Genomic DNA, 61,879 nt, shown 5'->3' with positions numbered 1-61,879 from the left:
ATAATAGGGTTCAGAAGTATGACTCCCATGGTCAATTTGTATGTCGTATTGATAGTCCTGGTGATGGGTTGAGAAATCCCTATGGTATCTGTGTCACAAATGATAAACCATTTGGCAAAGTTGTAGTGGCTGATTATAGCAATCACTCCATTAAAGTATTTGCACAATAGTAAAATTATGTGTACAAAAATTAATAATCTTGAATAATTAACCTAGCACACCCAAACACATGTAATCATTATTTTCTCATCAGTTGTTGAAACATGTGACAATGAATATATGTATCATAGAAATGTATTATCTTTACAAATGTGACGTAGTCTCTGCAAATCAATGTAAATGTATGTGTTAATAATTCAATTATAATACAACCACAGGTAGTGTTCGTGTCAATATGAAATATGTTTAAATATGATTTAGTACGTCTTGTTTCAAACTTATTAAAATATGCTCACCAACCTTGCGCCGAAAGCGTCACCTTACCAGGGGTTCCGGGGGCATGCCCCCTTAACAATTTTGAAATATAGACCCTCTGAAACGCTATTTCCTGCATTTTGAGGGGCAAAATTTGCTGACACCATCTGTTTCAGCTTGATTTGGAGGGGCGACGCCCCCCCCCCCAATTTTTTTGGAGGGAGAGACTGCCCCTCGCCCCCCTGTGCCGCCGCCACTGAGACGATCGTTTTATCGTCTCGTTTTATTTGTTAGAATTTAATTCGCTCACGCCTTTAATTAACCTCTCCGAAGAAAGCTGTCCTATCGAAAGGACCGGCAGACCTGAGCTAAATAGACTATACACTTGATTCGGATAAAAAAAAACTTAATTCTTTTAGTTTTTTCCCAAAACCCCCCACCCCCACTGAAACTTAATTGATAAATATTGATCATGGCGTCAGACTACATTCACCATTAAATACAAATTGATAGTCGGACAGTAGTATAGCATAGCAGTTGGTTGTAATAATGAAGCGAAATATACGCATGCGCAAACTACTTTCTGGGTTCTGCGGATGCTCTAGGTCCGCCCTGCAATTGACCTCATTTGACGCACATATTTACACTCGGGCCAAACCATTTTCTCGTCTTGGATGTTTTTTTTTTTTTCACTTTCTGTTATTTTTGTCTATGATTGGATAGAAAAAAAAACGAACTACAAATACTCCAAGTTTTTTTTTGACTTCATTAAAAAATAAAATCGTTTTTGTAGGATGGAAACTTGTTGAGGCCAAACCCCCCACCCCACCCCCAAACTAAAGCAAATAAGTTTTTTATCCGACATCGATGTTTTGACGTCGTCCCTTACAACACGCGTACGCGTATAGTAACAGATACTGCCCATTTTTCCAAATTAAATGGCACAATGTAATTCGGAACTGGGCGACTCGAATCCGAATGAATCTTCAAAGCTGCATTTTATTTGTAGCTAATTATATTACACGATTTTTCCAACGTTTAACATCTTGGAGAACTAAGAAGTTATTTAAAATTTAATTATGAAACTTTTGTGGCTTTTCCTGAAAGGTAACCTAATATATAATAGTAGTCAAACTGTCGATCCAAGTGAAGTCAATTCTTAAATATTTTGAGTTTGTATGTGTAGCATATATAAAAATTAAGACCTATATCCCTATATTAAAATCTTAACTAAAACTTATTTGTTTGCGAGATCTTGAGTTATGTGTGAAATCGTAAAATCACTGAAGACAAACAAAGGTCATAGCGTCGCCCTGGCGTCAAAACATCGCATGGGATGTGACAAAAGCGACAGTATGTTTGTGTATTTCCACGCTTAATACTTTCGACGATAGTCAATTTTTATGACGTACTGGTACGAGTATTTCAGCGGCGTTATAATCCTTTCTGAAAGATAGGCATTTCGACATTGAGCTGTAAAAAGCACCGGAAGTTCGGTCGGCGCTTCTAACGCAATACGCGAGATCTCGCAGTGAACGGAAAATCACTTGTATACTAGTATACTAGTATTCTTGTATTCCATCATTTAATTATTGTTCACAGATGGGTTATACTCACATATTTGTTTTTAAAATACGGTGTTCACATGTAAACATAAATGTAGATTGCAGATTATAACGACTGTATCAGTGTTGTTTTTTCATTGTGACACTGTATTACTGGCATGGGTTGGAGGATATCCCGAGAATTTTATTTGTAAAATATGAAGCAGTGCCGCGCCTATTATCGCTGACTACAAACCAAATACGCTGACTATAGAGGGCGTAACCCCAGCCAGCCCATAACATGAATATGGAAAATGATTTGAATGTAATTTACCGAGATAGTAAACCAATTTATATTCGACCCAACAAAACATATGCACATGATTTCGTATAATTTAAAAATTGGCATGTAATATTAGGAACGCTGTTTGTTAACATGGCAATCATTTCGACTCAGTATTACACGTAGATGGATTTTACACATCGATTTAACACAATAAAATCGATTTTTGTTCAAATTCAGACCGTTTTAATATTACTATACCATACGAGTCAATCAATCTCAATACGTTACAGTTTAGCGATATCAATTTCTTATAGGTGGCATAAATTTACGAACTTTGTTATGCTAGTGTCTCTCTGTGTGTGCACATACTCCAAGGACGTATTTGCTGTTGGAACATGTGTACAAGTATATTTTACATTGAATAGGATCTTTATTAACTGATACATGACCATCGGCCCAAAACTGTAAATACAAAATATTTAAATTATTTACAATATTTCAGCGGCTTCCCTCCTAAGTTTCATAACATTAAATACAAACGCAGCTAAACGCTGTAGACGTACATCATTTTGAGTTTTGAGTAATTCAAGAAATGTATTTACATTTGGCGGAGTGCAGTAGTAGTGTGGAATATAGAGACATCTAATGTGATTATGAAAGTTACAAACTAATAAAAAATGGAACTAGTTTTCAATAAAATTCATATTTCAAAGCTCGCACGTATGTTGGTCTCTTTCTTTCAATACAGAAACAATGCGATGAACATCGTAGCCGAGCTAGTGATTGCATACGAGTTCAACTATGAACAGAAAACTAGTATCTTACTTGTTCTATAGTAATTTTAAATTGACAGTAAGTATCTAATTTGTCCAAAGTACACAAATCATCCCGCCATACAAAGGACAGATACTGTTTGAATTGTTCCACAAATATATTGATAAACGTATTAACATTTCCAACCGCATTTGCATGCCAAGCATCATTCATATTACAAATGGAAAGTGAACTTTACATGTCACTGATCCAGGTTTGTTTTGTTCTGGTTCCCGACTTTTCAATATTGTATAGCATATTTTTGGGGTACTTGAATTTGGCATGGAAATTAATTTTGCCAAATATTTAATGCAGCGTTTCGCTGTGTACAGGTAAATGGGATATCTCCCACATTCTTCTAGAATACTACTATTTGGTGATCTATTTGAAACACAGAGAAACATTCTACAGGCAAGATAAAGGACTCGTTCCACATATTTACATTCTCTAAAACCCCAGACTTCCGCCCAATAAGTTAATATTGGTAGTATCAAAGACCTTAAAGTAGGTTTGTAGGATAGAGTGCGTAAAGAATTCAGAATTAAATGAACAACAACCCTTTTTCGCTTGCTGTGCCAATAGTTTTGTGGCCATTGACCAGTGGAGTCTAGATTCCTAGATATTTGTTGCATGAAACGATGTGAACCTCCATCCCACCATAAACCCATTTTTCATTTTGTATTAAATGTCCCCCGCCCTTGAAAACAACTAATTTGGTCTTATCCAAGTTTACAGACATACTCCAGCGCTCACGATATAATTCTAGTTTATCTAGTAACCTCTGGAGCCCGACAACTAAATCTGATACAATTGCAACGTCATCAGCACATAGAAGACGGAGTATTTCGATTACATGGGGGAGATAATTGAACGCCGTGGTACTCCGAATTATTCAGCTCATTACACAATTCATTAATAAAGAAGGAGAATATGAATGAACTTAACATAAAACCTTTTCGAACACCAATAGGGCACTGGAAGTATGCAGTATAGCCGTTTTAACACTAGTTTACATTTGCATAGATATTATGTAATAACTTAAACATCTTTCCATTTAGCCCCTTTAAGTAGACGGGACATACCAAAGACGTTGTATATCTATATTATCAAATGCTTTGGAGAAATCAACGAAGGCGCAGTATAATTTCTTGGTTATATAATATGTCGAGTACCAATGACGAAAACCAGCCTGTTCTTCATTTGTTTTTCCCAAAAGCACTGCCCAAAAAGTTAAACGTACATTAAGAATTGACGTAAAATTTTTCCCAAAAATGTCAAGTAGTGAAATTGTCCTATAGTACCCTGGATCGACCCCATTTTAAAACAGGTATAATGATTGCATTTGACCAGTCATTTGGTATTCTTGAGACGTTTGATGCTCTCAATTATTTCGTTGCCAAGCTTTAATTAGATTTTTTATTTGATTGGAAAGAATCGAAGGAGTCAACAGTGGCAAGGTCAAATCTCGTACTCATGATTTCATTAGAAGTATTGTGAGAAAATCAATGTTTATCAAAAGAAATGCTACGCATGCGCGGCAGGACGACCGCCGCCTTTCATATCCTTCTTGTAACATGATATCAAATATGAGGAAATTTACAACATTTTTACTTGTGTTGTACCTTAAACCTTATAAAGTTCGTTGGAACAAACCCAGCGAATGCCAGATGCATATTTGTATTTTTCACGTTACGTTATTCGAAAATAAATAGGCATCTCTACAAACATCTTAGTACTCAACACAACATTATCAAACCGGCTGGAACGTTTTTTACTGTGTAATATTCATGTTGTTATAGTGTATATTGCTGACTATGACAGTAACTAATTTACTAGTAAGTCATTTGGCTGAGCTGTGACAACAGTGTCGACAATGGTAACGACGCCCTCACCGATGATTGGTTTGCAGTTAAAGCAAATCGGTCGAGCGATGGCGCAATGCGGGCGCTACCTCGTCACACGACTAATATCGTATTATGACGCATACCAATTTGTAAAGGAATGAACGACAAATCATGACTATAGGTATTGATCCAGAATGACCTGACTCAGCAAATATTACGTGAAAGTAAATTTAGAAACTGACACGCTATACATTCGTGAAAGGTACGAGTGATAGCCGACCATCTGAAGCGGTTCGGGCATTTTGTTCAAAAGTTGAACTTGGTTGTTATCGTGCCAGTGACGATGGATTGCGTTCAGTTAGATGACTATGACGTTTTCACGGAACAGAAAAATGACTCCTTTTCAATACACTACATAATGAAGCCGACTCCAGTACTAGACACTAGCTGTAGTATTGACACCAGAGGAGAGCTCTGCTTTGAGCCTGGGTACGCAACACGCCTGCTGAACATTCTGTACAAACAAACTACTACTTTTACAGGACATTCTCTCTGTGATGTCGTGATCGAACTTTGCGAACGTAAATTTTTTGCCCATTGTATCGTGCTTCGTTTCTTCAGTTCTTACTTTGAAAAACAACTAAGCACGCCGACGCACATCAAGCGAGGTAGCTCTGAATGTTCCGGGTAAAAGCGTAAGCGGTAAAACTTTTGATCAACTATTACGACTGATTTACACCGGACAGTTTGTGGGAACACCGAGCGACGCCGAACTTATCCGAGATGCAGCCGACTATCTTGAGATTCCCTTGATTAAAAACTGTTATCACGGTGGATCACAGCATCTCAGAGAATTCAAGTTTGCGGCAGCCTGGCTCATCGATGTTCGAGAAGAGCGGAAAACAAGGGAAACATGTGATGTGGTCATAGTCGTTGAAAATGTTCGGTTTTACGCTCATCGTAGTTTGCTCGCCGCTTGTATTCCTTACTTCCGTGGGATGTTTCGACATGGGGCTATGTCAGAATCACGTGACTTGTATGTTCGTCTGCCGTTTCTGAGTGAATCTCAGGCTGGGACTATACTAACATATGCATACAACGGTGGCGCTCGACTTCACCATGGCAACGTGGAAGAAATCGTTCTACTAGCAGACTACATGTGCATGCAACGGTTACAACTGTTATGTTGTAAATAGATGAGGCAGACGATAGACGGGTCTAACGCCATGTTTTATATTTCTCTCGCAAGAGAATATCGCCTTTCCAAGTTCTCCAATAACAAGAATGTCATTGCGTACCTTGAAGAAAACAGCGAGATTTTAGAGAAAAGCGGTGACGAGTAAAGTAACCCTTTTCTGACACAAATATGAATAATTGGAAAGATTTTGTTCATAAATGTATGACGTAAGATTTTGTTGTAAACCTAGTCAGAATGGAATACTTTTTTTCTGTATAATGCTCCCAGATGAAAGAACGCCGCAAATTTACAGTTTTTTTTATATCTGTTTCCATTCACTAGATTTTCAACTTCTCGTCAATATTACGTAGGCCTTCATGTTCATTCTCTAGCAAAGAATTATGGGTAAAGTATGACATCATATCCACTGCTGTGAATAGTGTCATGTATAACTTGAGAAATACTTACAATTGTAAAGTCCGGATGGAGACAGTTCAGAATAAACTTCAATTGTTTTTTTTTTGTTTTTATATTTAAGATATTTTTTTATTGAGTCATTCAAGTCTCTTAAAAAATACATTTCAGTTACACATAAATCTCATATGAAATACCTTTACATAGTCAATACAATACAATAAGTGCAACGGCGATACTTTCATCCATTTTTACAGAAAACAAGTCGATTTAAATGTCCAATATATATAAGTAGTTTTTTCAAAATCGCCGGGACCTCAGAAGTGAAAGGTCACGTTCATTAACATAGATAAGAGATGACGTATATAGCTGCACTTTGATTCGTTGTCAATGCTAGTCAACATATTTTAATTAGCATAATCACCGGAGTGAATCCGCTCCGGTTTTCACTCCAACGCAGGGGGTCGCCTGCAGATGCGTCCAGTCGGGATTTCTTTCGCAGTCACGCTAGTTTTTGCGATCACGTTAAAAAGGCTAAATTGAAATAATTTTTTTTGTAAAACAAAAAAGAATTCGACTTTGCCAGTCTAGTAAAAATATGCACAGAAAAAAAAGTACAAACTAAATTACATTGCTACACTACATACTGTACTGTTCATTCGACTATATGTAAATATTTAATATTCAAATACAGCATATTTGCGGCTGAAATAAATACAAAATGAAAACCAGAATTCAGAAAACAACGTGCAACTCTCATTCTAATCTTGAGTGGCCATGCTATGGTAATTCTTTCTTAAATCGTGGTCCGTCTCGAAATTACCACAAACTTGTTCTTTGAGAAATTGTCATACAAAACAATAAAATTGCCACGACTATGCCAGTCGAATTCTAACTTGAAACGTGTTCACAAGGTCATGTGTTCCTTTCAATCATTGTATACAACTACTGGACCTTATCCAGGTATTTATAACACGTGATTATCAGGCGGAACGAGTTCATATACGCTGCTGGAACCAAAGATTTCGGCTGGTACAACGTCTCACCATGGCTAAGGCTGAATCGAAAATACTTGAAGAAATCGATGAAAACTTTCTTGTATGTACGGTGTGTTCTGAGAGATACCGTAATGCCAAGATTCTACCGTGTCTGCACAGTTTCTGTGAGCAGTGTATCCACAAACTGGTGCAGAAATCGTGTGGTAAGAATATACCCTGCCCAGTGTGTAGACGAGTTCATGACCTCCCAGAAGGAGCCAGCAGTGTGCAGTCGAACGTCTTTTTAAACGAGTTGGTCGTCTTACTTGGAAAACGAGACAAAAAGACAAACGAAGTACAAAAATGTGAAGGATGTCAGCGAGATCCGATGACCACCCATTGTATTGATTGTGCAGTAGGACTGTGTGACATTTGTATATCGACCCATAAACGACTTCCGTTTTCGAAGTCCCATAAACTGATGTCACTACAAACGTACAAGGCTGCTAACACTGCTGCTGTTCAACCACCTGTTTACTGCGGTAGTCACCCTGGTAACCAACTGAAATTCTATTGTGATACCTGCGATGTTCCAATTTGCTTGGAGTGTACCGCACTAAATCATAAAATAACTGAACATGATTACCGATATCTGAATGACGCTGCCTCCCAGTATGCCACGGATTTGACCAAGGTGACAAACATGCTAGCAGAGAAAGAAAAAGAAGCGAAGGAGAGCAAAGAAAACGTTCAACAGATGACAGAACTGCTAGAGAATCGGTTTAGTGAACAAGAACATAAACTAAATGTTCACATTGAGAGGGTGGTGGCGGAAATCACGGCTAAAATTCGTAAAAACGGGCGAGAGTTGCTGCATAGAATGAACAAGAATTTCAGTGAGAGAAAACAGAATTTGCATGCGCAAATGAAAGAACTGGAAATTGCCGAAAATGATATGAAACATGCACGTGACTTTGCCACACACCTAATGAATTATGGGAATGCTGCACAGCTGATGTCTGCTAAGAAGGGAATGACGTCACAGATAGATGAACTACTGAAACTAGCCACCAAACAACATCCAGTTGAACACGACTACATGGAGTTTCATAGATATGATGACTTCTGTGAGACAAAAACTGTGGGGGAAATACGTTACAACAAGTACATTTTGGAGATGAAAGATGTACCTAAATATGGTAGAATTGATGAGGATATTTCCGTAACACTGGCGACAAGTGACGGTACTTTGATTAACAGTATGGCACTAGAACTGAACACGCAATTCAAAATGAAGACTCCATCCAACACGACAGAAGAAGTGGAAGTGACTGACAATAAAGACGGGACTTGTAGTCTGACATATCAGGCTAAGGTAGAAGGGGTGCATGAATTGACAGTTTTAGTGAATAACAAATCAGTGCAGGGTTCACCTGTTAAGATTAATGTAATTCCTAAGAAGGGGTTGGTGGGTAATTATAGTGGGTCAGGATCGAGTCAGTTTTACTATCCTGAGAGTGTCCTGATAACCAGTGAGGGGAATGTATTAGTTTGTGACAGGGGAAATATTCGACTTCAATTACTGACCTTGAATGGAAAACATAAACGAATGATTCAATTCACTGGTTTTAATGAACCATTCTGTCCATACTTTGCTGCAGAGTCACAGGATGGTAATTATTTTATAACAGACAGTGATAACAAACAAGTAGTTGTATGTAATAACAATTTTGAACTAATTAAATGTTTTGGCAGTGAGGAACTGACATATCCTACTGGTATTAGCATTAGCCCTGTGAATGGAAGGGTGTATGTTGTTGACCAGTATTCCCATTGTATAAGAATCTACAAACAAGATGGGAGATATATAAATTCATTCGGATCAGAGGGTGGTGGGGACTGTCAGTTTAAATATCCTTGGGGAATTACTACTGACAGTAAAGGTAATGTCATTGTGGCAGATCAAAACAACCACCGCATACAAGTACTGACTGGTGAAGGAGAATTTCTATTCAAGTTTGGAAGTCTTGGAAATTCTGATGGTCAACTACAGTATCCTGGGAGTGTAGCTACTGATACAGATGGATATGTGTATGTGAGTGATTGCGTTAATAATAGGGTTCAGAAGTATGACTCCCATGGTCAATTTGTATGTCGTATTGATAGTCCTGCTGATATGTTGAGTGATCCCCGTGGTATCTGTGTCACAAATGATAAACCATTTGGTAAGGTTGTAGTGGCTGATTATAACAATCACTGTATTAAAACATTTGCACAATAATTAGATTTATGTGTACAAAAATTAATAATCTTGAATAATTAACCTAGCACACCCAAACACATGTAATCATTATTTTCTCATTAGTTGTTGAAACATGTGACAATGAATATATGTATCATAGAAATGTATTAACTTTACAAATGTGATGTGGTCTCTGCAAACCAATGTAAATTTATTTGTTAATAATTCAGGTATAATACAACCACAGTAGTGTTCGTATCAATATGAAATATGTTTAAATATGATTTAGTACGTCTTGTTTCAAACTTATTAAAATGTGCTCACCAACCTTGCGCCGAAAGCGCCACCTTACCAGGGGTTCCGGGGGCATGCCCCCTTAATAATTTTGAAATATAGACCCTCTGAAACGCTATTGCCTGCATTTTGAGGGGCAAAATTTGCTGACACTAAATGTTTCAGCTTGATTTTGGAGGGGCGACGCCCCCAACATTTTTTTGGAGGGAGAGACAGCCCCTCGCCCCTCTGTGCCGCCGCCACTGAGACGATCGTTTTATCGTCCCGTTTTATTTGTTAGAATTTAATTCGCTCACACCTTTGATTAACCTCTCCGAAGAACGCTGTCCTATCGAAAGGACCGGCAGACCTGAGCTAAATAGACTATACACTTGATTCGCCTTATGGACGACGTCAAAAGATCGATGTCGGATAAAAAACTTAATTCTTTTAGTTTTTTTCCCAAAACCCCCCAACCCCCACTGAAACTTAATTGATAAATATTGATCATGGCGTCAGACTACATTGACCATTAAATACAAATTGATAATCGGACAGTAGTATGGCATAGCAGTTGGTTGTAATAATGAAGCGAAATATACGCATGCGCAAACTACTTTCTGGGTTCTGCGGATGCTCTAGGTCCGCCCTGCAATTGACCTCATTTGACGCACATATTTACACTCGGGCCAAACCATTTTCTCGTCTTGGATGTTTTTTTTCACTTTCTGTTATTTTTGTTTATGATTGGATAGAAAAAAAAAACGAACTACAAATACTCCAAGTTTTTTTTGACTTCATTAAAAAATAAAATCGTTTTTGTAGGATGGAAACTTTTTGAGGCCAAACCCCCACCCCACCCCCGAACTAAAGCAAATAAGTTTTTTTTATCCGACATCGATGTTTTGACGTCGTCCCTTACAACACGCGTATAGTAACAGATACTGCCTATTTTTCCAAATTAAATGGCAAAATGTAGTTCGGAACTGGGCGACTCGAATCCGAATGAATCTTCAAAGCTGTATTTTATTTGTACCTAATTATATTGCACGATTTTCCCAACGTTTAACATCTTGGAGAACTAAGAAGTTATTTAAAATTTAATTATGAAACTTTTGTGGCTTTTTCCTGAAAGATAACCTAATATATAATAGTAGTCAAACTGTCGATCCAAGTGAAGTCAATTCTTAAATATTTTAAGTTTGTATGTGTAGCATACTAGTATATAAAAATTAAGACCTATATCCCTATATTAAAATCTTAACTAAAACTTATTTGTTTGCGAGATCTTGAGTTATGTGTGAAATCGTAAAATCACTGAAGACAAACAAAGGTCATAGCGTCGCCCTGGCGTCAAAACATCGCATGGGATGTGACAAAAGCGACAGTATGTTTGTGTATTTCCACGCTTAATACTTTCGACGATAGTCAATTTTTATGACGTACTGGTACGAGTATTTCAGCGGCGTCATAATCCTTTCTGAAAGATAGGCATTTCGACATTGAGCTGTAAAAAGCACCGGAAGTTCGGTCGGCGCTTTTAATGCAATACGCGAGATCTCGCAGTGAACGGGAAATCACTTGTATACGAGTATATACTTGTATTTCATCGTTCAATTATAGTTCACAGATGGGTTATACTCACATATTTGTTTTTAAAATACGGTGTTCACATGTAAACATAAATGTAGATTGCAGATTATAACGACTGTATCAGTGTTGTTGTTTTTTTTCATCGTGACACTGTATTACTGGCATGGGTTGGACGATATCCCGAGAATTTTATTTGTAAATTATGAAGCAGTGCCGCGCCTATTCAATTGATGTATGCGCACGCTATATACCTCACGAATAGAACCTCACAGATACGACCTCACGAATAGGACTCAGGAAGTGACGTATTGATTGTTCAATGGCGTTGTGGCACATTATAATTTAACGTTGCCGGGCCCATTAGTATCAATATATTTGGTATTTCGTAAATAGAAACTGAGCTCGCGACGTGGACTCGGGTCGCGGACTCGGGTCGCACACAGTCGGACAGAGCAAGGGAGCAAGGGAGTGTTTGGTTATTGAATGACCCTTGGTTTGCGGTGCTACTATTCGATGACTCGCGATGTAACGGTCGGTACTGTGACTGATTCAAACGCCGTGTGCCGTTATATTCCTGGGCACAGAATGTGTTTTGAGGCCTTCGAGTTCCAGTTCATAATCTTCAACTTACCGGTAGTGATGTTTTCAACAATTAGATTGTTCGGTACTTTGTAGAAGTTGGTCATGGAGAGCGACACGTTTACTATAGAGTCCTGTAGGTCCTAGCGAAATACTCTGATGACAACAAACAATGATGCTCGCAAGATAATTCTAATATAAAACAGCGTTTGCTTATAATTATAAATGTGTGGGTTGAATAGAACTGTGGTGCTATCTAAATTTAGCTTTGAAAAACAGATTTCCAAATAATCTGGGTGACAGGAAACTCTCAATCTATTACATAAAATATACATGATTCGTCTTCATAGACTAAAAAAATATTTGACCCATTATTTGAATTGACCATCAGCACTAAGTTTCATGTTTTAATGCTGTAATGGAATTATTTACGTTCAACAAACTTATATAGAACTCACGGTTTCACGTTTTGTCACAGTCCGTGCTATTACAGAGAATGGTATTTTCCAGTACACTAATAACGTTTTATAAATTCTCTCAGAGTGCAAATTTTATTTCAAATGACAGCAGTGTGATGATACCATTCAAGCGAATGTTTTATTTGCAAAATCAATGTCGAAATATGTAAGATGGTATGTTTTAATACGTGTTCTAAACTCCACTTCTTATTTATATTAGAAAAGGTCTTAAAACTCAAGCTCCATTTTGGGTAAATTGTACTAAAATGGATATTCAAATTTCGACATTTTGATGAAGATGTGTTGTCATAATAAGACATAGTTCTACATTACACTGAAAAGAGGGGTTAAACAGTTTGAAATGAGAACTCCGTAGCGCAGAATGTACCTATACCTCTCCAACACAAGGAGCTTCAACTTGGCAGTGAACCCCTTCCATTCACGGTGAATCGTCATTTAAGGATGTAACCCTGCATATTGTCTGTCTTTCTGTTGTCTAATAAGTATATTAAATGAGATTGGGTAATGCCAAAGAAATATTATTTTCTATTGCTATTTTGACAAATTATTATACTCGGTTTAGGTGATGAATTCCACGTCTTTGTTTCACTCATTTAATGAAATATACATTGCACTTACTACTAAATCAGAAAATACAACAACAGCTACATACAAATTAAAACAATATAGAGTACTGAGGCCTTTCATAGAAATGTAGATGTTTTAAGAATTATCATATTTCTACCGTTAAATGCGATTTCAACTTGTTCATTAGTACGGCTGCCAGTGAATGCAATTCATATTCACATAACTGACTTGCAGTTGATTGTCGAATGCACTGTGAATCAAAACACATTTAAAAGATGCGTAAACTAACCACTGAGCTTAATGTTTCATTTCGCCACGGTTTTGAGAGTATGGGCTACTGGCAATAAGCCCCTGCAAAATTCGCCGATTGGCTTTAATACTAACCTCGGAGTATGCAATGTTATTTTTCTTTTAAGGGGCAGTTACACGTGATTCTTTGTGAACCATGTGACAGACTCATCAAGGCGTAAAAGACAAAATATCCGACATGTACATATAATACACATATCCATGTGATACTAGTATATGACCCAACCATCCGACTACACTATACATATCCATGTGATACTAGTATATGACCCAACCATCCGACTACAACTACACATATTCATGTGATACCAGTATATCACCTCAACCATCTGACTACAACTACACATATTCATGTGATACCAGTATATCACCTCAACCATTCGACTACAACTACACATATTCATGTGATACCAGTATATCACCTCAACCATCCGACTACAACTACACATATCCACGTGATACTAGTATTTCACCTCAACCATCCGACTACAACTACACATATCCATGTGATACTAGTATATCACCCAACCATCCGACTACAACTACACATATCCACGTGATACTAGTATATCACCTCAACCATCCGACTACGACTACACATATCCATGTGATACTAGTATATCGTCTCAACCTTCCGACTACAACTACATATATCCATGTGATACTAGTATATGATCTCAACCATCCGACTACAACTACACATATCCATGTGATACTAGTATAGTATATCACCAACCATCCGACTACAACTACATACATCCATGTGATACTAGTATATCATCTCAACCATCTGACTACAACTACACATATCCATGTGATACTAGTATATCATCTCAACCATCCGACTACAACTACACATATCCATGTGATACTAGTATATCACCCAACCATCCAACTACAACTACACATATCAATGTGATACTAGTATATCACCCAACTATCCGACTACAACTACACATATCCATGTGATACTAGTATAATATATCACCAACCATCCGACTACAACTACATACATCCATGTAATACTAGTATATCATCTCAACCATCCGACTACAACTACACATATCCATGTGATACTAGTATATCACCCAACCATCCAACTACAATTACACATATCCATGTGATACTAGTATATCACCTCAACCATCCGACTACAACTACACATATCCATGTGATACTAGTATATCACCCAACCATCCAACTACAATTACACATATCCATGTGATACTAGTATATCACCTCAACCATCCAACTACAACTACACATATCCACGTGATACTAGTATTTCACCTCAACCATCCGACTACAACTACACATATTCATGTGATACCAGTATATCACCTCAACCATCCGACTACAACTACACATATCCACGTGATACTAGTATATCACCTCAACCATCCGGCTACGACTACACATATCCATGTGATACTAGTATATCGTCTCAACCTTCCGACTACAACTACATATATCCATGTGATACTAGTATATGATCTCAACCATCCGACTACAACTACACATATCCATGTGATACTAGTATAGTATATCACCAACCATCCGACTACAACTACATACATCCATGTGATACTAGTATATCATCTCAACCATCCGACTACAACTACACATATCCATGTGATACTAGTATATCATCTCAACCATCCGACTACAACTACACATATCCATGTGATACTAGTATATCACCCAACCATCCAACTACAACTACACATATCAATGTGATACTAGTATATCACCCAACTATCCGACTACAACTACACATATTCATGTGATACCAGTATATCACCCAACCATCCAACTACAACTACACATATCCATGTGATACTAGTATATCACCTCAACCATCCGACTACAACTACACATATCCATGTGATACTAGTAGATCACCTCAACCATCCGACTACAACTACACATATCCATGTGATACTTGTATATCACCCAACCATCCAACTACAATTACACATATACATGTGATACTAGTATATCACCTCAACCATCCGACTACAACTACACATATCCATGTGATACTTGTATATCACCCAACCATCCGACTACAACTACACATATCCATGTGATACTAGTAGATCACCTCAACCATCCGACTACAGCTGCACATATCCATGTGATACTTGTATATCACCCAACCATCCAACTACAATTACACATATACATGTGATACTAGTATATCACCTCAACCATCCGACTACAACTACACATATCCATGTGATACTTGTATATCACCCAACCATCCAACTACAATTACACATATACATGTGATACTAGTATATCACCTCAACCATCCGACTACAACTACACATATACATGTGATACTAGTATATAACCTCAACCATCCGACTACAACTACACATATCCATGTGATACTTGTATATCACCCAACCATCCGACTACAACTACATACATCCATGTGATACTAGTATATCACCCAACCATCCAACTACAACTACACATATCCACGTGATACTAGTATTTCACCTCAACCATCCGACTACAACTACACATATTCATGTGATACCAGTATATCACCCAACCATCCAACTACAACTACACATATCCACGTGATACTAGTATTTCACCTCAACCATCCGACTACAACTACACATATTCATGTGATACCAGTATATCACCCAACCATCCAACTACAACTACACATATCCATGTGATACTAGTATATCACCTCAACCATCCGACTACAACTACACATATACATGTGATACTAGTATATCACCTCAACCATCCGACTACAACTACACATATACATGTGATACTAGTATATAACCTCAACCATCCGACTACAACTACACATATCCATGTGATACTTGTATATCACCCAACCATCCAACTACAATTACACATATACATGTGATACTAGTATATCACCTCAACCATCCGACTACAACTACACATATCCATGTGATACTTGTATATCACCCAACCATCCGACTACAACTACACATATCCATGTGATACTAGTATATCACCTCAACCATCCGACTACAACTACACATATCCATGTGATACTTGTATATCACCCAACCATCCAACTACAATTACACATATACATGTGATACTAGTATATCACCTCAACCATCTGACTATACTACACATATTCATGTGATACTAGTATATGATCTCAACCATCCGACTATTTTATAAAGTTTATTCTTTACTCTGGGTTTTAAGTGTTCAGTCAAGAGAGCAAGTAAACATTATTCCTTGCAAAATCCGCTATTCTTATGATGATGCACAGTCCCTCTGATGATACAAGGGTTCTTCAGCTTTTTAAATAAATTTCAAATACGTACACAATTTTTTTAAAAACAACAACAACAACAAAAACATTCAATTAACAAAAAAATCAAAAGCATGCCCTATTGGCGTAATTTCAACACATCAATAAAAACGATTGCCCTGTTAGCATTTTGCCCATCTTTATTCTAAACACCGAATATACATGTTCCCGAATGAGGTTTGCACATCCAACATTAGCCGGCCAAAAAATGAAAATATACTTCTATGAAATCCAGAAATATCATTTTGAAAAAAAATATAATTCATCATACCACCATCATGATATAATTCAGTGTTTGGCTGAACTATTCATTACAAATTAACTCACATCAAAATGTATCATACGCCTTAACGATTAGATCAACTAAGTTCTGTATTCAGGAAGGAAATTATACATATTTATGCAGTTAACACGCCAGTCTGTTCTTCGCGATTATTCAGGGGCGGGGGAATTCTGAACGTCACGTACTACTAAGTATACCTTACCGGAGATTCGCTGGTAGGTTCGCCGGAGAGATTCACAGAAGAAATTACAAAAATGTAAAACTTGAAGATTGATTAGTAACCTCTTTTCCGTTTATCTTATATGTCGGAAAAAATATACCCGTATTTTGTTTTCTCGATTTTAATAACCCTACCTACGTGTAGACATTACTTTCTATTGCATAACCACATTCACGGGCATGCACGCGGGGGGGGGGGCAGTTGATACATAGCTGGGTAGGGAAGTGCCCCTGAGTGCTCAAAAGTGTGGCAAATTTTATAACTGGATAGTGGCAAAATCTATACCCATGTTTATACCAAAGTACCATTTCTGTCCTCACTGTTTATTTCGAATAAAACAGTTACCTAGGGATATGAGGCCGGAATCTGAGGTGGAGATGTTCGCTCATATACGGAACCATAAATACACCAAATTGGGAAAATACTACCGATATTCATACCTATCTTGATCAGAAATAAGACCGATACTTATTTCTAATATTCTAAAAACGAGAACCACTTCAGGGGCACGTAAAATATGCCGCCACTCGAAAATCAAGCTGAAGCCTTTTGTGTCAGCACAATTTGCCCCTCAAAATGAAGGAAATAGCTTAGGTTGTAGAGGGTCTAGATTTCAAAATTCAAGGAAGAGTATGCCCCTGGGTCCTCCTAGTAAGCGAGGGGTGATGAGCAGATCTCGCCCCTCCATGGGATATTTCATTCCGCCGCCTCTGTAAATCATAATAGCGACTGATTTGAATATCTCGGCAAAATGTATCCTTGTTTATATTACTGTGACCCCCCCCCCAACACGAGACCACAAAATCTTTGTGCGCGTGTGTTCTCTAGAAAAGTTTGTTCTAGATGATTGGATATAAATTGTATTATCTGATGAAATGTTGAAACCTGTCTACACAACGGAGCAAATGTAACTTCCAGCCATATGTGCTAATTGTTGTAATCTTTCATTTTCCTTCGCAGTGCTGCAAAACAGCACGAACAAGTAATATTAAAATTTACTGTTTTGTCTATTATGTTTCTTTAAGATTTATGCACACTACGAATTGTTTCCATAAAATGTTAAGAAAATATTGTCGTAACTAATAAGTTTTTGTTGTGTGATAAGTAACTGCCATTTTCGACGGATCAACATGAAACCTCAACCGCAGCCTTTCAAATAGAGTCTGCGATGAACCTCAGACCAATGGTCTGACATTTACAGATAAATATCACAACTAGGACGAAACGAAACGTTGGCATGGCGACATCGATACACATACTGTAAAATGACTAATTTTCACTTGGTTTAAATTTCGCTGATTTACCATTTCAGGTATATTAAGTGGGTTTTAAATTCACGGTTTTGTCATTTAGATAATGTGTTCTATGCTAAATTTTACATATTCACTGGGTTTTAATTTAGCGCATTTTTCATTCAGCGAAATAAGCCAAATTAAAACCCGGTGAACAATTGATCCTTTTACAGTATATGGCGCATTACGTGTGAAATGCTAGAAAGTTGTAAATATGCACAATGCTTTCAAAACCTTATGCTTTCACAAAGCTTAGAAGACAGGATGCCCATGCACGATTATTTGTTCAAATACAAATCTGCAATATATGACCCTGATTTAGAGCTTGTGCTGCTGGGTGTAATCAGACCAGACGTCACAAACATGATTTATTGGTTGTCATCGTGGGTGGGAAAGTCCAATAACGTGTCGGCAGATGAACATTTGTAGACGGAGTACAGTTCATATAGCTGACGGCCGTACGTGGCTACATGGGGGTCGAAAGTTTTTTTGATAGTGGTTTGTCATCAGCTAGGTCAGTTTACCAGCTACCCAAGTTACAGTTGGTTTTCCAGTTCTCGTCATGAATAGCGGCTACTTTTGTTTGAAGTAGATATAAGACGCATAATAATAATAACTGTATTTAAATCTACAAATACAACACTATCAGATATTGACAATAATGAGCTAAAATCGTCACAAATGTCACGGATATACGATAAAATAAAAAATGTATTTATAAAGCATTGGATTAACTCAATTAATGATGATAACAGACAAAACACTAATACAAAAAACAAACTGAGGACTTACAAAAAATTTAAAACAAACTTCATTTTGGAAAACTACTTAATTAAGCTAAAAAATAAAGAACTGAAAAGTACCCTAACTAAATTCAGACTGAGCAATCACAGTTTAGAAATTGAAAAAAGAAAGACAAAACAGAATCAAAAGTAGCGACAGAATCTGCAAATTGTGTAATAAAAATGATATTGAAGATGAACATCACTTCCTCATAATATGCCCAGTATATAGTAAAGAGAGGGCCGTTTTATACAATGAAGCTGAAAAGATTATTCCTGACTTTACTAATCTCACACTTGAAAATAAATTCATAAAAATAATGTCAAATAATAACTTAGCAATTCCTCTGGCACAATATCTAAAATACAGCTTTGCTATTAGACAGCAGCACCTACCCCCGGTACTTAGTCATTGACTTTTTCTTTTATTTTTTTTTACGCCTATTCATTGGGTTTTTGTTTTTATATTCAGTTTATAGTTTTTTTTTGGTGTTTTATTTTACTTTATTATATATTTCCGTTACTAACTTTTATTCTGTTTTTAGTCTGATTTTGGTTGTCTTTAAACTATTAGCCATTGTAATTTGATTAATTTTTTTTCTGTAATTTTTGTTGTTGTTGTAACCTTTAACCTCCTTCAGTAGGTTGTTATGAGTTAATAAATTGTACTGTATTGCATCTTTAGAAATACGCAATTTTCTATCAGTACCGGTATATAGCAATAACTCCAAATGTATTAGAATAGTGTACAGAACAGTGTTGGGTGCTTCCGCAGTAAGCTATTTTGGGGGTTATGTATTGCATGGAGCTTCATGTGTAGCCAGCTGACAATGAATGTTTGTTAGTTCATGGTATTATCAGCACTTTTAATATGAAAAACATTTAAATATCATCTGAAACAATTTCTTTTCATTGTAATGTTTCAGTGTCACTTTATTTAACCCATCGAGGAAAGGGAATTATTTCCTGGACTCGAGACTCAAGTTAACAAATGAAAATAGCTTATAAGATGATTATCAAAAAAATATTTTCATTATAAACTGAAATAATCTGGCAAAATGTCTGTCCTGACGTTGCACCCACATCTATACAATGTTGATAATTCCAGGTTAGCCAGCATTAATTTATATTATATCCAGTATACAGTGCAGTAATGTTGGTTTCCATACAGCTTGTTCTAAAGAATATAAAGGAAAAAATATGGCATTCTTTATCAGCATCCTTAGTTATATTATATAGGTTCTCTAATAAAACACAATTTGTTTTATAATAATTGTAAATGGTTGCAGTGTTATTCCATACTAAATAAACTTGGTTCTGAATGTCCATATGATTTGTTTGACATTTTAGACACAAAACTGACAATTGAGATTTGTGTCCACAAAATATAAATAACTGTACATCCACAATTATGTGCAACTAATTTAAAGGGCCAGTGAAAATTTGCACCACAAATTTCATCAAGTATCTTAAGTAGATAAAGATAATTTTCCAAAAAAATTGAAAACTGTAAATGTGCTGCCTTCTAGATGACTAATATGGCAAGTGTCAGTTCTGCAGTAGCAATAATTAGCTATTTAAATTTGAACTGACATCAATGAAAATCAGTTGTCACTAATACCCTCATAATTGTATTAAAGTTGCCTACAGTGCATGTAAGTAATATACAGGAATGTGGTGGATACTTATGTCATCGTCATCTCAACATTTTATTACAAACTATGGAATTATAAACTTGTTAAATAGGTTAATCAGGTCTAGTGTGCAATGTCTTCATTATAACACTGTGTGACTATCTCTATATGCACTAGTGCTCCTGACAGGACTCTGTACGAACCTGTGAAAATAGGGCATCAAGGGACACCAAATACTTTCTGCATTTTCCTATACTAATGTAACATACAAACTAGAAAAGCATGCACTCAGAATGTCAAACACACATGATATATATATACAAGGATGATTTATCTGTGGTTCCACAGAATTTCTGTTTTCTTAGCCATGTTTTTTAAGATTTATATATAGTTTAAGCTCAACAAAACAAAATAATGTTTCAGATCACCATGCACATCACTCAAAGATTACATGTCAAATGTTTTTTTTTGTAGTTGGCCATGGTAGTAAAGAAATGCATAAATTTTGAAAAAATAATTTGGCCAGAAACATTGTTTTTGGGCAAAGAGTGTACAATGTCACCTTTGACTTATTGTGGTACAATTAAACTGCTATAAATAGATAAAACCCAAGTTTTACTGTATTGCCTGCCCAAAAATACTATTAACAAGTTATACAGTCCTCATTGGTTATGAAGTTTAAGTCATTGCATAAAAAACAAAATCCATCCAAGAAGGGGCCTTCTGCAGTCATCTTAATAATATTTATTAGATGCATAAAATCCTCAGGGAAGAATAAAAAGGGTCTTACAAAAAGAAATTTAAAAACTATAATTAAAAAAAAACAAAAAAAAAACACACTATTCTAAAAATAAAAAAACAAATAAAAAACAAATATGAATAAAAAATATGCATCCCGAGTTGTGTGCATGTTTAAAGTTTCAGGTTAACTATCCAAGTACTTTCAAGATATGAAACCAGAATTATATTTGTTAAATCAAAAGGAAAGGACGCGCATCAAGGTTCAATATTAGTTCAGAAAGGCCAATTTAAATAAGTTTAATGCATTTTTAGTACTAAATCTTGAATCAAGTAGTAGCACATGTTGTATGGTGTTTGTATAAAGTTTGAACTTGACCATTCCAGTGTTTCCATTATAGAGACCTGGAACTGTATTTGGTAAAACAAAATGGCCACCAGTAAGCCATTTTTAATTATATCTGCATGTCTCGTGCATCAAGGTCCCATTCGTTTTCATTGTACCAAGTTTGAATGTAATCAGTCTATGCATTACCAAGATCTGTTTCTGAAATGGCCAAAACAGGAAATTTTGATGTATTTTTAGCACTAAAATTGCCACTGTTTGTCCATGTTAAATAAGTCTGTATCACAAATGGATGTTCATATGTAAGTCATATGTACAAGCCTATATAACAATTTTGTAAAAGTCTGGAAAACAACCAAATTTGAGGTGAAATCAGTGAATAAATTCATTTGCACAGAAATTAAGGGTGACCAATACATTTTCAAGACTGTATTCAGAAATGGCTAAATAAAATGGATCATTACTATACACCCTTTTTCAGTTTACATGGTGGTCTATGGGGAAAACTGCAAACATTTAATGTGATGGTCAATTTTGTAAAAAAAAAAATACCAGTTTTCTTTATACTCCAAAAAAATTAGAGAAAAGAAATAGAGAACAACAATTTTAATGCACCAATAGAGAAAAACTGTATTGATTGTATATTTTAATATCAGTAACATTTTCCATCAACTGTAAATTCTGCAGTACTGGTAGTAGCATTGGAAATGATGGGAAATGTTCTTAAGAAATATGTTGCTAACATGAACACTGTATTTGCTGTTTAATCTGTTTATGAAAATGATTGGTCAAACTACTACTTGTCCTAATCAATATGGAACTCATGACATACACAATACGTGTAAAATACACATTTGTTTACAGGGAATGCGCAGCAACGCTTTAATGACCATGAATACATTAAATACAATTATTTAATTGTAAATATGGCACTGCCAAACTGTGGTTATATTTATTCCCACTTTTAAGAAACTTTGTGCATGCAAATTTATGGGATCTTCGTTGATTTTATTATCAGGAACAACATAATATAATTTTTAAGATCAAAAGGTAAAATAATAAAGAAACATAATTCAACGAGCATGCAACACAAGCTATTATATAGTATTCCCTATTTTGAGTGACGTATCACTAGGAGTCCACAAACTTCAGATCTTCTGTGCAAATCAAAGACTCAGATTCCTATATTTCACATGGATGTTACCCTAATATTCAGAACTTGTAATGGTTGTCGTTTATAGATTGCATATGTGATTTGATAGCATACCATGTACACAGTGATGATTTGTGCTGTGAAATAAATCATTAATCTACTGAAAACCAAGCGACCTGACGGTCGAAATAGGTCCGCTGTCTTCATTATCATGGAACAAGAATCAGTGAAGTGGCATTGTGGTTGTAATATTCATAGTCAGTCATTTAGAGAACATTGCACTTGAGTTACAGTTGCTTGCAGTTGCAATTATGAACTTTTATAGTGTTCATAAGGATAGTGCATTTCATTGGACAAACATCATTGAGGCTAAACTTAAGAAATCATGGATGTGCAAAAACCTGAGAAATGGTCGAGAAAAAAAAAATATGTTTTTGTTTGAAAATTGTGGTCATGTTTTTGAAATGTTATCTTTCCTGATACGTTGTACATATATGTAATTGTTTTGTTACACCCAAGAACAAATGTTCAATAAATCTGTGCAGTAATAATCTTATGATCAGGTATGAAAGAGTCAATTACAAATGTACTCCAGTTTTACATAAGACATTGCTGAATGCAAGATCAATTGTTGTGCCATATATGTGGTGGCTTCTGAAATAAGCTGAGAAGATCTAAAAGTTGTTTCTAATGACTGTATCAATGTTCTATTTATAATGACCGTCCAAATTATTATGTGTGCAATTTAAGGGACCTGATATAAGCAGAATAATCATCGCATTTTTCATCAAAAATACCAGTTACTTAACTCACTTGTGCTATTACATATTCAAAGTATACTTTAAAGCTGTATTATGTTTTATATTTAGTTGAAAGCTCTCTGTAAATAGGGCTTACGGTTTTGAACCAGTTGTCAAAAATAACATTTTTTACCAAAAATGAGAAAAATGTTCACTAAAAATCCAAATTTGCTTATTTTGACACCAGTTTAACAAATCTGACCATCCAACGTATCATTGCTGGAAATATGAAAGCATTTGGACTTATGGTTTCGAACTAGTTGTCGAAAATAACATTTTTTACCAAAAATGACAAAAATATTCACTTAAAATCTAAATTTCCATATTTTTACACGAATTTAACAAATCTGACAGATATATATATATAACAATTTTTTTAGATGGTGCCGAGCATTTTTTAGTGGAACTCTGTTAAATCCAATAGCAATGTAAATCAGCATATATTTTTACTTAACTATAAAATATACAAATTAGCAATTGTCTCTTATAAACTTTACGCTTTGACCTTTTGTTTTGAAATTTTCACAAATGATTGACAATGTGTTTATCTTCAAAACGCCGTAGGGGCATTTTTTTTGGTTGAACAGTGTTACAACAATCGTACAGACAACTAGCCTGGGTGTTAATTTATGCATAAACTTGAATTAGTGAAATTTGAGCTGCTGCCCAGGTAGACAGTTTTCAAGACGAAACTTTCTTCATAGTAAACAGATGTACCCGTAAACCAATTTTGACAGGAAACAGAGACATGGTTTAGAAGCGAATTTGTTTTAAATCACTTTTGACCAAAAAAAAAAACATTTTTGTGCATATTTCAAACTACAATGTCCATAAAAAAAATACTTACAAAATTTTAAAATTCATACAATAAGCTTTCTAAAAATATATAGTTATGTGGACAAGGGAGGTCATCTTGGTTGCCTAATTAACTAATTAAAATACCTGTCTGGTAAACTGCATCTCTACCTTAAATATCAATTGGCCCAAACCTAATAATCCCCTTATATAGCTACAATGGTATGTTAATGATTTGTAAACACAATCACTTTTCTATTTCAAAACAATATTCCTTCCATGAGAAATCTCAACCCAGGCATTTGGGATGTGGGATTCAATTAGTCTCAAAAATTGAATAATGCTGCCTAGCACAAAGGGATGGCTGGACAAATGTGAACAATAAGATACAGTATTGTATTTATATATGCAATATTATGCAATATTCAAATGCTGCACCTTTCACAATATGAATGATTAAAATATTTAAATAAATGAATTTTCAGGACAGCTGATTCCAAAACTATGGTGCACACAATATATTAAGGCATGCCTGAAAAATGATATTCTTCACTTCATGATTTTAAATGGTAGAATTTGAACAAGGTGGAACTACATTTACAATTATCAGACATTAATCTTTCTTGAACTTCTATAAAACTAACAATTGCTATGCAATCTTCAATTTCAATTACCGGGGGTAGTTCACATTATTTTGTATCTTTCTCCAAGCAACCCATATAGGGCACTGTGTATTTAAAAAACATTCACTGGTTTGAATTCCAGTGGATACTAAATAGAAATATTCATTAGATTAAAAATTCACTTGTTTGAGAAAGGTAACTATACATTCTACTGTTAAATCATGGACCATTTTATTAGGTTCATACTGTCTATCAGCCATCCAAATCAGCTACTGGTAATAATTTAATCCGATTTATGTACATGCAGCGGTAAATTTGATAAAAATCATTAGCCACATTTTATTTATTATAAGTAATAGAGATGACATCTATTAGTAAAATAATTTGATTTTCAATAAACACAAATTAGAAACATACATTGATCATTATTGAGAAAAAAATTGTAGCACCTGATGGTTACCAAAAGAAAGTTGTTGTAAAATACATTGCAGTAATTAGCCTGTAGTAAGCACACCAATCACTGTCTTCCTTTTATTTTAAGGAACTATTCAACATCATGAAAGATGTTTATTCCAATCACAGTTTTGAAAAATAGATTCTGTCTTGTGTATAGGAATGGGATTGAATGTTTTGATCACTGAAGCAATATAAGACCAAACATGCTAAAACAGAAACATGTTATGTTCTAAGATATCAAATTTATACTGCTCCTTATACCGGGATATAAACCACTACTATACCAAGATAATAATGTTTAAAAATTACAAAGGTATGAAGTATTGTTTTAACGACAACAATAATACACAGTCACCTGAGTTAGCCAGTGAAATTTGTTTACGTCTAATGTGGAAAGAATATTACCCAGTTCTTTAATGCTGTGTTCCCCAATCTTAGAAAAAAAATTTACCCAAAAACACTCAGGTCTAGAACAAGTAATATCAGGATAACCTTACATTTATTGAAACATGTCAAATTCCTGGAGAGGAATTAAACTGGTTTTATACAATTGTACCAGTTAAATGCTACAAGCTAACATACTAGATGTTAAATAGTACATTGGAACAGTACATGCTTCAATGCCCCCAGACATCACTACCTCAAACAAGGATTAGCTGAATTAAAAAATAAATTAATTTGTCAAATAATTTATTTATTCAACACTAAAACGAACTACAGTGAGTTGTTCTATGGTCATATAACAATAAAAATAGATAAGATAAAATAAAATAAACTACACTAAGATACAGTAATGTTAATCAACTACACAGAATGCTAAATAAAGCTAAATAATATTACAAACACGCAAAAGATCATAATAAACTTATACGGTACAATACAATACACTAGCTAATATTATTAAGAGGTAACAAAATCACATTAAAATCACATTAGAGTCATAATTATGGTGGAAAGAATATTTTAAATTTTGGTGGAGCTGCTCACATCTCATTTGCATACATTTTTGTATGTATTGTGCAGTTCTTATTCCTGAACAATATTTCATGATTGCATTGAATTTTTCTAGTTCATTTAACTTCCTAAAATTTTGTATAATTTCCTTACAGTACTTGAATAATTCAATTCTGTGTGTATTGTACAGACTGCAGTCCATAAGGAAATGTATCTCATCTTCAATCTGCTTTTTAGCAGTGTTTACAGACCCTTTCATTCCTTGGAGTTCTGCAATGCCTGCCAGTTTCAATATGAAGTTTGTGATCAGAGATTCTGAACTGGCATAGGGAGTGTCTCAGTTTAATATTACTCATTGTTATTAAACATTTTTCCATTTTAAACTGTGTTTTGAATGTTCTATAATTTGCCAATTTGTTTGTTCCACTATTTGCTCTGTTGTCATCAAATAGAGCTTCTTTCCATTTTATTTTATAATTTTCTTTCAGTAAAGCAGAGATAGTCTTGGTTTGGTGTGGTTTCTTTTTTTTATTTGTTGTTTTATTGCCTTATCAAGATTGTTGTCACTGATTATTTTGTCGACATTTCTTGTCCACCTAGTTTTTACTGTATTGACCTCATCAAAGGTGCTTTTTATTAACTTGGGCGTCTATGGAAGTTTTGATCTGAGCCAGAATTTAATTATTTGTGTGATAATTTTTATGGCAAGAGGGTATCTTCCCAATTCCCCTAAGATTGCAAGCTTAGTAGCATTCTTTTTAACCCTCAGGAGTAATCAGAAGAAAGAATAGTTAACAGTTTCAATAATATCGCTATTTTTAGTGACTTCCTCTCCCCATACTTCACACCCATAGCTAATGATGGGTGCTATCAATTTATCAAATAGGTTTAGAGCTATGCTTATTTTGAGGTTTGAGACAGAATTGAGTGTTTGTTTTAGTACGAACTTGTACTAGTGTATGTTTGTTTCAGTAATAAGCCTTCTTCCCTATACCCCCTCTAGATAACTATAGGCGTCCTTAGAAGGGACATACGCAATTAAATTGGGCTAGGAGTGGTATGGGGTGGTGGTTTTGGTAAAAGGAGCCCCCCCCCCCCCGTGTTGGAGCACAGGAACTACGATCAAATTTGAAATTTTAAACAGCAACCAATATTCTTCAAGCTGGTATTTTTTTTTTAGATTTTATTTTTTTATTCCGTTTGACTGTTTTTTCGAGTTTAAAAAATATGAGCTGGCTGGAGCCTTCATCCCTTATTTCTTAAACTAGATACCAGCCGATAACCCCCCCCCCCGCTCATAGGGATTGCGTACAGTTGATCAAAGTTCCTGGGCTCCGACTGGTTGGAGGGTCACAAGTGTTCATAGCAAAAATGTCTGGAGAGCATTTATAAAATAAAAACGATTAAATAATGTTGGGCTTAAGTTACAGCTCTGTTTTACTCCTGAAGAGTATGGAAATCTATTTGTTATTCTTCCGTTTAACAAGCTGTCGAAGATTCGGGTCAACGCAACGAGTCCGATGCCAATAAATATTCCAATAAATGTCAATAAATCCTACGATCATAAACATGAATAAACATGCAAACTGAATCGCTATCTCGCGAGGCGATATTGGTTCAAATACTGCGTCAGGAAAACGTACGATTACTGGTAAACGCAAAACATCGAGTACACACTGCGAAGAAACCGAAAAAAACTAACAACTAACCTACCAGCCATTTTGTATAATGCAATATGGGTAATATGTAAAGTAGGTCGTATTCGGGAGGTCCTATTTGAGAGCTCCCAGATACGACCCAATGTGGCGTGCGCATAACCCTTCTCCGCCTATTATCGCTGACTACAAACCAAATACGCTGACTATAGAGGGCGTAACCCCAGCCAGCCCATAACATGAATATGGACAATGATTTGAATGTAATTTACCGAGATATTAAACCAATTTATTTTTGACCCAACAAAACATATGCACATGATTTCGTATAATTTAAATATTGACATGTAATATTAGGAACGCTGTTTGCTAACATGGCAATCATTTCGACTCAGTATTACACGTAGATGAATTTTACACATCAATTTAACACAATAAAATCGATTTTTGTTCAAATTCAGACCGTTTTAATATTACTATACCATACGAGTCAATCAATCTCAATACGTTACAGTTTAGCGATATCAATTTCCTATAGTTGGCATAAATTTACGAACTTTGTTATGCTAGTGTCTCTCTGTGTGTGCACATACTCCAAGGACGTATTTGCTGTTGGAACATGTGTACAAGTATATTTTACATTGAATAGGATCTTTATTAACTGATACATGACCATCGGCCCAAAACTGTAAATACAAAATATTTAAATTATTTACAATATTTCAGTGGCTTCCCTCCTAAGTTTCATAGCATTAAATACAAACGCAGCTAAACGCTGTAGAAGTACATCATTTTGAGTTTTGAGTAATTCAAGAAATGTATTTACATTTGGCGGAGTGCAGTAGTAGTGTGGGATATAGAGACATCTAATGTGATTATAAAAGTTACAAACTAATAAAAAATGGAACTCGTCTTCAATAAAATTCATATTTCAAAGCTCGCACGTATGTTGGTCTCTTTCTTTCAATACAGAAACAATGCGATGAACATTGTAGCCGAGCTAGTGATTGCATACGAGTTCAACTATGAACAGAAAACTAGTATCTTACTTGTTCTATAGTAATTTTAAATTGACAGTAAGTATCTAATTTGTCCAAAGTACACAAATCATCCCGCCATACAAAGAACAGATACTGTTTGAATCGTTCCACAAATATATTGATAAACGCATTAACATTTCCAACCGCATTTGCATACCAAGCATCATTCATATTACAAATGGAAAGTGAATTTTACATGTCACTGATCCAGGTTTGTTTTGTTCTGGTTCCCGACTTTTCGATATTGCATAGCATATTTTTGGGGTACCTTGAATTTGGCATGGAAATTAATTTTGCCGAATATATTTAATGCAGCGTTTCGCTGTGTACAGGTAAATGGGATATTTCCCACATTCTCCTAGAATACTACTATTTGGTGATCTATTTGAAACACCGAGAAACATTCTACAGGCAAGATAAAGGACTCGTTTCCACATATTTACATTCTCTAAAACCCCAGACTTCCGCTCAATAAGTTAATATTGGTAGTATCAAAGACCTTAAAGTAGGTTTGTAGGATAGAGTGCGTAAAGAATTCAGAATTAAATGAACAACAACCCTTTTTCGCTTGTTGTGCCAATAGTTTTGTCGCCATTGACCAGTGGAGTCTAGATTCCTAGATATTTGTTGCATGAAACGATGTGAACATCCATCCCACCATAAACCCACTTTTCATTTTGTGTTAAATGTCCCCCGCTCTTGAAAACAACTAATTTGGTCTTATCCAAGTTTACAGACATACTCCAGCGCTCACGATATAATTCTAGTTTATCTAGTAACCTCTGGAGCCCGACAACTAAATCTGATACAATTGCAACGACATCAGCACATAGAAGACGGAATATTTCGATTAAATGGGGGAGATAATTGAACGCCGTGGTGCTCCGAATTATTCAGCTCATTACACAATTCATTAATAAAGAAGGAGAATATGAATGAACTTAACATAAAACCTTGTCGAACATCAATAGGGCACTGGAAGTATGCAGTATACCCGTTTTAACATGATTTTACATTTGCATAAATATTATGTAATAACTTAAACATCTTTCCATTTAGCCCCTTTAAGTAGACGGGACATACCAAAGACGTTGTATATCTATATTATCAAATGCTTTGGAGAAATCCACGAAGGCGCAGTATAATTTCTTGATTATATAATATGTCGAGTACCAATGACGAAAACCAGCCTGTTCTTCATTTGTTTTTCCCAAAAGCACTGCCCAAAAAGTTAAACGTACATTAAGAATTGACGTAAAATTTTTCCCAAAAATGTCAAGTAGTGAAATTGTCCCATAGTACCCTGGATCGACCCCATTTTAAAACAGGTATAATGATTGCATTTGACCAGTCATTTGGTATTCTTGAGACGTTTGATGCTCTCAATTATCTCGTTGCCAAGCTTTAATTAGATTTTTTATTTGATTGGAAAGAATCGAAGGAGTCAACGGTGGCAAGGTCAAATCTCGTACTCGCGATTTCATTAGAAGTATTGTGAGAAAATCAATGTTTATCAAAACAAATGCTACGCATGCGCGGCAGGACGACCGCCGCCTTTCATATCCTTCTTGTAACATGATATATCAAATATGAGGAAATTTACAACATTTTTACTCGTGTTGTACCTTAAACCTTGTAAAGTTCGTTGGAACAAACCCAGCGAATGCCAGATGCATATTTGTATTTTTCACGTTACGTTATTCGAAAATAAATAGGCATCTCTACAAACATCTTAGTACTCAACACAACATTATCAAACCGGCTGGAACGTTTTTTACTGTGTAATATTCATGTTGTTATAGTGTATATTGCTGACTATGACAGTAACTAATTTACTTGTAAGTCATTTGACTATGGTAACGATTCCCTCACCGATGGTTGGTTTGCAGTTAAAGCAAATCGGTCGAGCGATGGCGCAATGCGGGCGCTACCTCGTCACACGACTAATATCGTATTATGACGCATACCAATTTGTAAAGGAATGAACGACAAATCATGACTATAGGTGTTGATCCAGAATGACCTGACTCAGCAAATATTACGTGAAAGTAAATTTAGAAACTGACACGCTATACATTCGTGAAAGGTACGAGTGATAGCCGACCATCTGAAGCGGTTCGGGCATTTTGTTCAAAAGTTGAACTTGGTTGTTATCGTGCCAGTGACGATGGATTGCGTCCAGTTAGATGACTACAACGTCTTCACGGAACAGAAAAATGACTCCTTTTCAATACACTACATAATGAAGCCGACTCCAGTACTAGACACTAGCTGTGGTATGGACACCAAAGGAGAGCTCTGCTTTGAGCCTGGGTACGCAACGCGCCTGCTGAACATTCTGTACTACTTTTACAGGACATTCTCTCTGTGATGTCGTGATCGAACTTTGCGAACGTAAATTTTTTGCCCATGGTATCGTGCTTCGTTTCTTCAGTTCTTACCTTGAAAAACAACTAAGCACGCGCACATCAAGCGAGGTAGCTCTGAATGTTCCGGGTAAAAGCGTAAGCGGTAAAACTTTTGATCAACTATTACGACTGATTTACACCGGACAGTTTGTGGGAACTCCGAGCGACGCCGAACTTATCCGAGATGCAGCCGACTATCTTGAGATTCCCTTGCTTAAGAACTTTTATCACGGTGGATCACAGCATCTCAGAGAATTCAAGTTTGCGGCAGCCTGGCTCATCGATGTTCGAGAAGAGCGGAAAACAAGGGAAACATGTGATGTGGTCATAGTCGTTGAAAATGTTCGGTTTTACGCTCATCGTAGTTTGCTCGCCGCTTGTATTCCTTACTTCCGTGGGATGTTTCGACATGGGGCTATGTCAGAATCACGTGACTTGTATGTTCGTCTGCCGTTTCTGAGTGAATCTCAGGCTGGGACTATACTAACATATGCATACAACGGTGGCGCTCGACTTCACCATGGCAACGTGGAAGAAATCGTTCTACTAGCAGACTACATGTGCATGCAACGGTTACAACTGTTATGTTGTAAATATATGAGGCAGACGATAGACGGGTCTAACGCCATGTTTTATATTTCTCTCGCAAGAGAATATCGCCTTTCCAAGTTCTCCAATAACAAGAATGTCATTGCGTACCTTGAAGAAAACAGCGAGATTTTAGAGAAAAGCGGTGACGAGTAAAGTAACCCTTTTCTGACACAAATATGAATAATTGGAAAGATTTTGTTCATAAATGTATGACGTAAGATTTTGTTACAAACCTAGTCAGAATGGAATACTTTTTTTCTGTATAATGCTCCCAGATGAAAGAACTCCGCAAATTTACAGTTTTTTTTATATCTGTTTCCATTCACTAGATTTTCAACTTCTCGTCAATATTACGTCGGCCTTCATGTTCATTCTCTAGCAAAGAATTATGGGTAAAGTATGACATCATATCCACTGCTGTGAATAATGTCATGTATAACTTGAGAAATACTTACAATTGTAAAGTCCGGATGGAGACAGTTCAGAATAAACTTCAATTGTTTTTTGTTTGTTTTTATATTTAAGATATTTTTTTATTGAGTCATTCAAGTCTCTTAAAAAATACATTTCAGTTACACATGAATCTCATATGAAATACCTTTACATAGTCAATACAATACAATAAGTGCAACGGCGATACTTTCATCCATTTTTACAGAAAACAAGTCGATTTAAATGTCCAATATATATAAGTAGTTTTTTCAAAATCGCCGGGACCTCAGAAGTGAAAGGTCACGTTCATTAACATAGATAAGAGATGACGTATACAGCTGCACTTTGATTCGTTGTCAATGCTAGTCAACATATTTTAATTAGCATAATCACCGGAGTGAATCCGCTCCGGTTTTCACTCCAACGCAGGGGGTCGCCTGCAGATGCGTCCAGTCGGGATTTCTTTCGCAGTCACGCTAGTTTTTGCGATCACGTTAAAAAGGCTAAATTGAAATAATTTTTTTTGTAAAACAAAAAAGAATTCGACTTTGCCAGTCTAGTAAAAATATGCACAGAAAAAAAAGTACAAACTAAATTACATTGCTACACTACATACTCTACTGTTCATTCGACTATATGTAAATATTTAATATTCAAATACAGCATATTTGCGGCTGAAATAAATACAAAATGAAAACCAGAATTCAGAAAACAACGTGCAACTCTCATTCTAATCTTGAGTGGCCATGCTATGGTAATTCTTTCTTAAATCGTGGTCCGTCTCGAAATTACCACAAACTTGTTCTTTGAGAAATTGTCATACAAAACAATAAAATTGCCACGACTATGCCAGTCGAATTCTAACTTGAAACGTGTTCACAAGGTCATGTGTTCCTTTCAATCATTGTATACAACTACTGGACCTTATCCAGGTATTTATAACACGTGATTATCAGGCGGAACGAGTTCATATACGCTGCTGGAACCAAAGATTTCGGCTGGTACAACGTCTCACCATGGCTAAGGCTGAATCGAAAATACTTGAAGAAATCGATGAAAACTTTCTTGTATGTACGGTGTGTTCTGAGAGATACCGTAATGCCAAGATTCTACCGTGTCTGCACAGTTTCTGTGAGCAGTGTATCCACAAACTGGTGCAGAAATCGTGTGGTAAGAATATACCCTGCCCAGTGTGTAGACGAGTTCATGACCTCCCAGAAGGAGCCAGCAGTGTGCAGTCGAACGTCTTTTTAAACGAGTTGGTCGTCTTACTTGGAAAACGAGACAAAAAGACAAACGAAGTACAAAAATGTGAAGGATGTCAGCGAGATCCGATGACCACCCATTGTATTGATTGTGCAGTAGGACTGTGTGACATTTGTATATCGACCCATAAACGACTTCCGTTTTCGAAGTCCCATAAACTGATGTCACTACAAACGTACAAGGCTGCTAACACTGCTGCTGTTCAACCACCTGTTTACTGCGGTAGTCACCCTGGTAACCAACTGAAATTCTATTGTGATACCTGCGATGTTCCAATTTGCTTGGAGTGTACCGCACTAAATCATAAAATAACTGAACATGATTACCGATATCTGAATGACGCTGCCTCCCAGTATGCCACGGATTTGACCAAGGTGACAAACATGCTAGCAGAGAAAGAAAAAGAAGCGAAGGAGAGCAAAGAAAACGTTCAGCAGATGACAGAACTGCTAGAGAATCGGTTTAGTGAACAAGAACATAAACTAAATGTTCACATTGAGAGGGTGGTGGCGGAAATCACGGCTAAAATTCGTAAAAACGGGCGAGAGTTGCTGCATAGAATGAACAAGACTTTCAGTGAGAGAAAACAGAATTTGCATGCGCAAATGAAAGAACTGGAAATTGCCGAAAATGATATGAAACATGCACATGACTTTGCCACACACCTAATGAATTATGGGAATGCTGCACAACTGATGTCTGCTAAGAAGGGAATGACGTCACAGATAGATGAACTGCTGAAACTAGACACCAAACAGCATACAGCTGAACACGACTACATGGAATTTCAAAGCTATGATGACTTTTGTGAGACAAAAACTGTGGGGGAAATACGTTACAACAAGTACATTTTGGAGTTGAAAGATGTACCTAAATATGGTAGAATTGATGAGGATATTTCAGTAACACTGGCGACAAGTGACGGTACTTTGATTAACAGTATGGCACTAGAACTGAACACGCAATTCAAAATGAAGACTCCATTCAACACGATAGAAGAAGTGGAAATGACTGACAATGAAGACGGGACTTGTAGTCTGACATATCAGGCTAATGTAGAAGGGGTACATGAATTGACAGTTTTAGTGAATAACAAATCAGTGCAGGGTTCACCTGTTAAGATTAATGTAATTCCTAAGAAGGGGTTGATGGGTAATTATAGTGGGTCAGGATCGAGTCAGTTTAACTATCCTGAGAGTGTCCTATTAACCAGTGAGGGGAATGTATTATATAGTTTGTGACAGGGGAAATATTTGACTTCAATTACTGACCTTGAATGGAAAACATAAACGAATGATTCAATTCACTGGTTTTAATGAACCATTCTGTCCATACTTTGCTGCAGAGTCGCAGGATGGTAATTATTTTATAACAGACAGTGATAACAAACAAGTAGTTGTATGTAATAACAATTTTGAACTAATTAGATGTTTTGGCAGTGAGGAACTGACATATCCTGTTGGTATTAGAATTAGCCCTGTGAATGAAAGGGTGTATGTTGTTGACCAGTATTCCCATTGTATAAGAATATACAAACAAGATGGGAGATATATAAATTCATTCGGATCAGAGGGTGGTGAAGACTGTCAGTTTAAATATCCTTGGGGAATTACTACTGATAATAAAGGTAATGTCATTGTGGCAGATCAAAACAACCACCGCATACAAGTAATGACTGGTGAAGGAGAATTTCTATTCAAGTTTGGAAGTTGTGGAAATTCTGATGGTCAACTACAGTATCCTGGGAGTGTAGCTACTGATACAGATGGATATGTGTATGTGAGTGATTGCGTTAATAATAGGGTTCAGAAGTATGACTCCCATGGTCAATTTGTATGTCGTATTGATAGTCCTGGTGATGGGTTGAGTGATCCCCGTGGTATCTGTGTCACAAATGATAAACCATTTGGCAAAGTTGTAGTGGCTGATTATAGCAATCACTCCATTAAAGTATTTGCACAATAGTAAAATTATGTGTACAAAAATTAATAATCTTGAATAATTAACCTAGCACACCCAAACACATGTAATCATTATTTTCTCATCAGCTGTTGAAACATGTGACAATGAATATATGTATCATAGAAATGTATTATCTTTACAAATGTGACGTAGTCTCTGCAAACCAATGTAAATGTATGTGTTAATAATTCAATTATAATACAACCACAGGTAGTGTTCGTGTCAATATGAAATATGTTTAAATATGATTTAGTACGTCTTGTTTCAAACTTATTAAAATATGCTCACCAACCTTGCGCCGAAAGCGTCACCTTACCAGGGGTTCCGGGGGCATGCCCCCTTAACAATTTTGAAATATAGACCCTCTGAAACGCTATTTCCTGCATTTTGAGGGGCAAAATTTGCTGACACCATCTGTTTCAGCTTGATTTGGAGGGGCGACGCCCCCCCCCCCCCAATTTTTTTGGAGGGAGAGACTGCCCCTCGCCCCCCTGTGCCGCCGCCACTGAGACGATCGTTTTATCGTCTCGTTTTATTTGTTAGAATTTAATTCGCTCACGCCTTTAATTAACCTCTCCGAAGAACGCTGTCCTATCAAAAGGACCGGCAGACCTGAGCTAAATAGACTATACACTTGATTCGGATAAAAAAAAACTTAATTCTTTTAGTTTTTTCCCAAAACCCCCCACCCCCACTGAAACTTAATTGATAAATATTGATCATGGCGTCAGACTACATTCACCATTAAATACAAATTGATAGTCGGACAGTAGTATAGCATAGCAGTTGGTTGTAATAATGAAGCGAAATATACGCATGCGCAAACTACTTTCTGGGTTCTGCGGATGCTCTAGGTCCGCCCTGCAATTGACCTCATTTGACGCACATATTTACACTCGGGCCAAACCATTTTCTCGTCTTGGATGTTTTTTTTTTCACTTTCTGTTATTTTTGTCTATGATTGGATAGAAAAAAAACGAACTACAAATACTCCAAGTTTTTTTTTGACTTCATTAAAAAATAAAATCGTTTTTGTAGGATGGAAACTTTTTGAGGCCAAACCCCCCACCCCACCCCCAAACTAAAGCAAATAAGTTTTTTATCCGACATCGATGTTTTGACGTCGTCCCTTACAACACGCGTATAGTAACAGATACTGCCCATTTTTCCAAATTAAATGGCAAAATGTAGTTCGGAACTGGGCGACTCGAATCCGAATGAATCTTCAAAGCTGTATTTTATTTGTACCTAATTATATTGCACGATTTTTCCAACGTTTAACATCTTGGAGAACTAAGAAGTTATTTAAAATTTAATTATGAAACTTTTGTGGCTTTTCCTGAAAGATAACCTAATATATAATAGTAGTCAAACTGTCGATCCAAGTGAAGTCAATTCTTAAATATTTTAAGTTTGTATGTGTAGCATACTAGTATATAAAAATTAAGACCTATATCCCTATATTAAAATCTTAACTAAAACTTATTTGTTTGCGAGATCTTGAGTTATGTGTGAAATCGTAAAATCACTGAAGACAAACAAAGTTCATAGCGTCGCCCTGGCGTCAAAACATCGCATGGGATTGTGACAAAAGCGACAGTATATTTGTGTATGTCCACGCTTAATACTTTCGACGATAGTCAATTTTTATGACGTACTGGTACGAGTATTTCAGCGGCGTCATAATCCTCTCTGAAAGATAGGCATTTCGACATTGAGCTGTAAAAAGCACCGGAAGTTCGGTCGGCGCTTCTAACGCAATACGCGAGATCTCGCAGTGAACGGAAAATCACTTGTATACGAGTATATACTTGTATTTCATCGTTCAATTATAGTTCACAGATGGGTTATACTCACATATTTGTTTTTAAAATACGGTGTTCACATGTAAACATAAATGTAGATTGCAGATTATAACGACTGTATCAGTGTTGTTGTTTGTTTTTTCATTGTGACACTGTATTACTGGCATGGGTTGGACGATATCCCGAGAATTTTATTTGTAAATTATGAAGCAGTGCCGCGCCTATTATCGCTGACTACAAACCAAATACGCTGACTATAGAGGGCGTAACCCCAGCCAGCCCATAACATGAATATGGAAAATGATTTGAATGTAATTTACCGAGATAGTAAACCAATTTATATTCGACCCAACAAAACATATGCACATGATTTCGTATAATTTAAAAATTGGCATGTAATATTAGGAACGCTGTTTGTTAACATGGCAATCATTTCGACTCAGTATTACACGTAGATGGATTTTACACATCAATTTAACACAATAAAATCGATTTTTGTTCAAATTCAGACCGTTTTAATATTACTATACCATACGAGTCAATCAATCTCAATACGTTACAGTTTAGCGATATCAATTTCTTATAGGTGGCATAAATTTACGAACTTTGTTATGCTAGTGTCTCTCTGTGTGTGCACATAAGTAGTTTAAGTTGGACTATAGGGACGACCATGAGGGCGCTGTTCATAATCGGATGCGATGACATCATACGAACAGCGCCCTCATGGTCGTACCTATAGTCCATCTTTAGCATAAATAATGACGTCACAATGGGAATTCGTGCATAAATTAGCATAAATGAGGACCAATGCCGTAAAGGGATCATTTGAATGAAGATGACGTCACAATGGGATATTGTGAATACATTTGCATACATAAAATAGATGTGAATACGAGGTCGTGTCGAGGTCATCGTGACATTTGCATAAATTACTATCAATTTTTTTAATTATTTTTAATTATTTTTTTAATTGGACAGGCGTGGACGAAAGATTTTCAGAATATATCGTAGAGGGCGCTCACACATACACACACACGTTAATAAATACACGTCATTTTGAAAACTAATGGAGTTTATTGCACAAAAGAAGTAAACAAGAATGAAATATTGACATGGAGTATATATTTATGACATGGTTGAGTATTTTTTAACGTCACAAAAAAACATACGATGTGAGTAAGGAAAATAGTTGCGTAGTGTATAAATGTTTAGCGTGATTAAATATTTCTTTGTTAACACCTCGAAAAATACGTAGATACATGTAAATGTGCGGCGTGGTTAAATTTATTTTTAATGCCACAAAAAATACGAGTACATAAACGATTCGATTAAAACACAGAAACGAGAAAAGCCAATAATAGTAAACATTGATCAATAAAAAATAATTCATTCTATATATACATATGTTGTTTATTTTTACATTTCTTACTTCCTTTCAATGAGTCAAGCAGTCTGTACACTTTTTTTTTTATTCCATCACTATAATCAGAATCGCTCATCTGTCGTACAAGAAAGAGAGAGAGAGAGGATAATATTAAAAACCGATAGTTATATAAAGAAAGTATAAGTTATGTGTTGAAAATTTAATAGTATGAATTATCCCGTAAAACTGCGGTCATCAATCCGCTAAAATGCAAAGTATGCAAAATCGGTTGATCGACGTACAGTTTGTTTTTCAAAAAAATGGCGGACTACGCTACTATGAGTTAAAATGTATAATTACCTGATCGTTTCACAGAATAACTTTTGACATACATAATCATCACACGGAATGAGTTTACGGTGTAACGTAGCGATTTTCGTTTTTCCCTCGACGAAGAAAATATGTCCTCGCTTCTTGCCAAAGATTCAAAGGCGGTAGACCAAGTTTGACCTTCCGTGAAAAGTTCATCTCATGGACACTACGAGTCATACAGGACGTATTGGCAACACATGGCTTGAAAGTATTTGATGATTGTAGATCCACGTACGTGAAATCTTATAAATTCCATGACATGACTACCGTACGAGTCATAATAGTCTTCGTGGTAAGGGTATTTCAGACAGAAAGTGGCCCAACGCGTTCCACTCGCGAATATCAACGGTGTTTGATATAAGCGATGTGTATCATTCCGAAGCACACTTGTGAATGCCAGTCTGAACTCAATCACAAGATTAAATGTAAGGCGTGTCTAGTCCTAAGTGTTCCCATGGAACTATAAACCCCGGTTTATAGTTCCATGGTGTTCCCAACGTGAAATAGACCTCCCACGTAGATGATAAACAACAGATGTTGGTATATTTATGTTATCTAAAACATGAACACTCACAAACAGCCTGAGGGATATCGAGTTTCAAGTTGAAAGCGTGAATTTCGACCTGCGTGTATGGGATACTGATAACATGACTCGACATTCTGTTGACCCCTGCACTATCAGTCAATTCACTGACTTAAACCACAGTCACTCTACTAGGACGGTTAGGAAGCGCCGCGTCATTCTATTGTACCCACCCTTGTCTCCATAAACATTGAAACAAGAGAGGTGTTAACGAGTTAAGAAGTCATTAGCATTAAACAGGCGACGGAAAACACGCGATAAATCATGAGACAGTGCGAGAGTTGCGTCATTTCCCCCCACAAAGCATTGCAATACATGGCACTTTGACCTTTCAACGAAGAGCAGTCTCAAATGCGGAAATGAACATGCTTTGTATATACACGTTTTTCGCGAGAAAATCTTGCTGTCTTGTATGGCATTCTGAAATTATAAATAGTTAATAGAATACTATATTAGTGAATTTCCCCCAAAAGTCGCCCCTGTCTCGACTGAATCAAAACATGTTGAACGGGATTTGTATCAGTCGTCAAATAAAGCGAATGGAGGGATATGAAAGCACGACAATCAAAAATCTTTTTTGTCCAATTACCTCCTATGAAAACTATGCAATAAAGCAACACGGCGACCACCTCCATAGACGAAAACATGCAAAACTTCGCCATAAAGTTACTCTAAAAACACACAAAAAATACGAGAATGGACAAAGGAATATTGTAAAGGTTTGCAGACATCAATGTTTTTAGCGATAAAATTGTTTCTAAACTGAGTGAGGGGTTTATTTTACGGACCGAAAGACTGTTAGAGATCAAGACAAAGAGACTGTCAACAAAACACCGTTTTTCTCGAGTAAAGCATCTTCAAGATTGCAAAAGAATGCTCATCTGAAAAATACAATATCACTCCTAGTCACAGTTCAGTTGAGATTGTAGTTTGATGTAAAAATAAAGCACAATTTAAAAAAGTTCACGGTCTTCTCGAGGGTCTTCTCGAGCAACATCGAACGCAATAAATAATGGTGAAAAATAGTGCATTCCAATGACAAATACGTCATAGTTTTGAGACCAGCATAGGTTCTCAGAAGCTGCTCGTTCACACCTTTAACCAATAGAGCTTCCTAACCGTCCTAGTAGAGTGACTCCTAGTAGAGTGACTGTGCTTAAATTATTTTTATCAATTAGCCTTTGCTAAAATACTACCGTCATTTTCCACGTCATTAAAAAAACATGCCCCGCAGCGGAGGGATTTGAAATAAAACACGTTCAATCTCGTAATGACGCGTTCTCCGTGTCAATGTTACGATTATACTCGAAATTGACTATTTGGGGGATAAAAACTGGGTCAACTTGATTCAGTCAACATGAATCTGACCCAGGCAGTATGATGATTCCAGTCCGTCACCAATTCACTTGTCTGAAAAGGCACACCCCAAGGGTGTATGACGCCTTGTCTCAATTCAGGCCGAATCAAAGACTGTGCACGCCGTCGATCTATATCTGTGATCGATGTAGACGAGAAACATTCCACCACTCTGATCGTTTTTATATCATCGGTAATTCAGTGTACCGCTCGAATGTAATGCATCAATCAATAGTTTAGTTTTGAAGGTTTATTTTACAATAACTGGAAAACCGACCGAAATCGCGAAATTTTAGGATTCAATCTTTACTCAGTCAAACATCAAAACTAAGTATTCAGTTCATTCTCTCTTCACTAATAAAATGGCAGTACTCAGCAAACTATCATTCATCGTTTTTTAAACATCATTTCGAGTATCCACGATTTCGAAATACTAGAAGAGGCAAGAACGAACGTTACATTTGAATGGTCAAATGACAAGGGGCTGACCCCGCTCGAACGTGCAACAGAATGTATTAAATACATTGACCCATTTGAAAAACAGAGTCAACCTCAAAACATTGAGAGCCATAGCCGATGCTTCAAACAACGAGTTTCTCTTCAAATGGTTCAAAACCAAATTAAATGAAGCACTATGATTCGTCACAAATTACGCTGACATCCTTAGCAGCCTGGCAAAAGAAATCACTCAACTAACCACACCACCAGATTCAAATTTCCACGATCAACGACAAAAAAGAAACATTATAGACGATCTCCTGTTCGAGGTAACGGCCTTGGCTTGGCTACAAAGAGACAATTGTAGTTACTAGCTCGAGAAATTGACCCATATTTCTAAGACAAAATTAACCAAATTTTGAAATTATACATATTTTAATACCAAACTTGTTATTTTTACCAACAAACTACTGAATCACAGTACGTATAATAACGTATACCATTGACAAATTCAGACTCCGCTTATAAATTATACTCGATTATGTCTTTACCACTAATTTAAAATAAACAGTTATATTGGAAAGAATGAGATGAAATTTTATTATTATCATTGTAGATTCAATAAGCAAACTGGAAGCGGGTCAAGAAATCGTAAATGTTTCATATTATAGAGATGGTGCGTAGTTTGTTCTTTGACGGTAAACACGTACGCATTTTCAATGGCGAACATCGACCAGTAATAATGGCATACACTTTGTATGCTAATTCATGTTTAATAAAATGCGCTAAGTTTTGATTATTCCCAAGATGTACAGAGAGCACTCGCTTATCCATTAGACAGATTCCACTATACAATTATAATATCCTGACCGCATTGTTTAAACTCTCGTAAATCGACTGTTTGACGTGACTGGGGCACCGGTGGACGAGAAATGCGTGCGTGCACATTACATTTCGTTAACACTTTCATTCATAATAGTATCACTTGCAATATGGCGTAATATCAATCGACGATCCTCAAAATACTGTATGTATGTATGCACGTTGTAGTTCGAATGATTAGATATTTCTTTTATTTTGCCATTTTTGTCGATTCTTTCATTATGAACAGTGTTGACTTGCTCTCGAAATAAATACTTTACACCGATGTTACCGTTTGTAATGTTTATAGTGTATACGTGAAAGATATTCGCCTTTGAAATAATAATTGAAGACACAACTGTATAGTCTTCAAATCAGCTGGGTGTTACTATTGAAGTAACGCACGACGCGTGATATTGTTTTAATGGGGTCTGATCGCGTTTCATAACTCCTGTATTGAATAATGCCATGAATCCAAATTGTCCTAACAACATGGTAAACACGGGTCAGCAATAAGTAGCTATTTTATCGGTGAGGAAAGATCTGCTTCTTGATTGCGATTATGATTATGTCTAATATAATTTATAATAATCTATTACTCTACGTACACAACTTGAAGCGGGCTTTTCAATTCAACTCACTGCGGCCGTACACAACATGGCTAGTTCCCCCTTCGAAAGAGTGCGTGCGTGTGCTGCGTTAGCAACACTATCTGTGACCACTGAGCTTTTCAAATATTTACAAAGCACGATGTGATAACTGAGGTGGTAAACTGACCATGATGTCAATATCCAACCATCTAATTTGCACAATAATAATTAAAATTGAAACCGTATTCATGCGTGGGATCTTGGTTGGAAATACAACGAAGTAACAAAAAACCAGCAAAGTGTAACAATAATAAAATCACAAACATGTGAATGTAAAGCAAAAAAAAAAATATTTGGTGGTTGGTTTAGGCATTTGGCATTTTAGGATTTTTTTTTCTTATCGTGCCCTGAATCAGATGTGGACGAATGTTCCTAGCTCAATGATTGTTTTGTCATTTTAACTTTTTAGTATACCTGTTAGGTGTTCATCATCTGTCCTAAAGTTGATTTTATTGTATTTAATATTTTAATCATGATTTTTTTTTGTTTCTTATTGTATAGATTACAAATGAGAAGATATTGTTTTTCGTTCACTGTTTTGTCATTTTAACTTTTTTAGTATACCTGTTAGGTGTTCAACATCTGTCCTAAAGTTGATTTTATTGTATTTAATATTTTAATCATGATTTTTTTTTTGTTTCTTATTGTATAGATTACAAATGAGAAGATATTGTTTTTCGTTCACAATTTTCTAGTTGTCACAAACTGAGCAAATTCAGTCTTCAGCTATAAGATTATATACAATAAAGTAACAAAAATAAGCAATGTGTAACAATAATAAAATCACAAACATTTGAATGTAAAGAAAAACAAATTATTTTGTGATTGGTTTAGACATCTGGTATTTTAGTTTTTTTCTTGTCGTAACCTGAAACAGATGTGGACGAATTTTCCTAGCTCAATGATTATTTTGTCATTTTAACTTCTTAGTATATCTGTTAGGTGTTCATCGTCCGTCCTAAAGTTGATTTTATTGTATTTAATATTTTAATCATGATTATTTCGTTCCTCCATGTATAGATTACAATTGAGAAGTTGTTTTTCGTTCTCAATTTTCTAGTTGTCACAAACTGGGCAAATTTAGTCTTCAGCTATAATGTTATTATATCTACCCCTTTCCATTTGAAGGGTATGAGCCTTTATTCCGAGTTTCGCCTTAGCGCAGCACTATGTTTTAGATTTTTGATTGTGGTGAGATATTTTTTATATGCAAATTCTGTTTTAATTTTCTGTAGGTTCGTAACTTGTTTTTATGATGTGTACTTTTATTTGCATCGTGTAATGTTTCTGTGCTATGAATTTCTAAAGGATTGTTCGAATTACCTGTCAATATTTCAATGATTTTCTTTTTTGTCATCCTGAGATTTATGTGTATTCCAAATATTATTTTTTCCATAGTCAAATTGTTTAAAATCTGATTCATGTCTTTTACAAGGATATTTTCTCAACTCTAGCAGGCTTGCCAAATTTCTTGGTTTGCTATTTACTTTGATCCATGTCTTTTACCCAGTTGTCTTTTCCCTTTTCGTCAATATGTATTCCAAGTTTGTGAGCTTCGTGAACTAGCGAGTTTGGGTTAGAATTATTTATTTTGATCCAATATTTCAATCTAGTTGCTATGGGGGAGGATATTTTCCCAACTCTAGCAGGCTAGCGAAATTTCTTGCTTTGCTATTTAATTTTAGAAGGTATTTGCAGTAATATATTTTCATTTTTTTCCATTGGTCTAGACAGATTTGCCATAAGACGGGATTTTGTGTGTGGATGTTCTCCCTCGTACAAATTTCATTTTTATGAAGCGAAATTTTATGCTGATGGGGGAGAACTTGAATATACAAAAACCTACATATACCTGCATACTAAAAACACACAAATCAGGAATATTCATCGTAAAACAAGAATGGAATACATATTGACGAAAAGGGAAAAGACAACTGGGTAAAAGACATGGATCAAAGTAAATAGCAAACCAAGAAATTTGGCAAGCCTGCTAGAGTTGAGAAAATATCCTTGTAAAAGACATGAATCAGATTTTAAACAATTTGACTATGGAAAAAATAATATTTGGAATACACATAAATCTCAGGATGACAAAAAAGAAAATCATTGAAATATTGACAGGTAATTCGAACAATCCTTTAGAAATTCATAGCACAGAAACATTACACGATGCAAATAAAAGTACACATCATAAAAACAAGTTACGAACCTACAGAAAATTAAAACAGAATTTGCATATAAAAAATATCTCACCACAATCAAAAATCTAAAACATAGTGCTGCGCTAAGGCGAAACTCGGAATAAAGGCTCATACCCTTCAAATGGAAAGGGGTAGATATAATAACATTATAGCTGAAGACTAAATTTGCCCAGTTTGTGACAACTAGAAAATTGAGAACGAAAAACAACTTCTCAATTGTAATCTATACATGGAGGAACGAAATAATCATGATTAAAATATTAAATACAATAAAATCAACTTTAGGACGGACGATGAACACCTAACAGATATACTAAGAAGTTAAAATGACAAAATAATCATTGAGCTAGGAAAATTCGTCCACATCTGTTTCAGGTTACGACAAGAAAAAAACTAAAATACCAGATGTCTAAACCAATCACAAAATAATTTGTTTTTCTTTACATTCAAATGTTTGTGATTTTATTATTGTTACACATTGCTTATTTTTGTTACTTTATTGTATATAATCTTATAGCTGAAGACTGAATTTGCTCAGTTTGTGACAACTAGAAAATTGTGAACGAAAAACAATATCTTCTCATTTGTAATCTATACAATAAGAAACAAAAAAAAAATCATGATTAAAATATTAAATACAATAAAATCAACTTTAGGACAGATGTTGAACACCTAACAGGTATACTAAAAAAGTTAAAATGACAAAACAGTGAACGAAAAACAATATCTTCTCATTTGTAATCTATACAATAAGAAACAAAAAAAAATCATGATTAAAATATTAAATACAATAAAATCAACTTTAGGACAGATGATGAACACCTAACAGGTATACTAAAAAGTTAAAATGACAAAACAATCATTGAGCTAGGAACATTCGTCCACATCTGATTCAGGGCACGATAAGAAAAAAAAATCCTAAAATGCCAAATGCCTAAACCAACCACCAAATATTTTTTTTTTTGCTTTACATTCACATGTTTGTGATTTTATTATTGTTACACTTTGCTGGTTTTTTGTTACTTCGTTGTATTTCCAACCAAGATCCCACGCATGAATACGGTTTCAATTTTAATTATTATTGTGCAAATTAGATGGTTGGATATTGACATCATGGTCAGTTTACCACCTCAGTTATCACATCGTGCTTTGTAAATATTTGAAAAGCTCAGTGGTCACAGATAGTGTTGCTAACGCAGCACACGCACGCACTCTTTCGAAGGGGGAACTAGCCATGTTGTGTACGGCCGCAGTGAGTTGAATTGAAAAGCCCGCTTCAAGTTGTGTACGTAGAGTAATAGATTATTATAAATTATATTAGACATAATCATAATCGCAATCAAGAAGCAGATCTTTCCTCACCGATAAAATAGCTACTTATTGCTGACCCGTGTTTACCATGTTGTTAGGACAATTTGGATTCATGGCATTATTCAATACAGGAGTTATGAAACGCGATCAGACCCCATTAAAACAATATCACGCGTCGTGCGTTACTTCAATAGTAACACCCAGCTGATTTGAAGACTATACAGTTGTGTCTTCAATTATTATTTCAAAGGCGAATATCTTTCACGTATACACTATAAACATTACAAACGGTAACATCGGTGTAAAGTATTTATTTCGAGAGCAAGTCAACACTGTTCATAATGAAAGAATCGACAAAAATGGCAAAATAAAAGAAATATCTAATCATTCGAACTACAACGTGCATACATACATACAGTATTTTGAGGATCGTCGATTGATATTACGCCATATTGCAAGTGATACTATTATGAATGAAAGTGTTAACGAAATGTAATGTGCACGCACGCATTTCTCGTCCACCGGTGCCCCAGTCACGTCAAACAGTCGATTTACGAGAGTTTAAACAATGCGGTCAGGATATTATAATTGTATAGTGGAATCTGTCTAATGGATAAGCGAGTGCTCTCTGTACATCTTGGGAATAATCAAAACTTAGCGCATTTTATTAAACATGAATTAGCATACAAAGTGTATGCCATTATTACTGGTCGATGTTCGCCATTGAAAATGCGTACGTGTTTACCGTCAAAGAACAAACTACGCACCATCTCTATAATATGAAACATTTACGATTTCTTGACCCGCTTCCAGTTTGCTTATTGAATCTACAATGATAATAATAAAATTTCATCTCATTCTTTCCAATATAACTGTTTATTTTAAATTAGTGGTAAAGACATAATCGAGTATAATTTATAAGCGGAGTCTGAATTTGTCAATGGTATACGTTATTATACGTACTGTGATTCAGTAGTTTGTTGGTAAAAATAACAAGTTTGGTATTAAAATATGTATAATTTCAAAATTTGGTTAATTTTGTCTTAGAAATATGGGTCAATTTCTCGAGCTAGTAACTACAATTGTCTCTTTGTAGCCAAGCCAAGGCCGTTACCTCGAACAGGAGATCGTCTATAATGTTTCTTTTTTGTCGTTGATCGTGGAAATTTGAATCTGGTGGTGTGGTTAGTTGAGTGATTTCTTTTGCCAGGCTGCTAAGGATGTCAGCGTAATTTGTGACGAATCATAGTGCTTCATTTAATTTGGTTTTGAACCATTTGAAGAGAAACTCGTTGTTTGAAGCATCGGCTATGGCTCTCAATGTTTTGAGGTTGACTCTGTTTTTCAAATGGGTCAATGTATTTAATACATTCTGTTGCACGTTCGAGCGGGGTCAGCCCCTTGTCATTTGACCATTCAAATGTAACGTTCGTTCTTGCCTCTTCTAGTATTTCGAAATCGTGGATACTCGAAATGATGTTTAAAAAACGATGAATGATAGTTTGCTGAGTACTGCCATTTTATTAGTGAAGAGAGAATGAACTGAATACTTAGTTTTGATGTTTGACTGAGTAAAGATTGAATCCTAAAATTTCGCGATTTCGGTCGGTTTTCCAGTTATTGTAAAATAAACCTTCAAAACTAAACTATTGATTGATGCATTACATTCGAGCGGTACACTGAATTACCGATGATATAAAAACGATCAGAGTGGTGGAATGTTTCTCGTCTACATCGATCACAGATATAGATCGACGGCGTGCACAGTCTTTGATTCGGCCTGAATTGAGACAAGGCGTCATACACCCTTGGGGTGTGCCTTTTCAGACAAGTGAATTGGTGACGGACTGGAATCATCATACTGCCTGGGTCAGATTCATGTTGACTGAATCAAGTTGACCCAGTTTTTATCCCCCAAATAGTCAATTTCGAGTATAATCGTAACATTGACACGGAGAACGCGTCATTACGAGATTGAACGTGTTTTATTTCAAATCCCTCCGCTGCGGGGCATGTTTTTTTAATGACGTGGAAAATGACGGTAGTATTTTAGCAAAGGCTAATTGATAAAAATAATTTAAGCACAGTCACTCTACTAGGAGTCACTCTACTAGGACGGTTAGGAAGCTCTATTGGTTAAAGGTGTGAACGAGCAGCTTCTGAGAACCTATGCTGGTCTCAAAACTATGACGTATTTGTCATTGGAATGCACTATTTTTCACCATTATTTATTGCGTTCGATGTTGCTCGAGAAGACCCTCGAGAAGACCGTGAACTTTTTTAAATTGTGCTTTATTTTTACATCAAACTACAATCTCAACTGAACTGTGACTAGGAGTGATATTGTATTTTTCAGATGAGCATTCTTTTGCAATCTTGAAGATGCTTTACTCGAGAAAAACGGTGTTTTGTTGACAGTCTCTTTGTCTTGATCTCTAACAGTCTTTCGGTCCGTAAAATAAACCCCTCACTCAGTTTAGAAACAATTTTATCGCTAAAAACATTGATGTCTGCAAACCTTTACAATATTCCTTTGTCCATTCTCGTATTTTTTGTGTGTTTTTAGAGTAACTTTATGGCGAAGTTTTGCATGTTTTCGTCTATGGAGGTGGTCGCCGTGTTGCTTTATTGCATAGTTTTCATAGGAGGTAATTGGACAAAAAAGATTTTTGATTGTCGTGCTTTCATATCCCTCCATTCGCTTTATTTGACGACTGATACAAATCCCGTTCAACATGTTTTGATTCAGTCGAGACAGGGGCGACTTTTGGGGGAAATTCACTAATATAGTATTCTATTAACTATTTATAATTTCAGAATGCCATACAAGACAGCAAGATTTTCTCGCGAAAAACGTGTATATACAAAGCATGTTCATTTCCGCATTTGAGACTGCTCTTCGTTGAAAGGTCAAAGTGCCATGTATTGCAATGCTTTGTGGGGGGAAATGACGCAACTCTCGCACTGTCTCATGATTTATCGCGTGTTTTCCGTCGCCTGTTTAATGCTAATGACTTCTTAACTCGTTAACACCTCTCTTGTTTCAATGTTTATGGAGACAAGGGTGGGTACAATAGAATGACGCGGCGCTTCCTAACCGTCCTAGTAGAGTGACTGTGGTTTAAGTCAGTGAATTGACTGATAGTGCAGGGGTCAACAGAATGTCGAGTCATGTTATCAGTATCCCATACACGCAGGTCGAAATTCACGCTTTCAACTTGAAACTCGATATCCCTCAGGCTGTTTGTGAGTGTTCATGTTTTAGATAACATAAATATACCAACATCTGTTGTTTATCATCTACGTGGGAGGTCTATTTCACGTTGGGAACACCATGGAACTATAAACCGGGGTTTATAGTTCCATGGGAACACTTAGGACTAGACACGCCTTACATTTAATCTTGTGATTGAGTTCAGACTGGCATTCACAAGTGTGCTTCGGAATGATACACATCGCTTATATCAAACACCGTTGATATTCGCGAGTGGAACGCGTTGGGCCACTTTCTGTCTGAAATACCCTTACCACGAAGACTATTATGACTCGTACGGTAGTCATGTCATGGAATTTATAAGATTTCACGTACGTGGATCTACAATCATCAAATACTTTCAAGCCATGTGTTGCCAATACGTCCTGTATGACTCGTAGTGTCCATGAGATGAACTTTTCACGGAAGGTCAAACTTGGTCTACCGCCTTTGAATCTTTGGCAAGAAGCGAGGACATATTTTCTTCGTCGAGGGAAAAACGAAAATCGCTACGTTACACCGTAAACTCATTCCGTGTGATGATTATGTATGTCAAAAGTTATTCTGTGAAACGATCAGGTAATTATACATTTTAACTCATAGTAGCGTAGTCCGCCATTTTTTTGAAAAACAAACTGTACGTCGATCAACCGATTTTGCATACTTTGCATTTTAGCGGATTGATGACCGCAGTTTTACGGGATAATTCATACTATTAAATTTTCAACACATAACTTATACTTTCTTTATATAACTATCGGTTTTTAATATTATCCTCTCTCTCTCTCTTTCTTGTACGACAGATGAGCGATTCTGATTATAGTGATGGAATAAAAAAAAAAGTGTACAGACTGCTTGACTCATTGAAAGGAAGTAAGAAATGTAAAAATAAACAACATATGTATATATAGAATGAATTATTTTTTATTGATCAATGTTTACTATTATTGGCTTTTCTCGTTTCTGTGTTTTAATCGAATCGTTTATGTACTCGTATTTTTTGTGGCATTAAAAATAAATTTAACCACGCCGCACATTTACATGTATCTACGTATTTTTCGAGGTGTTAACAAAGAAATATTTAATCACGCTAAACATTTATACACTACGCAACTATTTTCCTTACTCACATCGTATGTCTTTTTGTGACGTTAAAAAATACTCAACCATGTCATAAATATATACTCCATGTCAATATTTCATTCTTGTTTACTTCTTTTGTGCAATAAACTCCATTAGTTTTCAAAATGACGTGTATTTATTAACGTGTGTGTGTATGTGTGAGCGCCCTCTACGATATATTCTGAAAATCTTTCGTCCACGCCTGTCCAATTAAAAAAATAATTAAAAATAATTAAAAAAAATTGATGGTAGTTTATGCAAATGTATTCACGATGACCTCGACACGACCTCGTATTCACATCTATTTTATGTATGCAAATGTATGCACAATTTCCCTTACGGCATTGGTCCTCATTTATGCTAAAATCTTTCGTCCACGCCTGTCCAATTAAAAAAAAAATTTAAAATAATTAAAAAAAAAAAAAAAAAAAAAAAATAATTAAAAAAATTGATAGTAATTTATGCAAATGTCACGATGACCTCGACACGACCTCGTATTCACATCTATTTTATGTATGCAAATGTATTCACAATATCCCATTGTGACGTCATCTTCATTCAAATGATCCCTTTACGGCATTGGTCCTCATTTATGCTAATTTATGCACGAATTCCCATTGTGACGTCATTATTTATGCTAAAGATGGACTATAGGTACGACCATGAGGGCGCTGTTCGTATGATGTCATCGCATCCGATTATGAACAGCGCCCTCATGGTCGTCCCTATAGTCCAACTTAAACTACTCACATACTCCAAGGACGTATTTGTTGTTGGAACATGTGTACAAGTATATTTTACATTGAATAGGATCTTTATTAACTGATACATGACCATCGGCCCAAAACTGTAAATACAAAATATTTAAATTATTTACAATATTTCAGCGGCTTCCCTCCTAAGTTTCATAACATTAAATACAAACGCAGCTAAACGCTGTAGACGTACATCATTTTGAGTTTTGAGTAATTCAAGAAATGTATTTACATTTGGCGGAGTGCAGTAGTAGTGTGGAATATAGAGACATCTAATGTGATTATGAAAGTTACAAACTAATAAAAAATGGAACTAGTTTTCAATAAAATTCATATTTCAAAGCTCGCACGTATGTTGGTCTCTTTCTTTCAATACAGAAACAATGCGATGAACATCGTAGCCGAGCTAGTGATTGCATACGAGTTCAACTATGAACAGAAAACTAGTATCTTACTTGTTCTATAGTAATTTTAAATTGACAGTAAGTATCTAATTTGTCCAAAGTACACAAATCATCCCGCCATACAAAGGACAGATACTGTTTGAATTGTTCCACAAATATATTGATAAACGTATTAACATTTCCAACCGCATTTGCATGCCAAGCATCATTCATATTACAAATGGAAAGTGAACTTTACATGTCACTGATCCAGGTTTGTTTTGTTCTGGTTCCCGACTTTTCAATATTGTATAGCATATTTTTGGGGTACTTGAATTTGGCATGGAAATTAATTTTGCCAAATATTTAATGCAGCGTTTCGCTGTGTACAGGTAAATGGGATATCTCCCACATTCTTCTAGAATACTACTATTTGGTGATCTATTTGAAACACAGAGAAACATTCTACAGGCAAGATAAAGGACTCGTTCCACATATTTACATTCTCTAAAACCCCAGACTTCCGCCCAATAAGTTAATATTGGTAGTATCAAAGACCTTAAAGTAGGTTTGTAGGATAGAGTGCGTAAAGAATTCAGAATTAAATGAACAACAACCCTTTTTCGCTTGCTGTGCCAATAGTTTTGTGGCCATTGACCAGTGGAGTCTAGATTCCTAGATATTTGTTGCATGAAACGATGTGAACCTCCATCCCACCATAAACCCATTTTTCATTTTGTATTAAATGTCCCCCGCCCTTGAAAACAACTAATTTGGTCTTATCCAAGTTTACAGACATACTCCAGCGCTCACGATATAATTCTAGTTTATCTAGTAACCTCTGGAGCCCGACAACTAAATCTGATACAATTGCAACGTCATCAGCACATAGAAGACGGAGTATTTCGATTACATGGGGGAGATAATTGAACGCCGTGGTACTCCGAATTATTCAGCTCATTACACAATTCATTAATAAAGAAGGAGAATATGAATGAACTTAACATAAAACCTTTTCGAACACCAATAGGGCACTGGAAGTATGCAGTATAGCCGTTTTAACACTAGTTTACATTTGCATAGATATTATGTAATAACTTAAACATCTTTCCATTTAGCCCCTTTAAGTAGACGGGACATACCAAAGACGTTGTATATCTATATTATCAAATGCTTTGGAGAAATCAACGAAGGCGCAGTATAATTTCTTGGTTATATAATATGTCGAGTACCAATGACGAAAACCAGCCTGTTCTTCATTTGTTTTTCCCAAAAGCACTGCCCAAAAAGTTAAACGTACATTAAGAATTGACGTAAAATTTTTCCCAAAAATGTCAAGTAGTGAAATTGTCCTATAGTACCCTGGATCGACCCCATTTTAAAACAGGTATAATGATTGCATTTGACCAGTCATTTGGTATTCTTGAGACGTTTGATGCTCTCAATTATTTCGTTGCCAAGCTTTAATTAGATTTTTTATTTGATTGGAAAGAATCGAAGGAGTCAACAGTGGCAAGGTCAAATCTCGTACTCATGATTTCATTAGAAGTATTGTGAGAAAATCAATGTTTATCAAAAGAAATGCTACGCATGCGCGGCAGGACGACCGCCGCCTTTCATATCCTTCTTGTAACATGATATCAAATATGAGGAAATTTACAACATTTTTACTTGTGTTGTACCTTAAACCTTATAAAGTTCGTTGGAACAAACCCAGCGAATGCCAGATGCATATTTGTATTTTTCACGTTACGTTATTCGAAAATAAATAGGCATCTCTACAAACATCTTAGTACTCAACACAACATTATCAAACCGGCTGGAACGTTTTTTACTGTGTAATATTCATGTTGTTATAGTGTATATTGCTGACTATGACAGTAACTAATTTACTAGTAAGTCATTTGGCTGAGCTGTGACAACAGTGTCGACAATGGTAACGACGCCCTCACCGATGATTGGTTTGCAGTTAAAGCAAATCGGTCGAGCGATGGCGCAATGCGGGCGCTACCTCGTCACACGACTAATATCGTATTATGACGCATACCAATTTGTAAAGGAATGAACGACAAATCATGACTATAGGTATTGATCCAGAATGACCTGACTCAGCAAATATTACGTGAAAGTAAATTTAGAAACTGACACGCTATACATTCGTGAAAGGTACGAGTGATAGCCGACCATCTGAAGCGGTTCGGGCATTTTGTTCAAAAGTTGAACTTTGTTGTTATCGTGCCAGTGACGATGGATTGCGTTCAGTTAGATGACTATGACGTTTTCACGGAACAGAAAAATGACTCCTTTTCAATACACTACATAATGAAGCCGACTCCAGTACTAGACACTAGCTGTAGTATTGACACCAGAGGATAGCTCTGCTTTGAGCCTGGGTACGCAACACGCCTGCTGAACATTCTGTACAAACAAACTACTACTTTTACAGGACATTCTCTCTGTGATGTCGTGATCGAACTTTGCGAACGTAAATTTTTTGCCCATTGTATCGTGCTTCGTTTCTTCAGTTCTTACTTTGAAAAACAACTAAGCACGCCGACGCACATCAAGCGAGGTAGCTCTGAATGTTCCGGGTAAAAGCGTAAGCGGTAAAACTTTTGATCAACTATTACGACTGATTTACACCGGACAGTTTGTGGGAACACCGAGCGACGCCGAACTTATCCGAGATGCAGCCGACTATCTTGAGATTCCCTTGATTAAAAACTGTTATCACGGTGGATCACAGCATCTCAGAGAATTCAAGTTTGCGGCAGCCTGGCTCATCGATGTTCGAGAAGAGCGGAAAACAAGGGAAACATGTGATGTGGTCATAGTCGTTGAAAATGTTCGGTTTTACGCTCATCGTAGTTTGCTCGCCGCTTGTATTCCTTACTTCCGTGGGATGTTTCGACATGGGGCTATGTCAGAATCACGTGACTTGTATGTTCGTCTGCCGTTTCTGAGTGAATCTCAGGCTGGGACTATACTAACATATGCATACAACGGTGGCGCTCGACTTCACCATGGCAACGTGGAAGAAATCGTTCTACTAGCAGACTACATGTGCATGCAACGGTTACAACTGTTATGTTGTAAATAGATGAGGCAGACGATAGACGGGTCTAACGCCATGTTTTATATTTCTCTCGCAAGAGAATATCGCCTTTCCAAGTTCTCCAATAACAAGAATGTCATTGCGTACCTTGAAGAAAACAGCGAGATTTTAGAGAAAAGCGGTGACGAGTAAAGTAACCCTTTTCTGACACAAATATGAATAATTGGAAAGATTTTGTTCATAAATGTATGACGTAAGATTTTGTTGTAAACCTAGTCAGAATGGAATACTTTTTTTCTGTATAATGCTCCCAGATGAAAGAACGCCGCAAATTTACAGTTTTTTTTATATCTGTTTCCATTCACTAGATTTTCAACTTCTCGTCAATATTACGTAGGCCTTCATGTTCATTCTCTAGCAAAGAATTATGGGTAAAGTATGACATCATATCCACTGCTGTGAATAATGTCATGTATAACTTGAGAAATACTTACAATTGTAAAGTCCGGATGGAGACAGTTCAGAATAAACTTCAATTGTTTTTTTTTTGTTTTTATATTTAAGATATTTTTTTATTGAGTCATTCAAGTCTCTTAAAAAATACATTTCAGTTACACATAAATCTCATATGAAATACCTTTACATAGTCAATACAATACAATAAGTGCAACGGCGATACTTTCATCCATTTTTACAGAAAACAAGTCGATTTAAATGTCCAATATATATAAGTAGTTTTTTCAAAATCGCCGGGACCTCAGAAGTGAAAGGTCACGTTCATTAACATAGATAAGAGATGACGTATATAGCTGCACTTTGATTCGTTGTCAATGCTAGTCAACATATTTTAATTAGCATAATCACCGGAGTGAATCCGCTCCGGTTTTCACTCCAACGCAGGGGGTCGCCTGCAGATGCGTCCAGTCGGGATTTCTTTCGCAGTCACGCTAGTTTTTGCGACCACGCTAAAAAGGCTAAATTGAAATAAATTTTTTTGTTAAACAAAAAAGAATTCGACTTTGCCAGTCTAGTAAAAATATGCACAGAAAAAAAAGTACAAACTAAATTACATTGCTACACTACATACTGTACTGTTCATTCGACTATATGTAAATATTTAATATTCAAATACAGCATATTTGCGGCTGAAATAAATACAAAATGAAAACCAGAATTCAGAAAACAACGTGCAACTCTCATTCTAATCTTGAGTGGCCATGCTATGGTAATTCTTTCTTAAATCGTGGTCCGTCTCGAAATTACCACAGACTTGTTCTTTGAGAAATTGTCATACAAAACAATAAAATTGCCACGACTATGCCAGTCGAATTCTAACTTGAAACGTGTTCACAAGGTCATGTGTTCCTTTCAATCATTGTATACAACTACTGGACCTTATCCAGGTATTTATAACACGTGATTATCAGGCGGAACGAGTTCATATACGCTGCTGGAACCAAAGATTTCGGCTGGTACAACGTCTCACCATGGCTAAGGCTGAATCGAAAATACTTGAAGAAATCGATGAAAACTTTCTTGTATGTACGGTGTGTTCTGAGAGATACCGTAATGCCAAGATTCTACCGTGTCTGCACAGTTTCTGTGAGCAGTGTATCCACAAACTGGTGCAGAAATCGTGTGGTAAGAATATACCCTGCCCAGTGTGTAGACGAGTTCATGACCTCCCAGAAGGAGCCAGCAGTGTGCAGTCGAACGTCTTTTTAAACGAGTTGGTCGTCTTACTTGGAAAACGAGACAAAAAAACAAACGAAGTACAAAAATGTGAAGGATGTCAGCGAGATCCGATGACCACCCATTGTATTGATTGTGCAGTAGGACTGTGTGACATTTGTATATCGACCCATAAACGACTTCCGTTTTCGAAGTCCCATAAACTGATGTCACTACAAACGTACAAGGCTGCTAACACTGCTGCTGTTCAACCACCTGTTTACTGCGGTAGTCACCCTGGTAACCAACTGAAATTCTATTGTGATACCTGCGATGTTCCAATTTGCTTGGAGTGTACCGCACTAAATCATAAAATAACTGAACATGATTACCGATATCTGAATGACGCTGCCTCCCAGTATGCCACGGATTTGACCAAGGTGACAAACATGCTAGCAGAGAAAGAAAAAGAAGCGAAGGAGAGCAAAGAAAACGTTCAGCAGATGACAGAACTGCTAGAGAATCGGTTTAGTGAACAAGAACATAAACTAAATGTTCACATTGAGAGGGTGGTGGCGGAAATCACGGCTAAAATTCGTAAAAACGGGCGAGAGTTGCTGCATAGAATGAACAAGACTTTCAGTGAGAGAAAACAGAATTTGCATGCGCAAATGAAAGAACTGGAAATTGCCGAAAATGATATGAAACATGCACGTGACTTTGCCACACACCTAATGAATTATGGGAATGCTGCACAACTGATGTCTGCTAAAAAGGGAATGACGTCACAGATAGATGAACTGCTGAAACTAGACACCAAACAGCATCCAGCTGAACACGACTACATGGAATTTCAAAGCTATGATGACTTTTGTGAGACAAAAACTGTGGGGGAAATACGTTACAACAAGTACATTTTGGAGATGAAAGATGTACCTAAATATGGTAGAATTGATGAGGATATTTCAGTAACACTGGCGACAAGTGACGGTACTTTGATTAACAGTATGGCACTAGAACTGAACACGCAATTCAAAATGAAGACTCCATTCAACACGATAGAAGAAGTGGAAATGACTGACAATGAAGACGGGACTTGTAGTCTGACATATCAGGCTAATGTAGAAGGGGTACATGAATTGACAGTTTTAATGGATAACAAATCAGTGAAGGGTTCACCTGTTAAGATTAATGTAATTCCTAAGAAGGGGTTGATGGGTAATTATAGTGGGTCAGGATCGAGTCAGTTTAACTATCCTGAGAGTGTCCTGATAACCAGTGAGGGAAATGTATTAGTTTGTGACAGGGGAAATATTCGACTTCAATTACTGACCTTGAATGGAAAACATAAACGAATGATTCAACTCACTGGTTTTAATGAACCATTCTGTCCATACTTTGCTGCAGAGTCGCAGGATGGTAATTATTTTATAACAGACAGTGATAACAAACAAGTAGTTGTATGTAATAACAATTTTGAACTAATTAGATGTTTTGGCAGTGAGGAACTGACATATCCTGTTGGTATTAGCATTAGCCCTGTGAATGAAAGGGTGTATGTTGTTGACCAGTATTCCCATTGTATAAGAATATACAAACAAGATGGGAGATATATAAATTCATTCGGATCAGAGGGTGGTGAAGACTGTCAGTTTAAATATCCTTGGGGAATTACTACTGATAATAAAGGTAATGTCATTGTGGCAGATCAAAACAACCACCGCATACAAGTAATGACTGGTGAAGGAGAATTTCTATTCAAGTTTGGAAGTTGTGGAAATTCTGATGGTCAACTACAGTATCCTGGGAGTGTAGCTACTGATACAGATGGATATGTGTATGTGAGTGATTGCGTTAATAATAGGGTTCAGAAGTATGACTCCCATGGTCAATTTGTATGTCGTATTGATAGTCCTGGTGATGGGTTGAGAAATCCCTATGGTATCTGTGTCACAAATGATAAACCATTTGGCAAAGTTGTAGTGGCTGATTATAGCAATCACTCCATTAAAGTATTTGCACAATAGTAAAATTATGTGTACAAAAATTAATAATCTTGAATAATTAACCTAGCACACCCAAACACATGTAATCATTATTTTCTCATCAGTTGTTGAAACATGTGACAATGAATATATGTATCATAGAAATGTATTATCTTTACAAATGTGACGTAGTCTCTGCAAATCAATGTAAATGTATGTGTTAATAATTCAATTATAATACAACCACAGGTAGTGTTCGTGTCAATATGAAATATGTTTAAATATGATTTAGTACGTCTTGTTTCAAACTTATTAAAATATGCTCACCAACCTTGCGCCGAAAGCGTCACCTTACCAGGGGTTCCGGGGGCATGCCCCCTTAACAATTTTGAAATATAGACCCTCTGAAACGCTATTTCCTGCATTTTGAGGGGCAAAATTTGCTGACACCATCTGTTTCAGCTTGATTTGGAGGGGCGACGCCCCCCCCCAATTTTTTTGGAGGGAGAGACTGCCCCTCGCCCCCCTGTGCCGCCGCCACTGAGACGATCGTTTTATCGTCTCGTTTTATTTGTTAGAATTTAATTCGCTCACGCCTTTAATTAACCTCTCCGAAGAACGCTGTCCTATCGAAAGGACCGGCAGACCTGAGCTAAATAGACTATACACTTGATTCGGATAAAAAAAGCTTAATTCTTTTAGTTTTTTCCCAAAACCCCCCACCCCCACTGAAACTTAATTGATAAATATTGATCATGGCGTCAGACTACATTCACCATTAAATACAAATTGATAGTCGGACAGTAGTATAGCATAGCAGTTGGTTGTAATAATGAAGCGAAATATACGCATGCGCAAACTACTTTCTGGGTTCTGCGGATGCTCTAGGTCCGCCCTGCAATTGACCTCATTTGACGCACATATTTACACTCGGGCCAAACCATTTTCTCGTCTTGGATGTTTTTTTTTTTTCACTTTCTGTTATTTTTGTCTATGATTGGATAGAAAAAAAAACGAACTACAAATACTCCAAGTTTTTTTTTGACTTCATTAAAAAATAAAATCGTTTTTGTAGGATGGAAACTTGTTGAGGCCAAACCCCCCACCCCACCCCCAAACTAAAGCAAATAAGTTTTTTATCCGACATCGATGTTTTGACGTCGTCCCTTACAACACGCGTATAGTAACAGATACTGCCCATTTTTCCAAATTAAATGGCACAATGTAATTCGGAACTGGGCGACTCGAATCCGAATGAATCTTCAAAGCTGCATTTTATTTGTAGCTAATTATATTACACGATTTTTCCAACGTTTAACATCTTGGAGAACTAAGAAGTTATTTAAAATTTAATTATGAAACTTTTGTGGCTTTTCCTGAAAGGTAACCTAATATATAATAGTAGTCAAACTGTCGATCCAAGTGAAGTCAATTCTTAAATATTTTGAGTTTGTATGTGTAGCATATATAAAAATTAAGACCTATATCCCTATATTAAAATCTTAACTAAAACTTATTTGTTTGCGAGATCTTGAGTTATGTGTGAAATCGTAAAATCACTGAAGACAAACAAAGGTCATAGCGTCGCCCTGGCGTCAAAACACCGCATGGGATGTGACAAAAGCGACAGTATGTTTGTGTATTTCCACGCTTAATACTTTCGACGATAGTCAATTTTTATGACGTACTGGTACGAGTATTTCAGCGGCGTCATAATCCTTTCTGAAAGATAGGCATTTCGACATTGAGCTGTAAAAAGCACCGGAAGTTCGGTCGGCGCTTCTAACGCAATACGCGAGATCTCGCAGTGAACGGAAAATCACTTGTATACTAGTATACTAGTATTCTTGTATTCCATCATTTAATTATTGTTCACAGATGGGTTATACTCACATATTTGTTTTTAAAATACGGTGTTCACATGTAAACATAAATGTAGATTGCAGATTATAACGACTGTATCAGTGTTGTTTTTTCATTGTGACACTGTATTACTGGCATGGGTTGGAGGATATCCCGAGAATTTTATTTGTAAAATATGAAGCAGTGCCGCGCCTATTATCGCTGACTACAAACCAAATACGCTGACTATAGAGGGCGTAACCCCAGCCAGCCCATAACATGAATATGGAAAATGATTTGAATGTAATTTACCGAGATAGTAAACCAATTTATATTCGACCCAACAAAACATATGCACATGATTTCGTATAATTTAAAAATTGGCATGTAATATTAGGAACGCTGTTTGTTAACATGGCAATCATTTCGACTCAGTATTACACGTAGATGGATTTTACACATCGATTTAACACAATAAAATCGATTTTTGTTCAAATTCAGACCGTTTTAATATTACTATACCATACGAGTCAATCAATCTCAATACGTTACAGTTTAGCGATATCAATTTCTTATAGGTGGCATAAATTTACGAACTTTGTTATGC

The 61,879-nt window shown here is 36.1% G+C and overlaps 3 protein-coding genes and 2 long non-coding RNA genes across 5 annotated transcripts; 4 read left to right on the top strand and 1 right to left on the bottom strand.

Moving 5' to 3' along the window:
• Positions 1 to 7,539: 7,539 nt before the first annotated feature.
• LOC146733964 (tripartite motif-containing protein 2-like) lies at positions 7,540 to 9,750 on the top strand. Its single transcript, XM_085508440.1, has one exon. The coding sequence runs from the start codon at positions 7,540 to 7,542 to the stop codon at positions 9,748 to 9,750; it is 2,211 nt and encodes a 736-aa protein (XP_085364566.1).
• A 24,304-nt stretch (positions 9,751 to 34,054) lies between these two features.
• Positions 34,055 to 35,545, top strand: LOC146733963 (tripartite motif-containing protein 2-like). Its single transcript, XM_085508439.1, has one exon. It carries the CDS (start codon positions 34,055 to 34,057, stop codon positions 35,543 to 35,545), a length of 1,491 nt encoding a protein of 496 aa, XP_085364565.1.
• Positions 35,546 to 39,339: 3,794 nt separating this feature from the next.
• LOC146733962 (uncharacterized) lies at positions 39,340 to 40,640 on the bottom strand. The gene is made up of 2 exons (XR_014931673.1): positions 39,795 to 40,640; positions 39,340 to 39,570 (listed from the first exon to the last, which is right to left on the bottom strand). It is a non-coding gene; the product is annotated as an uncharacterized LOC146733962 (long non-coding RNA).
• A 9,552-nt stretch (positions 40,641 to 50,192) lies between these two features.
• Positions 50,193 to 51,823, top strand: LOC146733961 (uncharacterized). Its single transcript, XR_014931672.1, has 2 exons — positions 50,193 to 51,038; positions 51,263 to 51,823. It is a non-coding gene; the product is annotated as an uncharacterized LOC146733961 (long non-coding RNA).
• A 5,438-nt stretch (positions 51,824 to 57,261) lies between these two features.
• Positions 57,262 to 59,472, top strand: LOC146733960 (tripartite motif-containing protein 2-like). Its single transcript, XM_085508438.1, has one exon. It carries the CDS (start codon positions 57,262 to 57,264, stop codon positions 59,470 to 59,472), a length of 2,211 nt encoding a protein of 736 aa, XP_085364564.1.
• The last annotated feature ends 2,407 nt before the right edge of the window (positions 59,473 to 61,879 follow it).

The sequence above is a fragment of the Saccoglossus kowalevskii genome, chromosome 15 (genome assembly GCF_978046115.1).
Source record: "Saccoglossus kowalevskii chromosome 15, keSacKowa6.1, whole genome shotgun sequence".
NCBI classification, from domain to species: domain Eukaryota; kingdom Metazoa; phylum Hemichordata; class Enteropneusta; family Harrimaniidae; genus Saccoglossus; species Saccoglossus kowalevskii.
The sequence above is the reverse complement of the archived record's forward strand: the minus strand, read 5'-3'. Positions and strand labels throughout refer to the sequence as shown.

Excerpts from the sequence above, each read along its gene's own strand:
- LOC146733963 (XM_085508439.1), top strand. The coding sequence starts at position 34,055 with ATGGCTAAGGCTGAATCGAAAATACTTGAAGAAATCGATGAAAACTTT.
- LOC146733960 (XM_085508438.1), top strand. The coding sequence starts at position 57,262 with ATGGCTAAGGCTGAATCGAAAATACTTGAAGAAATCGATGAAAACTTT.
- LOC146733964 (XM_085508440.1), top strand. The coding sequence starts at position 7,540 with ATGGCTAAGGCTGAATCGAAAATACTTGAAGAAATCGATGAAAACTTT.